Below are 72,089 nucleotides of genomic sequence, written 5' to 3' on the forward strand. Positions count from 1 at the left end.
AATAGTAAATTTCGGTTATACGCTGGAAGTTGGTACGTGTTCTCCAGGGAGCGTTCTGCCGCAAAACATTTTTCAGATTGGTTCATTACTAGCCGACATAGAAATATTTCAGGGGCGCAAACCCATAATTTCAGGAGGCTAGTGCCACTGCCAAGAGATACACGCTCTCCCCTCGCCCCGTCTAGCCTCCGCAAGCGAAATTCCTTCTCTGCGTTCTCCCATACCGGACCTCGAGGAATGCGTGACGCAAACGTCACGGGCTCCACCTTCGTTTTCTTTCTCCTCGTTTTTTTTTTTTTTTTTTTCGGCCCGGCGCACTTGCGCTGGGGGGGGGGGGGGGGGGGGGACGGCGTCGCGCGCGAGCTGTTCCGACCACTCTCGCTTCGCGAAGCGCACGATTTTGAGCGCTTTGCACAAGGGCACCAGGCTAGCGGTATAAGTCAGTGCTAAACGAATACTGAGGCAGACACAAGCGGATCACAGAGCATGATCGCGTGCTGGAACACGGTAGAAAATGACATAGTTTCGGTGTCTGTGCGCGCGACTGCACGGCTTGGGGACAAGCAGACGAAACGGAAGTACATTTCATTTCATTTCATTTTTTTATTTGGGCCCATTTACACGCAAAAAGAGGGGGGCAAGGTAAAAGCTGCTCATTGACAGCTTGATTGGTCCCTGGCCCCCTTTACATATTGGCAGACCGGTGGCAAAGAACACTTTCAGAAATGAAAAATGAATAGCAGTGGTTTACATCAATTAGAGTAATTACATTTCTTTCGCTGTGAATACACGTGGTTTCATTGAACCATGGTGATTTAAATCGTAGTTTTCGCCAGACAGAGGAGCTCCGATGGTGTCAAGGCATGGATGTCAATTCCGGCTTCTAGATAAGAATTTAGTAGCCGTGGCAAGGTATTTGCGACCGTTTGATGGCCGTAACTTGTTCTCGAAAAAGTTATGAACCATTTTTCATGCCTGCGCGTCTGATACGTGGGTGTATTCTCTTTTAAGTTTGCCATATTTGTTCTTAGGTTGGTTCCACCTTTTACCTGAAAGTAGTAGGCGCGTAGGAGAGTTTGTTTGTAGCACATCTCTCTTGCTGCGGTGCGAAGTAAAACAAAAACACGCAGACGTTCGGTTTGTGTGTTTTATTATTTCTCCAAACTTTAATTCGTTTATTAGACCCACCGGTTACACAAATGACAAACGTTGCCTTGAATAATTCTCGAAGTCACGTGTCACTAAGAGTGACGTCACAGCAAAGACACATGTATACGTAGGAGCACTAGCACGCATACGCCATCCCTCCGGCTTGACTCGCGGCGCCCGCGAGAAGAAGAGCAAATGGCGTTCGGTTTGAAATGTCAGCTCCTTCCGCGGCGTGTAGCGATGTAATAGGAGAGACGATCGTTAGCACGCATTGTATGCACTGCGCTTGTCAGCTCAAAATAGCCAGACCTGGTGAGGGGCCGTTTAAGTGGACATATTTCCTTCACGTCAAGAATCGTCAGAAATGTCAGTGTTGGTAATCTCCAATGCGGGCTCACATTGGCGTATTCGTCGAGTAGCACGCTGTGCGGTGTTCGATTCTCGTATGGCCACATCTCAACGAACTCGTCCCACAGATACGGTCTATTAGCGCGAGGTCAGTAAGCGACTCTCGTTTACTTGATCCGCGACGCCGACATACCAATCCTCGTCTCCTTCCATCTCGGCCGCACACCTCAACTCGTCCACGCAGCGATCCAAAGCGCACATTCGGGGACTGTTATCCTCTACCGTCAGTATAGGCTGCTGTGACAGAGAAAGCCAATTGTGACAAGCGAAGTTGTGGCAGATAAAGCCAGACCATATCTACCTTACTCACTATGCATTACCTGTATACAGACTTTAGAACTTGTGTCTCTTTAGATGGTCATAAACGGATGCCTCGTCGGAAACGTTGCGCGAAAGACTCGTTACCATTTGGTAGTTGCCCACCCGACGATGCCGAACTGTTTGCTGTACGCGAGACGCTTTATCATGTACGAACGGGATCTGAGGGGGTGCAAAATGTTCGCTGATCTCGTTCAGCGTATGTATATAGGTAGGCGGGGCGGTTCGGGTAAAAGAAGCCATTGATTCACGAGGGCTGAGGCACGCTTTTCCTGTTCATTGACGCCGCGTGGAGCGCACCACGAAGCTTGACACGTCTTCATCGGCGAAAAGCTCACTCGGTATAACCTTTTGGCGCTCGGACGTCGATTTGAACAGTACAGTCTATCACAGACGCTGCACACCGAACGAATCTTCATGGTTCCGCACACACTACTCGTTCAAGCACTTGCTTGCAGCTTCAAATGAAACACGCATGCTCTCTCAACGTTGCTACCTATTGCCGCTTCGCCTCACGTGTGCTCGCAGGGTGCTCGTCACGCTTCTCGTTGCACATGACCGCCAAGCCTTGTTGTTGCGTCTCGCGTTTCCAAGTCAATGGCGCAGCTATATGGACTTCTTTCGGGGAGACATTTACTTATGAGACGTACCTACGAGCGAAGATTGGCAACGGGTCGCAACGGTTTGCCGACTCCTTTACTTCTTGGCTCTGGTATAGTGATGGTGCAAAGGTAATGGAGTCCTATTTACTCTGCCATACAGTAGCACCCGCTAAGTTAGTGGAGGAACCGGAGAAAGCTTAGCTTTAAAGATATATCCAGGAACAGTAAGGCTAATAGAGGAAAGCTGGAGAAACGCGTTCGTTGTTCAAGCGGGAGCTGTGGAATGATGATGATGATGATATTTGATGTTTTATGGCGCAAGGGCCAGTATGGCCAAGGAGCGCCAGTGTGGAATGAAGACATTGAAGGCGAATTATGAACAGCGCCAAGTGGATAAATTTGGTGCCGCGCCTTAGCGATGTCGGAGAGGATAGTCGATGATTCTACGTATAATTGCGGAAGGCAAGGTTACATCGCGATTTGAATGCGCAAGAAAGAATTAATTCGCGGTAAAAACAGGCATTATAGTTGACTAATGTCATCATCATCTTAGTTGATGCCTCGCGTGCCAACATGAGGGACAAAGAGGAAGCATACCATTAGAAGGCGGATCTAGGAATGTGATCAACCAAATTCTCGCAGCTCGGGTCCAGTGGACTTTCCGGGTAAGGCGTCCACTCTTTCAGAGCACTTTCTATAATAGATGACGCTGTACCAAAGGCCCGATTGCGCGGTCGCAACGCAATAGCTTTTTCGTGAGGCCGTAATTTAGCGGACAGGCGACAACGGGCGGGAGGCAGTTGACGCTCTGCCGTCGCCACTCCCGATCACTCGCCTGACTAGGTGGTCGAGCGGTTGTGATATTCCGGGCCGGTATAGTGTAAAGATTCTTCGGTATAGTATATGGTATAAGGATGTAAGGTCGATTGTATTAAGGCGAAAGCTCTAAATAATTCGTGGCGCGATGGTGTTTAAAAAAAAAAAAGAACGCGGCGCCTAGCCAAGTGGTAAAAAAAAAAAAAAAGAACACGTGCCTCTGAGCTAGCGGCGGGTCGAGAGTGGAACGAGTGGTGCGCGCAGAGAGAAAAACGGGTGTTGCACCACTGACGTCACGGCGGCGGCGGCGGCGGCGGCGGCGGTTGTGGCGACAGTAGACTGCGAAGCGAGAGAGGCGGCGATGGAGGAATCTCGCCCGGGGCCTAGCGGATTGCTCGGTAGGCCTGGGAAGTATGCTACGGCTGAGGACGCTCGCCAAGCAAGAAACGAGGTGCAACGTGCGAAGCGGCGGGAGCAAGGCGTTATAGACCGCGAGTGCTGCTTTCCCCTGCTGAGTGGATGCAACGTAATTGTGTTCGGCTTGTGTTACACATTTGTAACACTTTCTGGCGACAAGCATGCTGCACATTTAGGTAGTGCATTAAGTGCTCGCATGTGTCGTTGAGAAGGTGGACTTGAAGCGCCACATGTGTACTTAACACTGCGGCTCGTTATGTCTTGCAAGAAGTCTGACCCCCTCCAATAGTATAACTTATGCATTACTAAGTATACAGCAGGCTTTCGCCTTCACATGCTACAGGGGTGTAACATGCTGCCAAACTTTTTTCTGGCTTGTCTGCCAATGGTATACAGCAGCGTCCGGACTGGACGTATGGCCTTTCCTTTTACTATTCACCGCTCATTCTTGGTCAGTCGTGGTGATAAGTAGTGGACAAACCATCGATGGCGATTGTCAATGTAAGGAAGCTATCTGCTTGAGTAAAGGAATGGGGGGAGGGGGGAGGGACGTGCTAGAAAGTGTAATATTTGTTACAGTGAGACCATTTAGGTAGCGTTTGTTGTTTCATAGAGTGATTCCGTAAAGAACAGAGCCGTTAACCGGCACATATGTAGCGGTGCCGTAGCCCTCTCCTGCAGCTGCCGCAGGGGGAGATGGAGACGGGAGGAAAGAATGGAGACCGGTGCGCTCCACCACAGCAACTAAACTTTCAGATGCCCCCCCCCCCCCCCCCAAAAAAAAAAAAAAAAAAGCTCTCGCGCGACAGCACGCACACCGGCAATCGCGGCCCCGTTGGCTTACAAGCCCAAATCTATTACGCTTCTAACAAACGATGTTCAGAAGGCATGCATTTGGAAGGCACAATGAAGCCGAGTTCTACCTTCGCACTGTCGCCCATTTTAAAATGAAGTTTTCTTTGCCTATCCTCCCGACTTTCCGGGCGCTGCTGCGATGGTAATGTCGCGCGTGCCGCTGGGTTTCTTGCAACACCACCAGATGGCAGTCACCTTCGCGCATCCCCGCCGGTGCCGCCGCAGGCAGGTGTGCGTAGTTTGCAGGCGCTGGAGCTCGCGTGCCGGGTTGTGATAGTGTAAACATTACAATCGTTCATAGCTTGAAGAGAGCGCTTGGAGCTGGCGTCTCAACAGCGTGCTGGCCACGTATGCAGAAGGAGGACATGAACGCGCGCCAGCAAAATGACTCCGAGACGTGAACTCAGCGTCGAGGATACCCAGGCCCGAAATAAGGATCGCGTGGTACAGGAGCGTCTTCGCTACGCAGCGAAACGTGCTGCAGACCGCGAATGTACATATACAATGTATACCTATAATTTTGTAATTAGTTGAATTACGTATACAGCCCCATAATTCAATTACCGTTTATCTGCCACGATGCGATGTGCCATGTGAGGCAATGATAATGCTAAACTCTCACGGATTGTGAACAATGACGCACAACAACGCCTCAAGCAAACACGTCTCCGTGTGTGTTCTGTAGAAAACGCGACGAACAGCAGTGACGCACACAAGGTAACGTTTAACATCAACTCTCGTACTGAACTAAACGATGAAGAAATTGCACATTCGCCGCTAACGTACATCACCGTCAATTATCGTCAATCAAAGCAAACAGCATACAAAGCTTCGCCTACATCCGTTTCCACAGTGCATGGGATCCGCCTATTTTCTTTCATTCACAACTTACATAACGTCTCTCGATGTTTCAAGAAATCTGACAAGATATTTATTTTACCTTTTCGAATGTCATCACTATAGAACTCATAAGCTTGTGAGAATTACATTCGCATCAAAGGTTTTTGAATTTGATATATTTCCTGTCCGTGCTAGGCAACGAACGCTCTCCGCAACTTGGTCGTTCGAGAGCGCACGCGCTCTTTGCATCGGCGCCTTTGAATTCGAAGCGACCCCGAAAACGGGCGAAAGAACCGAAGGGAGCTATTCGCTTTAAGAACGCTCGCGTATCGTACTTTGGAGGGCACATAAAAAGAGCCGCAGGTGATCGAAACCAATTCGAACGCGCGCAGAGAGCGCGGACCTACGAGCATGGCGGAAGGGGCCTTCGTGGAGGGCGACCAGGCGCCCAGGGACAAGGACCCCGAGGAGGACCTGCAGGAGCGAGTTCCGTCGCGGCTCGTCGAAGAACACGGCGACGATGCGCTTCGGCAGCCGCCGCACGCGGAGGTCGAGTCCGCCACGCTGTGCCTGCAGCCTTTCCACGAGGCGGCGCTCGACGAGGGCCTCATGGTCAGGGAGCTGCTGAAAAAGGGCCGCCTCAAGAACCCAACGCTGACCGAGAAGGGGGCGCCACTGCTGCTGGAAGACAGGCGCCTGTCCGTGCTCCTGGAAGCCACGCAAAACGTCGCGCTGCGCTACCAGCTGCGCGGCAAGGTCCAGCAGCAGAAGCCACTGTCCCCGGAGCTGAAGTCGCACGATGTACCCGGAACATCCGTCGCGGCCATCGCCGACTCTCACGACACGGGCCACCTCGAGGAGAAGGTGCACAGCGTTCCAGGATCTACCGCGCGGCGGGCCGCCGCCTCTTGCTCTGGCCTGCCGACCGAAGGTGCCATCACCGACGAGAATGTCCGGAAGTCCCCTCCACCAGCGGCTGCTACGAAGAGCGCGCTGACATATTCGCCCTCGCAAATGGACGCCAGACGTGTCAAGTCGCGGCTAGCCCAGTTGACCCTCGAGAAGCCGAGCCAGTTGCACGCCGGCGACGAAGTCTGTAGCAAGCTCTCGAAGATTACGCAGATCGTCACCGGCGGCTGCTGCGCCGAGCCGGCCACCACTCCGCAACTTCATGAGTGGCACGACCCGCTGTCGTCGCCGTCGCGACTCGAGCAAGAAGGCCCCGTGGACCCGTCAAGCGAGGGGCCATCCGACGACCGCATACGGGACATGCCCGTGCTCGAGGTCCTGGACAAGTGCGACCTGGTGGAGCTGTCCCCGGGCACTAAAAGGGCGCGCCGCCGAATGCGGCGCTACTGTGGGACCGACGCGAAAGTCGCGGCCGACGTCGGATCGTGCAGCAGCGACAGCGAGCGCAGCCTGGTCAAGCTGGACTTTTCTACATTGCCGACAGAGGCGAGCGAGATGGTGGCCGACCGGCGATGTGGCGCCGAGGTGTGCGACGAGCCAACACGCGCCGAGAAGTCGTCGACGTCGACGTCGTCGTGGTACTCGTTCGACGCACCGTCTGCGGCCTCTCGCCAGTCGTCCGCCGTTCGAGCTGCGGCGTCGGCCAGTGAGTCCGCTGGCAGCTGGGCTGCTCGTCGGCAAGGATCTCCAGCGTCCCCGGATGTGCCCAGAGAGCGCTTGAAAGCGTCGTCCCTGATTCGCTTCTTTGAGGGCATAAATTAAAGCCGTATTACCTTGCGGTCGTTGTACTGTGTTTGCCGATCCAATAATAATAATTATTGTTATTATTATTATTATTAAAATTGAGAAACTATGTGCAAAATAAGGGTATAGAGAATAATTTAGACTCTTATATATATATATATATATATATATATATATAAAATAGTAAATATATAGTTCCAAAAATAATATATGCGTGGGATTCGCAAAGCAAGTGCGCCCCTGAGCTTAGGTTTAGGGAGCCGAGTTAAATAACCTCCTTGTGGTCCAGGTTTCGAACGTTTAAACGACAACTGACATCAAGTCAGCTCGTGCGGATTCCAAGAAGAGGCAATAGGTCACTCAGATTGACCACTTGAGTGGCAGGGTGCAGGAAACTGAATTTGTTGGTTTTCCGCTCGCGGCTTTGAGGCGCATGCGGAGGGACGAGCAAGCAGTGGCCAGCGTCTCAATTTTAGAGTACATGTATTCACGCTTCCCATGCACTCTCACGGCGTATACCGTGAAAGCCGCCCGATTCAGCTTGCCCTCTCTCCCGCTACAACGGCAGCAAGCGCACTGGTGCTGCGCAGCGACCGCTTTCTCCCTCCTTGCCTCGGGTCGACGGGAACCTAGCCGCCGCTACTTCCCGCCCTCTTCACTCTCCGACTTACGTCTCCCTCCTCCTGTGTGCTTTTTTCGTTTTCGTTTCTTCCCTTTCTTTTTTCACTGACCTCCTTGCTCTACATACATGGGACTCCGCCTTCCTCTTGCCCTGTATAGTTGCCAAAGGCAGCTGTAAATCTGCCAAAGCGCCGAAAGTCAATCACTGTCACAACTGTCCCTCTCGGTTTGATGTATCTGAGACCACTACCAGGGCCGAACTGCCATTTCTTTTGTAAACCCTGATGAATTCTTCTTTGCCTACTATATATATATATATATATATATATATATATATATATATATATATATATATATATATACACACACGTGAAAAACTATTTGAAGTATTGAAGACTCAGCATAAGCTGTTCAAATCTTGACCTCGCTGTGTCGGTCATCAGTGTACGCATGACGATCATGAAAGAATCTCAATGGCATGCAGGTGAGGTCACAGAATTCTTGCTCCGTCGGCGAGGTAATGCGTTGACATCGCTCTCGTCGTCCATTCTTCGAGCCTGTGTCTCTGTCCTTTTGCGATGTAAATCATGAATCTGTTCCAACTCGTCAAGTTTTCCATTCTTATTCAAACCGAGTTTAGTAACTCATGCGCTGGTTCTTCAACGACTTTTGTCCAGGGTTTGAAAACGATCAAGCGCGGCGCGTATGTTGCAACCGCTTGCGATCGTGAAATGGCAGAGCCTCGTACGCGGGAGGTACTATGTTCGAATCCCGGTGCCTCAGTATAATCCACTGCTTTTTTTCTAATGAGTAGAGATGTACCACGACCTCTTGGGCTCTAATCTCGAAAGGAGGCCATGTAGAGATTTTCGACGGTCTCTGGGCGCCCCTTGTCCTCAACACAGATTTGGTGAAATAGTCCAGTATGCGCCACTGCTGTGGGAGGCAAACTATAGTGCTGCCGCCGGCTACGTACTGGCAAAACATGTACAAGCGCAGGCCCGGTCAGGTGCTCGCCAAATACGGGAGTTCCAAACGCTCAAAGGACACCCGCATATTGGAGAGTTGGCCGGTATGGAACCGCCAGACTACAAACCAAGTTCAGTAGAGCCGGTCGTGCCTGCAAATTAAAGAACCACTGCACGGCGCCTGTTTTGGAGCCGTGCAGCTGAAATTTCACACAGAAGCCCGTGCCTTCTCCCTTTCTCGAGGGAGCCCCGCTTCCTGCCAGAGAGTCAAGGTCATGATGGTCAAGGCCACACGCACAAGCTCATCGACGCGTCAGACCATGGCCAGACGCACTGCCTGCAAGGTCACCGATCATGGAACGTGACTACCGTGAGTCATCCAACGCAAAACACGCGAAACCGGCCACTGCAAGTGCGCAGCGCCGCAAGAAAGCAAGAGAATTGCGAGGCTCGTGAGGTAAAGCTGGATTACTACGACTCAAGGGATCGCTGATTCAGTCCGCAGACGAGCATGGCGTATCTCAGTGCCGTGGAATCAAGTCGCAAACAAGGACGCCGCATACGAGCTCCGGCGGCGCTGTTCGTTGCACTGCAGGCACCTCGCGCACATCTGGGGTGATGAGCTTCGAGTGCCTGCGATCCGCCCCCTCGTGATCCGCCCCGTCGTTCGAATCCACCTTAACTTCACATAGCCTGGCTTCCTTTCTTTTTCATTTTTATTTGCGAAAAACAAACACTTCAATTGCCCTCAGAAATTGTTATATGAGATTAGACCCACAATTAGTTTCACTCCATCGGCCGTCATGCATTAATAATTTATTTCTAATTCTCCCATTTTCGCTCTGTGCAATTGACAGGCTAACAGTCTTTAGTGCGCTAGCGTTCTTTGGGTACTTTGCGCACTTTTCGAGGGCTATCTATGTTTGCTTGTTTGTTTGTATTTAACCGTTTCCCCGCCTACCTGGATCACTGGGTAGTCAGTGATCGAATAGGCGGGCTGCTGCACTGGGGTAACGATTTATGCTCGAGCCGCCCATCGCCGCAAGCCGCACCGCACGCTTGCGGTCGCACGAAAAATTGCACGTATCTAGCACTTGTGCACAAATTTCGGTTTACAATGTGTAAGGTCGCCCGATGCTGTCACTTTCGAGTAAGCATATGAAAAAAAAAACGACTTGATCCAATTTGAATACTAAGGATTAGTGTTTGTTATTCAAAAAGAGAATAGAAGGGAGTGGTTAGTAAAATGCACAGTAAATAAAATGTCTTCGAAAAAAAAAATTGCAAATCGAGTCGGACATTCTCAAATACGAATAAAAAGGAAATGCATACAGAAACTCTGAGGAATAACTGAGTGAAAAATGTTCCTAAAATTCTCGCTAAGACTGTCAAGTTGATCTTAAAGAACCGTAGACATTTTAGCTATGGGGAACCAGCGCTGGATAGGCGGCGCGTCGAAAAGAGTGCGTTGCACGCCGCCCTGGCGACGAAACGCGGCATATTCCAGCCGCTCGACCAGACGACAAGTCCGCGACCGTTTCATAGTTCGCATGTTTCCGTTTTCGCGCCGCTTCAAGTGGACAGTTTTTGTAAAGAAGCTAGCGCCATCAAGTGAAGAAATGACGAAAGAAGCTTTTTAAGCTTTATATATTTTTCAGTGTGTCGCAGCGAGCACGTGCGTTTATTTAACGGTTGCGTCGTGTGCCGTTCCCATGCTTGTGTGGCAGCCTGCCTCGCAAATCTAGCAGCTATGGCGCCGGTCTTGCTGCGCTATGGTTTCGGAAGTATTAGTTGGCCTGAAGACATTCCATACTTCTCTAGCTAGACATAGAAATTCTGATGTTACTGTGCTACAGCAGTCAATGGAGAAGAAAGTTTTATCGCATCAGCTCACTCGGGCAAGCAAAGGTTTGAGTGCTCCGCTGCTTGATCCGTAACAACCCTGGCTACATTTAGCACTAATTACATAAATTTACCGGATGCATCTCAGTGCCGAGTCCTCATCCGCATGCGCATATTGAAAAACAAATAGGCGGCTTAGTCGCGCGTGCGCCGGCAGTATGCGCACACAACTCGTATTACAAGGCAGCTTCCCTAGCTGCCACATAATTCTTGGCAATGAATGGAAACTATTTACCTTTCGTATCGTTCGCTTGGTGTGGCGGCATTAGAAGGAGCTTGGCGGTGATATTGCGAAGGAAAAATGGTTGGTACTTATGCCGGATGGTGCATGCTATTGCTCATTTTGTTTCCGACGAAATGCCGACTGCAGATTCTGCTGTTTGGTACTGGCTGCCACGGCTGACCGTCTTCACTATCGAATAAACCAAGCACACACGCGAAATTCGATTTAGAAACCAGCATGACACCGCTTGACAGGGCGACAAGACGGGAACTTACTCCGCTTGCCTGACTGCTTGGATCCAACGCCGCCTCCGTTCTCGTTCCTAGGGTTTATATATATGGAAAGACGCAGAAGGATACATCCTCCCTCATTCCGACGTAGTTGTGACACTTGTATACGCAACAGTACCGTCGGCGTGCTTTTGTTTTCCTTCGACTTTCAGCGCACGCAACGCCGCTACCAGTAGCAATTTTCGCCCGCGGGAGCGGCTGCATTGTGCACGTTCTGACCGCCAGGGTGGCGCTGCAGACGTCGTGAAAACTCCAGCGCTGGCTAACATGATCTGAATCATCTACCGAGTAGTTTCATGTTTGTCTATGTGTGCAGGTGACGATCAAACAGTTAATCTAACAGCAGGGTGTAGGGGGCTCCTACCCTGCTAATATATTTTTATAATGGATGATGACAGCTTAAATTCTGCGTTTGCCTTCAGACTGCAAGGTCACAAATACAACACGATGCAAGAGAACACAACCTAGCATTTCCAGCACAAAAAAGCACTTAGTCTACAACACGAATTGGCATCATTTTAGTGACTTCAAAGGTAGGAAAGTTGCTTAAAAATGTCCTTCTAGAAAGCACTTTATTATTGAAGAACTACATGTAAGCGGCCGTGTATACGGAAACCCCCACAGAACACCCCTTTTCTGCCGCAAGGCTTCACCTATTAAATGCAGAAATAAAGACGTATTTAAAAACAAACAAATACTTTCGAATATGAGTTATTTCTATCAACTGATAGCAAGCTCAGTGGTATCAGGCCCCAACTTTGTCACAATTGAGATTCTCTCTCAACAGCTCGTAAGTCAACCTCAACTGTCCTGACATATATGTCAGGACAGTTGCGCCGAGCACGACGCCTCAGTGTTGTGTTTTACTGCTTTAAAGAGTTTATTTTGGTTAGGATGAGAGACACCTTCATCTTGGCATCAGCCAACACTTTTTTTGAGCTCAAGCTCCTTCAAGACGGCGGCAGCAGGCTTCCTTTCCCGTTCATTCCGCAATGCGTAGGTCCTTTCTGTTCTTGTCCTCATTCCGCCACTCGTTCGCCCCACGGACCGTTTGAAGCATCTTCTTGGTCAGTTGCACAGTCCATGTCCGATTTTTCGAACTTCCTAGGGGTCGCGAAAACGTCCGAAAAATCGGCCAATTGGAAAAAAATAAACGCATGTCATTTTGTGCCCTTAAGGGCTCAAACCGCCACAGGCACATTCGAAAACGCTCTGAAGGCCTGTCGGTACACGTATTAGGCATATCAGTGCTCGTACTGCCACAAGAGATACCGGGTGCACACGTGTATAATTAAGGAATACATACTCTGTCCCGTGGCGATAGCCCTTCTCACGCTTGTTATGTTTCACTGCAATACTTTTGGGTATGCTTCACCAAGTAACATTTCTGTACGAAGGCGAAGCTGACTTTCGGGAACCGGCATTATGCAACGCACCGTGCCAATCGCGAGGACCACAGAGGCGGAGTCGGTGCCATCGCTGACACCAGCGAATTCTTTCAAAGAAAAACACGGCACCCAATGGCAAGAAACTTAATAGCGAACGTCGAAGCAGCTAGGTCTAGCTACGGCTGCCAGTGGATCTGCGTGCGAGAGCGCCGGTTCGAGGCGGCGAGGTAATCAAAACAGCCGCGGTGGTGGCTTTGATTAATGCCGTTTCGGACCTGCGGTCACGGCAAAAAGTCAAGAAAATCGGACGGCGAAGGGTTCTTGCGTCCGAAATTTCAGACATTCTGATACATTGACTCTGTGGGGTACGTGATGGTTCCGTGAAGCCGTCCAAATTATCGGGCATCCGCAAAGTCGGCCGTTGACTATACACTGGCAACTCCTCCAGCCGACGACAGGACGTCAAAGACGATTCATTACGGTTCATGTCTGTTACTAGAGCCAGCACTACCGCGACTTTCGACCCATTCAATAAAATTGCAGCTAATGTTCCCTGACAGAGGCACAAATTTCCTGAGATTTCCCTGAGTTTTTCCAGACTACTCAAAATCCCTGAGAATTCCCGGTTGTTAGACACCCTGATAATAAATATCAGACCCACGGTTTCCTTTTTTCTCATTTAGAGATGGTTAGGTAAGACTTGGCCTCAGCTGTTCTTTTGTTGGATTTGCCAGTGTGCAGTCAACAGTGCCCCTTTCAAAGGTGGTGGGAAGGGGGGCAAATTGGCAACTGTGCCACTTCGTCCTCCCCACATCGGACGGTGGTGGTGGGGAGGTCAAGTGACTCCTTTGCCCCCCCCCAGTAGATACACCTATGCCCATGCATAGTACATGGGTGTTTTTACGTTTCGCCTCTATCAAAATGCGACCACCGCGGCCACTATTTGATCCCGCACCCTCGGACTTATCAGCACGCCAAAGCCCCTATGCCACCACGGCAGGTGTCCATATGTAGCACAAAGCTAGAAGCATGAAAGGCATGGCAATTATTTGTTATTTAAAGGAGTACTGACATGATAATAATTTTGGCAATTCGATTTTTGCCTTAACCAAACATCAACAAAAATAATTGACAGACACTGCTTACCTGTGGGAATGCGAAAGCATTACAGTCGCTTTGGTGAAATGTTTTTTTTTTCCCTGCGCATTCCTTGTCCATGCAAGCACTCGCCTGCATTCTAACTGTGCCTCGATAAGACCAAATCAAAATGCGCCAAGAGTCTCAACGTGCTCGGTTACCCTCGAGGAGTTCATAACTCGAACGACTGCTCAGTGGCCTTCAATTGGAAATGAATGCTTTTTATTTTATACACTCATCTTATACACTCAGTACGTGGTGCCACCTCCTCCCCATTGGCTGTGCCGTCACGTGCCCAATGATGCATGCTCTAGGCTGCACGTTTCGACGTGATGTGTACAATAGCACACGCTAGGCACACCTTTAGTTAACCAGAACCATGGAGCCGCCGTGGCGCCGAAGAAGCGTGCTCGTTCCACACCCCGGAGACCTGGATTTGATTCCCAACTATGCCGACATTTACCAAATTTCCTTCTCAAAGACATTGATTTACTTTGTTTACAGGTCCCTCCTGAGAAATTTGATGTCAATTTGAGCATTTTTTATGTGTTTTTGCTCTTTGCGGCGCTGGCCCTTTTTGGTACCATTGCTTGGTACCACTGCAGATTTTCCCATCATGGGACATATGATGCTTTCGCACTAGAACATGTAATGGGTCGCAAATAAAAACTAACATCTTAATTTTGATGTTACATTGTTATGTACATCAATTTAGGTCATGTACCATGGTTTTCCTAGCTTATCCCATCTGATAGTTTTTAAACAAATGACACATTCCTCAGCTGGCATCCTTTATTCTTTGTTACTTCTTTCGTAGTTTGCCCAGCCTCCATTGCTGGCTGCCAACTTTCTTGCCAAGTTTTCGTTCAAGCGCCCTCTTGGCCATCTTGCGCTTGGACAGCAAAAGCTGCATGTACAAAAGACTCTCATGAGCGCTGCTGGCCACTCAAGTAACCGGAGAGATGTACCATTGAAATGTGAACACACAAAAACAAACCAGAATGCACACTAACCTTTCCACATTTGCAAAGAATTTTGTACAGTTTTATTCACGTTTTATTCCAACATAATAGTAGACAAAGCAGTGGCCCTATTCTAAGCAAAGCTATTTACACAGTTGTCACAAGCAAGTGCTTCTTTGCACTGCGAAAGGGTACATGAGAGTGTACATTGTTGCATCATAACAGTAAACATGCATCCACAGAAAAAATTTCTTTCCTATTTGACACACACAATATGCACCATTCAGCATGAGTCATGTTAGATAACAGAATGCATTATGTGAAAAGGGCCAATGGCTTCCTCCTGCCCACTAAGGAAAAGCAGACTTGCTTTATAACAAGTGGTATCTGTACAGCTCTCAAATGACTATGAAAGATGGGTAAATTGACGGGGTCATGCACATCAGTGAAGTTACCTAATGGCACCAAATAATGAATGCGAGTTTCCAACTCCACAATAACAAAGTGTTCTTGAGTGGTTCTGTTAAAGCCTTTGGCAACATTTCAGGTGCTCAGACGGGGCTAATGTCAGCCAATAAAGGCACCAGAAAGGGGATAGGTGGTTGAACTAGAGTTAGGCCCTGTCTAGTAAGTGCACCTACGTCCACATTTTGGTACAACGGCTCTGGCTTCGCGTTTGGTTCATATTCAGCAGCAGCTGGCAAGTGTGCTTCCTGGCACAATATGCAACACTTTTAAGAAAGTGGGCTCTGCTTGAAATACATATGGCTACTGTTACTAATTTTCACTCCCATTTTAACCGGCAGTGTTTATTTATGAAAATTATTGCTTCAAGCTAACAGAGCTAATATAAAAGTGTAGTGTCATTAAAGTGCACTGTAGCAGGAACATTATTAAAGTACTTTAGGACCTACTTAATGTCATAAATGCCAGGTGACAAGGCACATTAAGTTTACATTCTGTAGAGTTCACTAATGAAAATGATAAAATGTGCAAGACGTGATCAAACCAGCATGCATTTGCATGCTGTTGCATGCCACCAAAATTTTCAGCTGAGGAAACGAACAAGCTTAAGTGCATCTTTTCGTTGCTCACCTTGACAAGGCCAACCTTGTTATCGAAAAAGTTGTTCCTGATAGTCTCTGGATCACTTTGGCACCGAAAGAACTTGGCTCCCTCTGCAATCAAGGGCACCGGCAATTAAGAGATGTCTGTCTACTCGCTGCGTCTCCTAATTAACATCAAGAACACAAATTTTGCTGCCGACTTCAAATTAAGTTCACATATGTAACATAAAGCACCAGCATACACTGCATTAACCCTTAGAACACCACAGCTCGGTCCTGGAAAAGTACATTAGATTTTTCAAATTCTTTTACTAAGCCAGTTTTTAGAACACTTGTTCTCATCTAGAAAGAATTATTGCAGTCAAGCTTCAATACACAAATATAGCAAGTTATTGTATATAATGAACATATACTTATAACACACGTCAGATATAATGAGGGTATTTTTGTGTCAGATGCGACTTCATCAATTGGACATAAAATGCCTCCATTATGTCTGATATTCATCATAAACACATATTCAGTATTAAAAATAATTTGTTATATTTGTGTATCATTATTGGGAGCTTCAATTGTAATTGTAAGGTTTGTCCCTTGTATTCAATGTAAACATTGAGTAAGACAACACCAAAGGGTTATCTATTTAATTACATAAATGTATGCAATATATTATATACATTCATATGAGCAACACAAATGTAAACTACAAATTGACAGGCATGAGTTCCCAATGTTAGGAGCTATTGACAGAAAGAGCTCACTTACATGGCTCATTACTGCAGAGCAAAGCATAGAAAGGTGCATAGTGATCTATAATGATTTATCTCTGGCAATACCAGTATAAACTGGTAGGAAGAGTACAATCCAGGATTGTGGTTTAGCAGGTTAATAACTTCATATGTAGTGCAATAAAGAGCTTTAGGTCAGGGGATTTGAATGCCTGCATATGGAAAAAAGGAAAAAGAAAAAGTCGCAGTGGAGGCAATGCGTATGCATGCAACTATCGAAGGATAGAACTAGCAGCATTGGGGACATTTACAAAACTAATCAACAGTCAAGTGGTACCAAGTTGCCAGAAAAGATATTCAAAAGCATTTGTTTTCATGCACTTCATAGGCGAAGAAAACATAATTTAGGCCTCACTTTGCATTCCATAATTTGTATGTTGCAAGTTAATAGACCACATGCTTTAGGTGCCACTGTCCAATTTAGTATTTCACTGTAAAGTTTAGGTAGCTTGCAATTCAATTAAGCATATTCACCTTACTTGAACAAATGAAGGTGTCGAACCATAACCAGAGCTCAACTGCTTAATTTTTCCGAACTCGAAATGAACTCAATGTGTCACCATCTTGTAGCTGAACCTAAACCAGTGCAAGAATGTGGAACCATTCCTGACAGGTTTGGCCATCATTTGAGAATGGTTCAGAACAAAATGAAGGAGCTGTCCCAAGCAGGTCTAGTAACTGGTTGTGCATAGTTCGAAGCCAACTGAACTACCATTTGGAACCAATTTTGCACGTGGTTCCAAATTGGACAGGAAATGGTATTTCTTTCTCCAGGAACTTGTGGTTTCACCTGCTGAAATTACCAGCTAAACAGAACACTCTGTTGGCTATTGCAGAAATATGAGCATACTAATTTTTTCTATGGAATGTTCAGGAACAATTTTCTGAGGCACAACCTGCAAACTTCATTTTAAAGCATGGCATGATCAGTAATCAGGCTTTGAGATCGAGTATGACAGCTGTGTGCATCAATGCCTTGCGTAAAATTTTTATTCAGCAGCTGTTGGCAAGATCAATACCTCACATGGTATTTTACGCAGTAGCAAGAAGAATTCTTTCACTGATTGCAGAAGTGAAATGACACTCGACACTGATATATGGGCAAACTGTGTTGTTAGCCAAGACTGTCGATGCTGTTTTGCTGTATTTTCCCACTTTGCTGCCAAGTAACAGTGCTCCTCTTCCTATCCGCTGTCCTCCCAGTTACTTCGTGCAGAATCCAGCAACAGTACAGCTAAAGTTGGCACAACTTTTCCAAATACAACTGAGAATTGAACATATTCGCATTGTGACATTACAATGCCAGTAGTATGCGAGCCGATCACATGAGCAACCCCTACTAAACCTGAAATTGAAAAACTCTGACCAAATGCTAGATTGTGCATAATTCTCTGCTGTGGTGACTTTGTAATGCATTGTCATGCTTTTGTCGCCTTTGCTTATGATCTAGAAGGCACCAGGATCAAATGACATTCATTGAATAATGTCTGCTTAACAGGGCTGCTCTTAAATGGTTACGAATGAAAAAGTAAATGGACAGCTTCAGTACACTGCTGTATCAGCCTACGTACTTTTAATGTGTTGCCACTTGTAAGAAATTTTGTCGTTGCCTCAACCAAATGCACCTTTAGAAACAAACTGCACACTCATAACAAGCTGCACGCAGTGGACGTCGTGCAGCAAGTCATGCTTGGTGTATTTAAAGTTTTATATTGTAAACACTCTCGCCAATTTGATAGCAAGAAAAAGCATATCTAACCAGATGACACATGCATGGTGAATACTGTTCTACAACCTCGAACCTAAGTGAGCATCAGTTACACCGCTACAGTGTACGGTGATGCATCGTGCTTGGTGCTACCATTCTCATCCTAACATTGCATTGCTTTCTGGACACAGTTTCATCCAACAAAACGTTAAAGGGACACTGAAGAGAAACACTAAATCAGCTCAGATGGATAAAGTATTATTCGAAATCTCTTATTACTGCTAATTTCATGATATTTCTTCTGCTCTTTCTCTATTTCTTTTTCTATTTCTGTTAGTATTTGGGCCGTGTTGACTCAATGAACGTTCCGGAAGCTTACCATATCCAATGTACGGCTCCATTAAAACACAGTGCAGTCCATTTTCAACAATAAAGAATTAACTAGGCCCTGGGAAACACTGCCTGAATTCATGACGTCATGGTGAGCTGATACGGCCTTTCTGTGCCCATCCTGGCTTACTGAGCCTCTCAGAGTAGTGTTCTTGGTATTGTGGAAGGGTAATTTACTAACACAGGTGAAAACATTTTTTTCTTAGAGTCCCTTTAAATTCCCTATTAGATTTTTTGGTAGCAACTGTGCTTCAGTACATTGTGACAACACTGATGGCAGTACATCAAGGCTTAGAGCTTAATATCTCATAAAGGGGAATGAGGCAACTGCTGTTTACAAAGACAATATCACACTCATCCTTAATGCATTCTATTAGCTTCACTTTATAGCACACAAACAAAAAGTGACGAATGTAGTCAACATCAAAAGATGTCTTTCTCAACTTGAACATACAACTCTATCTTGACAGACAAGTCAGAATAGACTCACCAAGGAGGCGGCGATCACCGGGAACAAAGAAAAACAGGGGCCGGTCCACAACAGTCGCAAAACGGTGGTCGTCCATCCTCCGGAACACGTCGCTCATGGGACCCCTGCACAATGTTTGCTCAACCACATGCTACTCTTCTGCCATGCAGAGATCACGTATGCAAAAACTTTAACAATGCTCTTGTCAAAGATGATCATAGATGCACACAGTTACCCAGAGTTCTATTAAACAAGTAACAAATAAATTCAGTGGGGATTTAATGGTATCTGTGAGAGAAATGTGTTCGCATTATGTTGCACCTCTTTGAGGTCATGGATCCATGATTTAAGCTGTGTTCAACAAACACATTGTAAAGCGTTGTTCAGGAGCTCACATGACACATCCTGCCTCTTCAAGGAGCAAAGTGCAACTGATAGTGGTCCGGAGCAGATCATGGTCAGTTGTTATATATATATATATATATATATGGTAGACTTTCATTACTTTGACTCTGGTTAATGTGATCCCGAAGGAAAGACCCAGGCAGTGCCCATGCATTTCTATTGGCCCCAACTTCATTATTTCGATCCTAAATTTAGCCTTCAATGGATCATTTGAACTTGATTAGTCAGCATGCACACGCCCGACTCCCATGGTGACCCCAAAACAACCCATTTAGTGGCAGCGTTTGTCTTGATGGAGTTTAGGGGATAGTGAATGTAGTGAACACATGTCATCTCCCGTCTCCCTGAAGTCTCCATGCATGCACCAACAATTTGTCATGGACATCAGATGCCTAGGCAATAAAGCTTGCAAACTGTATCACGGCATTGTGCTGCAGTGGTTACCAGCCCACTGTGGAATAGGAGGCAACGTCCAGACTGACCGTGCCGCCGAAGCTGGACATGACAATTCAAGAGAAATGGTTCAGATTCCTTTCTCGAGAAAAGACACGGCGACACTGGTATCTGCATGCGCTTGGCGCTTCCACTGATCCCTCTCGACAGACGCTAGCCATCAGTTTGGACCCTTACACAAAATTCATCCATCGTGCGACTTTTACATGCTGCGAGGCCTCAACAGACACGACCAAACATGCCTACGCTGCATCAGACTTAACGTGGCCTACACAAACTACAGTAAAACCTTGTTAATTCAGCCCTCGTTAATTCTGAAAACCAGACAATTGGTACTCATCCTTAGGTCCCAGCAGGCATATGCATTATTTAATGTAATGAAACTCTCATTAATTCGGACATATTTGGCCACATATTGGTTAATTTGGACAACTCTCAAAGCTCGGTGAGCACCGCAAACATGAGATGCAAAAGAGCAGAAACGGCGGAGTTCGCATCGTCATAGTCATCAGTGGAAATCGTGTGTGAATGACAACAATGCCAGAATGGTACGTGCCTATTTATGCTTTTAAAGCATTTACGACTGCGTGCCTTCATGACTGCGTAGTCACCATCCACAAATGTGTCAATAGCCACTGCGGTTTTGCCACAGTTGCAGCAAACGGTAGTTTCGTTTTTACTCAGTGCAAAGCTGTTGAGGATGAACAGCACTGTCTACATCGCGATGGCCAGCAACACTGACGAAAAAATAATCGGAATGTGCATGCGGTAGTGAAAAATGTGTCTCAGATGAAGACATGCGCCGCGGCTGCACTGTAAAGGAAGTCCCGAGGCGTTCACGCTGCGAGCGCTAATCAGTCATGAGATGAAGAGAAGTGCTGCTTCTGCACTACTTTTGTGCAAAACATAAACAGGATTTGCAGATTCATCCAGTAAATAAAACTGTGTAAAACTGTATTCAGTGTTTTCTTGATACCCTCGGTATTTTGAGATTCGGACATCTTTTTTTTCCAGTCCCACAAGGTTTTACCATCATTCATGTGCAAGCTGCAACAGATCGACTTGCCAATGTGCTCTGAGTGTAATGCCCCTGAAGACCTGCAACATGTTCTTTGCGACTGCTGCCGCTACTCGTCAGAGAGACAGTCTTTGAAGGCGGCACCACACCTGCACTGGGACTTGAGCTTGGAACTGTGGCACATTCTCATGCCATGGCAAACCCCCACCTGTGCATTCTTGCAGGCCACGTTGTTGCAGGCCACGAGCCTTAATGAAGCTTTATAAATATCTCTGTAGTGTATATGTGTGTGGGAGGGGGAATGTATGTGCTGTCATGTGTTTATCACTGTATATATCATAATCATCACCCAGCACCTGCAGTAGCATGTCAGGCAAACAGTCAGGCTAACATTTCCAGCACATACCGTATTTACTCGCATAATGGATGCACTTTTTCCCCCGAAAAATATGCACAGAGTTGGAGGGCGCCTTCATTATGCAGGGTGAAATTCTGAGTGTTCTTTTTTTCCTTGGACACCTCTAAAAATGTCAGTTTCGCCCGAAATGCGAACCAGCCATTGCGATAGCAAATGTGTAGACAGCTATGACAGCTACACGAAGTAAGGATAGTAGTTTTATCGGTCGTACAAACTTGCAAACATTCACTTCAATGCAAACTGAGCGGCGAGAAAACAGCACGCACAAAGGTATAAGCAACCATCGAGTCAGCCTCCGACGCAGATCGCTTTCAAGATAGGGCACACCGCAGCTGTGCAGTTGCTGCCGGAGTGAAACGCTGCCCCCCCCCCCAGCGCCATGTGCGCGTTGGGAGACGGCATGTTTCCTTTCCGCTTTCCTCCCTTGTACGTGGGAGATCGAGCATCGATCGTTGGCGCCCCTCGGGCACAGTTGTGCAATACGCAGTTGCTGCCAGAGTACAATGCCCCCATGGGGCCTTTTGCGCGACGAAATATGGCGTGAGAGATAGCGCCACGATCATCGGTTTCCTTTGTGTGCTTTCACTCACACATACACCACGCTGAGCGCAGCGATGACCACGGCAGCAAAAAGGCACTTGGAGCATAAAGTACGAGACACGGTACAATATTTATTCTTTTCAATTACAAACTGGTGAGTTATTTAAAAACCTTGAATCTAAGCTGACCCTAGACTTTGGCACATGATTATTTGAAAAAAAAAGAAAACTGTCGGCCTAGATTTGAATAAATACAGTAAGTTTGCACATGTCTCAATTTCTGGTGATCCTCTTGGCCGTGGCTGCACATGTCTGTAAGTGTGGCTGAGCGCATGCACAGCTGCGCACCATGCTTTTAAGGTAATCTGCCGTGTGTGCAAAGAGTGGGTGTACCGAGCCAGCATGGCAACATGTAAGCTGTCTTCCTAATGCGCTTAGTATTGGAGATTGCATAATCTTGAGTTTCGGCGACCCGTTGGAGCGAGAGGCAGATGAAGCATTTGCTCCCCACTACTCGTGCTTTTCATGATAGCGTCGTCCCAGTGCGGGCGACGCTGATGTGAAGGTATCGTCGATGTGGAATGAAACTGTATCATTCGTCGCCGACTCCCACATTCATCAAAATTAACTGTTTTGTCATTCAAGTCTGCTTTTTTCGATTGCCCAATAATTCGGAAAGGTCTGCGGCCCCTTTCCGTGTAAGAAAAATCTATCGGCGACTATACTTATTTGCATAAAAGGTTCTATTTGACTTCGTTATAACGAGGTTTGATCGCACTATATTCAGAGCTGCCAGCATTAAAAGCTGAAGACTATTGCAGTCCAAGCCAGAAAATGCTGAAATTTGGTGATAAATATAAAAACTTGTTCTATTACTCGCGATTGACCAAGTTCTGCTGTAGCAAAACTGTGAACAGGCTTACTGCTTGATATCGCAGATAAAATTTATTTGAGCTACACATGAACAGGAACATGAACGTTCATGTAACAGCTTATTCATGACATATTCACGTAACAACAGCCGACATTGTGGTTGGCTTGAATACATTGGCTGTACAGAGTGACTGGCAGTGTTGCAGAAAGGTCCAAATAATTGAATGGGGCTGAGAAATCAGCTAGCGACTGTTTGTGTTTTTCTGAAACCAGTTTTGCCCTAAAGCTAAATCAAATAAAAAGCTGTAAGGTTACCCGTAATGACAATTGTAAATATGCCCTAAATGTATGGCATTTTATCGCAAAATTATAAAAGTAAGGAGGTATGTATTTTCAACATCCCCTCCAGCTTCCAAAAATCAGCTGGCTTTCACAGGTTTTCATATCTGTATGCGTTTGCCTAGGAGTTGAAATCTGGAGTGAGTGATCAGAAAACCATTTTGAGCACTTACTCATCATCGCCTGTCTCGCCAGCTACTGCTGATGGGAGGACATCTTCATCCTCGCCGGTGCCAGGATCGGTGCGAAAGTGTTCCTGGAGGCCAGCCTTCTTGCCTTTCACCTCCTGAACACGGCTGCGATACTTGGCCTGCTCATCATCTGAGGCCTCACTTTCACTGCTGCTGTCAAACGGCTCTGCAACAGGGGGTTGCCAGGGGCCGCAGAAATGTGTCACATGATCAACGAATTGAAAACAAGACAAACAATGATAGCAAGGTATTAACCAGACTGTACAGCTTCTGAACAAGTGAGGGCAAGACAACTCAGACTGACGTACCTATGTTCAACCGCTCCCAAAAGTTGTGTACCTACCAATTAGCTTCTGGCTCCCTAAACACGATGCAAGCTCATGGCCGATGCAGTCAAACCTGACATGTGAACTCAAGTACAGTGAATCATGCTCTATAATATCAAACTGTCCAGAACATTTTACTAATATTCATACAATATGAATCCCTTATAATAGACTAAACTGGACCATATCAAACATACTACATCATATAAAAGTGTATACGACCAATGTCATGAAGCCATCTGCACAAGACCTTCGCCACAAGCAGTTGGTTTTTTCCTTTCTTTTTTATAATTTTGACAGGTTGAACATTTTATTATTTTTAATGTTTTATCCACTGCATTGTTTATGTATGCTCCTACTGAGTCAGGTCACTGTGCCATTTCTATGTTGCTACGTGGTTTTGTTGCACCGACATGCAATTTGTACCTACCATTGGGTTGTGCCCAACTGTGGGTAACGAGCATATGTATAACGAATGCAAGTTTGTTATAACTGAGTTCAGAAACATCGTACTCAATATATTCAACTCTTCTTACTTCCATAACCAGTTTGTTATAAGTGGGTTTGATTGTAGAACGGAAACACAGAAAAACAAATGTAGGAACATCTGTGAAGCGTGGCTTGGTGTGTCATGAATCAGAGAAGAAGGGGAACGAGGAGCTGGATTTTGTTCATCATGACCACACAAAACAATGAAGCCACGGAAAGCATCGGGGACATTAACTGTGCTTGAAATTGGAATTTAGAAAATAACAAAGAAAAGGCAAATGAAAGTAGACAAAAAAATAGGTAACTTGTCGCTGGCGGGGGCCGAACCCACAACCTCTGCATTATGCATGTGTTGCACTATCAATTGTGCTACAATGACGGCTATCAATTCGTCCACTAACTTGGGTATTTATGTTTACTTGATCTAGCCCTAGGAGTGTTAGCCAGCGCCAGGCAGGCTCTTATGATCTTATAGGTTAAGAAGCATTGTTATCTAAAATATGCGATACAACATCACATTATTATGCCACTTACTTGTGCAACACCTGCACTTCTTTTTCCTAATTTTGGAGGATGTGGCACTTATAAGTATTACCCATACAGGCCAACTCACTCAACGATTCCAGATAAAACAATTTATCGGTTATGTATTACTACCACATTTCAGTGAACATACAATTTTACGACATTACCTATTTAAACTGCATCCAGATATAACAAACATATGCTAGCGCGCTGTACTGTTACAACGAACACTTAAAATCTAGTGGCTGTAAAAGGAGGGTGCACGGTAAGCGAAAAAAATTAAGACAAATCAAACTACCATATTTTTGGGCGTATAACCTGCCACCGTGTATAACTTACACCCTCAATTACAACTGCCTGAAAAAAAAAAAAATAAATCCGCATGTATAACCTTGGAAATAACTGAATACAACAATGCTCATGTCTTTGAAAAAGCAGTCTCCATTCACGGATGCATGACTCATTCACGGATGCATGACTCATTCACGTTGTATCTTCGGTCAGCAATTCAGTACCCCATTCCCCTCTCTCTTTGGCGATGCTGATAAAGCTGGATTACACAACAGATGCGATCGCAGACGAATCCGTCACGTCAGGTGAATTGTATCACTTCGCATCTGGCATTCCCATATCAGAGGATGGCAGCGCAGAGGGAGCAGCCCTCGCATAAGCAAAGGCAACGGAGCAAGCGCGACCGAGCCGAAAATCTTGGCGGTTATTTGGCTCTCGGCCATATCGCAAGGCACTTCAAGCGGACCAAGTGAGCGCCTTGGAAACGAGTGCCATACGAGTTTGCCAGCACCGCGGGGTACCATTTGCTAACTACTAACAGCAAAATGGTGGCCCGTGCAGACATGACCCGCACCCCGACTGTACTGTTAAATTGATGAATTTTTGGTGTGGGTTATATGCGCAAAAACATTGTAGGCCTTTTAAAGCACAAAAGCGCAAGACATGCCACAGCGTGTGCCCTGCTCCAGTCGTACAACTATGAAGACAGACCTCCGATATGACTGAGCAAGCCCCGCATGTGTACCTCCGAAGCTGCGAGGAAGGGTATTTGCTTTTCGTGTCCATCTGTAGGTGCAATAGATAGCAGCACGGTGCAGAGGGTTGGCTGTTGCTTACTGCATCATTACAAGGAGATTATGGTTTATCAATGCTGTGTTGATTGCTGACAGCGGGTCATGACAATGTTCTACCTTTTAACTTCATACTTTCTGGCCAAAGCGATATGGAAAACACAACTCGAAGGCTAGTGGTGCACTCAGCCTCGCGGGGCTGATGTTTAATCATAACTGCAATACCCTTATAGAATGGTAGCATTCTGCAGTGGTTTGCACTTGCAGCCAACTAGAACTCTTTGCTCTCGCATTCAGAGTCCACCTAAGTACCGCTGGTAATAAAATATATCACAGGTTCTCAAAGAAAATATATGGTGGCAGCTGCTCTAGCAGTTTTGAAATGACAGGTGAATGCATCTGTGTCCCATTCTGAAAGAGCTACAGCAAAAAATTCCGTTCTATAGACACGCTATGTGCAAATAAGGCATTGTATTGTTATTGTATTTTACTTCAAAATTTGCAGGTAGGTGCAGAAAGGTGCCAGGAACAAAAAATGATGACACTAAAGATTCAATTGCCGAAATTTTTTAACGAAGGTGGTGTTGGATCGTAACTTTCAATGCCAGCTTTAGTTTAATTAACCTTTCCACATCTTGCAGGGTGAGTCCACGTCCACATATAGTGAACTACTGATATAGCAACCATTTTCTGCAGAGCTATTGCATTTGTTATAAATGGGTTAGACTGTATGACTAGCCACTAAAACAGTGGATGATGTATGTGATGTACCATAAGAACCTACGTATAATACAAACCTGCATATACAGTAAGCTCTCAGATGTACGAACGTCGGTTTATCGAATATTTCAGAATAACGAACTTCTTAAAAATCCCCGGCAGTTTTCTTATAGATGCTATGCAAAAATGTTTCACTTAAACGAATTTCGGAACAGTCAATATTTCAGTCTAGCGAACTCGCTCAGAGGACCAAGGCTTGCACTGCACTGCACTGCAGGCGCAACCGATGCCCGCCCTCATCAAACCGCCGCTCCAGCGGCAATGTAACGTCGTTGGCGCTACAGTGCCACTGGGGCAAAGTGGCGGCACTGAAAACGAATGGCAACGAGGCATGGCCTCCGAGATTGCCCACACAAAACGAGCAAGCATGTAATCTCGGAGGCCATGAACAAACTAACATTGCTGGCGCTTACAACGCTGCCAGAGCAAAGTGGCAATCTGTCACACCACAAACCACGTGGTGTGTGTTTTTTTCCGACTGGCTAGTCGTGGCATGGTTGTAGTCTCTTTCTTTCCAGTCTCGGTTCCATGTGTCCACACAAACGACCCACGTGGTGTGTTTTTCATTGATATGTACAAATTCCATTTCACACATTTCTAACATTATGGATGCCATGTCTCTTGCTCCATGAATTGCACTTCAAACTTTTGTCTCTGTATGCCATGTCTTATGCTGGTCTAGTGAATATTCAGTTTAGTGAACTTTCAGTTAAGTGAACTATTTCCTTCGGTCCCTTGAAGTTCACCCAAGTGAGAGTTCACTGTAATATGAGGTGAAATTTTTGGAACAAGAAATGGAAAAAGAAAGTTTTATCCGCGTATAATACGAGTGAGGAAAACATGGGGAAAACACTCCACACTTCTATCGCTGTCTTCCTCAGCTGTGCTCTCTTCGGATAGTTCCTTGTCAGACATATTTTCGCAGAGGTACTCATCCTATGTGCCATCGAGCGCATTCGAGATGCCACACTTCTTGGAAGCGCGATGCACAAGGTCCTCTGGTATGCTCGCCCATACGTTGACAATCCACTTGCATAGCGTGGCTGGTGATGCCTGCTTCAGCCACCCAGTTAGCGTCGCTGCAGGCTCGCCTGAACGCATCCACTCTGCGTAGCACCGCTTCATTACATCCTTGAATGGCTTGTTCACGCAAACATCTAGAGGCTGCAGCTGAGACATCATCCCACCTGGGATAACGACGATTTCAGTGCAGGATTCACACACAGCCTCTTCACTGAGTTGTCCAAATGGCAATGAAATGCATCCAGCCCGAGGATGAACGGGAACGAAAACAGTGCGCCGGGTCGCCTGCACCACACGGACTTTATCCAGTCGAGCACAAGATCCTCAAACATCCAGCCTTTCTCATGGTATCTTACAATGACATTTTTTGACAGCTCTTCACCTTTGGCACTGTCTTGTGCTTGAAGACGACATGGGGCGGGAGCTTGCGCCCATTTGCCGTGCACAAACAATGGTCGCTCGCCGCCATCACTGTGGGGACTCGATGGATTGCAACGCGTTCGCTTGAGCCCAACCTCCCCGGAAAGACTTGTCTCGCCGGTGTAGGATACCGAGCAGTATGCATATGGTTCTCTGTGGACCAAGCGTCTCACTTTTTTTTTAACATCTCTATTCTATGATGTTGTATTCCCCTCACCCCCTTTCCCCAGCACAGGGTAGCCAGCCTGCCTGAGAACTGACTAACCTCCCTGTCTGAGAACTGACTAACCTCCTCCTCGATATTCCTTCGGTAGCCATATTAGGTGCCCAAAGTAGGCATTCGATTGTGGCCAACATGCTCCCTTTTGCATTTCTTTATTTTGGTGCACCCACCCCACCAAAGAAAAAAATAATAGACACTGTTGTAGCGCAGCGAACTGTCGCGTGGTGAAAGTTCGCTTTTGTTACTTCTTCTTTTGCGTAAAGTAATGGCAGGGAAGCTTCGCGTAAAGCATGCATGGCTGACGGACATAGGCTTTTCTCATGCGAGCAAGTGAGAAGTACGTGGTGAGATGCTTGTGGCGATCTCTTCTCAGCGTTTCTTCTGGATTTCTCAAGCTGACAGGCTGCCGCGGCAGCCTTCTCGCAACTCTTAAAAGGCCCCTTTTGGGGCCACCAAAGTGATGCCTCGGTGGTGCTCGCATATCGCTTGCCACCCGTGACACCTCTTTGCAGTTGTTATAGCAGTGCCATTCTTTAACGCCGACAGCCGCGGCTTGTTACACGCTATCGGAGCACCCAGGAAGCAGTTAAACGAGTGAACACAATCAGCAGCCAGGCGGAGGAAGGTGGTTCCCACCATTACAGTTTTCTCACATCAGCTCTGCCATTCCCCTATTTTGAATTTTTCATGCAACCCGGTTATAACAATTATCGGTTATAACAATAGAATTTTCGCAGCACTTGAATATTGTTATAGGCGGCTTCAACTGTATTGCGATAGCAATTATATGGACACTACAGGCACATTCCTGCTGTCGCCGTCATGTTCTGTACAAAGTTCAAGGGCGATAACATAGTTTTCTTTTGTAACATCTCTTTTCTATTATCTTTTATTCCCCTTACCCCCTTTCCCCAGCACAGGGTAGCCAGCCTGTCTGAGAACTGACTAACCTCCCTGTCTTTCCGTCTATTTCTCCTCCTCCTCCTCGATATTCCTTTAGTAGCCACATTAGGTGCCCAAAGTAGGCATTCGATTGTGGCCAACATGCTCTGCTTTGCGTTTTTTAATTTCGGTGCGCCCGCCCCACAAAAAGAAAAACATTGTTGCGGCGCAGCGAATTGTCGCATGGTTAAAGTTCGCTTTTGTTACTTCTTCTTTTGCGGAAAGTAATGGGCCACGGGACGCTTCAGTAGCCAGATACCCATCTACGAAGTTGCCTCATCTATGGAGCTGGTTACGGCGAGGGTCGACGGCACCGTGAAACGCAGGAACGTGCACCAAAGAGCTGCACTCTAAAGAAAGGTTCGTTATACCCATTACGAGGAAATTTTAGCTTCGTTAAAATGGGGTTTTCAATACATAAGCATCTATTGGAATTTCAAGGGGAATCACAATTGCTTCATTATATCTATTAGTTAATTATATCCTGTTTCGTTCTAACAACGTTTTACTGTATATTGATAACGTCAAGTTGGTTTGATCTTCAAAGTATGCTGAAACAGCACCACTAAACAAGGACAATGAATCAAGCATGCAGCGCAGGGCATGCACCAACAGCTGAACTTTCTTTTTAACAAATGGCAGCCTTTCAATACATTCCAGTAGTGCAGTTTGTCTGCATTTTCCTTGTTCCCTTGCACTGTTGCAGCTTACCTGGAGCCTTGCCTCAGAGGCCATGGTTTTAGCATGCTGCAGTATGTAAGGCCCTGTACGTAGTGTATGAACGTTTTGTCAGGCTGCGCACAATTTTTTTTAGACTTGGAAAGGTCGGTTGTGTCATATCATTCGGTTTGCCCACATCTAAACATGGCACAGAGGAGACGCAGGAGTTTCCTACCTTCTTGTAAGTCGTCATCTTGTAGCTGCCCAGCAAACATCTGGGAAAGACTGAACCCCGACGTTCGGTTCTTCAGAGCATCCTGCAAGTCGGTGGTCACCTCGTAGAACTGTTCACCCGACACGTGTGGCACTGCCGGGGCACTTTCCTCCTCTGCCTGTGCCTTCTTCCTCTTCTTTGACGCCCTGCGCCATTCGCAGCAAATGAGTTTTGAGCGATGCTAGCAGACTGACAATGCTCGATAGGAATAGCAGATCGCTTTACACTGCGAGCCACACATACTAGCTGTCTATCATCTGCTTTGCGCTTGGAAGGCAGCAAATTCAAATTCTGTCTCTGCAGGCCAAGTTTTCAGCTGTTAAACGTGAGCCTGGGGCCAGGGGACGTCTACACTAAGAAAACCAGCTTGCTTCTGGTAGTTGCAGAGTTTAAACACAGTACCATAAAACTATTGCAAGTGTACACATTCAATATACACTGGGAGATTGAGTTGGAAATATACTTTTCAAAAATAGAGATAGGTTTAACCTCCTGGAGGATGCTTTCTTCACTGTCCTTTTGTGCAACAGACAATAGATAGATATTAAGCCAATGCAATTGTCTAGCAATTACCTAAGTAAAATTGGTTAACCTTTAGTTCGTGATATTAGGGCCCAGGTTGCAATAGTAGTATTGCAGGGGGTGCCATGAAAGGTTAAAACAATTTACGATATTTAAAATTGTTGATCGTTGTTGATATTGACAAAGATTCACATTTTACTGCATTCAAGACAAGGCGCTTGAAGAGTGCCAGAAGCACTGCCCATGTCATGCTTACCATGTCATTCGGTTCCTTCAAACCAACATGCCTGTGCACATGCCTTACCTTGTGAAGCTCATCTGAGGGTAACCGAGTATAATTTGCAGTACAAGCAAGCAACACTGAATTGGATGCCTCAGCAGGTCACCAGAACGAGTTGCCTTGAATCATAACAGCATCGAAGTTATCAACAGCAGTAGAGCAAGGACTGTCGCTAAAGTCATCAAGGCTTCAGCAACATTCCCTTGTTCGACTACTGTTAATCACTTCAGACCTCCCCCTTCCTGTGAACCTCTCTCTTGTTTCGGATGAAAGCGTCGAATTTTATGTGGGTAGCACGCACAGTGCTCTTTGTGCATGTTAGTGAAAATCACAGCAGAGCAAGGTAAACTTTTATTAAGGAATATTTAAACAACAGATGATGCTTTTAAAACTCGATCACTTGCTATAGCTTCCTGCGGCAGCCTGTTCAAATACTGCCATTGCCACATGGGCCTTGAGATAACTAATGAAAAAAGTTTGTTAACAAATTTCAGTTAATGAACTGACTGCAACAGCTACTAGCCGTTCTCGTGTGAATTGGACTGACCAGATGTGTAGTGAAGAAGACATGCTCACAGCACTATATTCTTTTCTTTTACCTATGTCTGCTTCCACTAAAAAAATGTCACCCAGCACAGAATTATCATCATAGTGTTTGCAGTCAATCAAGACCTTACCTGACCCAACAGGATAGCTTCATTTACCAAATGTCCAACCATAACTATAATGTATAACAATACATTCAGCAAATTACATGAATAAAAAACATCTGCAGATTACTAACTTGAGCAAATTAGCCAATATGCACACACTCTTAAAAAACTTTGCAGCCTTTGGGGCTTATCTTGACCCACAGCAATAATCGTCATCTATCTTGCCCACATTTCCTTTCTTTAACGCTGTGAGACTGGCACTTCCAGGTCACGTATGGTATGCGCATTATCATCGTGACATAATATTCTTGACAAGAAAGTAGTTGGCGCAGATTTTTCAAGAAATGAAATGCAAGCAAGACAGATGACGATTATTGTTGAGGGACAAGATAAGCCCCAAGGGGTGCAAATCATTTTAAGAGTGCAGTAAAACAGGAAGATGTGTGAAAAATTCGCACATCACCACCAAAAAAGCTATCTAAATAAACTGTGAAGCTTAACGGTAATAACTGAATGTCTCCTACAACAGGGCTGCCATATGTTAAAGCTTAGCTACATACAGCTCAGTGAAAATGTTGTTGAAGAACTGTTAAGTGCAACCAGAGTCCACCACCTCGCCTTGCATGCTTTTTCAGTGACTACCTCTCACGGTGCATACACCCATTCTTTCTGTTTGTGAATGCCCTGCATTCTGACTGCATGCACAAACAAGTGAAGAGAAATCAGAATGTTGGGCATTCTAATTCCTTCTTGCTACCCCTCTTTCACATGCCCCAAGTGAAAACTTGGACATGTTGATAGTTGTGCTATTGTAACTTGTCTTTACCTGTTTAGGCACTTACGCAAGGCCTGTAAATTTTGAGCAATGTGACCTGCTGTGACATATGCATGCTGCCATCCATGGCATGAGGAAGAGGCTCTTCGCGGATGTGCCACCACTCTGGATGCTTGTCGTGTTAGGGTGTCCATGTCTCATTCAATAGCAAGGCTGTCTCGGTGTGTTCAGGATCATTTGCATGATTTTGATATCTGCAGAACTCTGCACTGGAAACATTTTGACATGGCTCTCTCGGCACAATCGACCTGGGCACAGCCTCTGGGAATCACCACCACAAAATGCCCTTGTGCAGAATTACTTACTTCGACTCGGGCTTGATCTCAAACTTGGCAGCACTCTCCTTGGCCGGGTCAAAGCGCAGCTGCGTTGCATCCCTGCAAAAAAAGAATGCATTCGTCATTACTGAAACGACGCACCATTTGCACAGTGATTAAGAGCAAGCACTGCTGCACCAAGAAAAGTCTGCAAGCGAAAGTACCTTATAAATCGCGTTTGTCGACAGCCTCCGCATGGCAACAGCACAAATGTATGGTGCCTTTTGTTACCTATCACGACAGCATTACCAACTGGTTCTGGCAAAAAGACATTTCTGTATTAGTTATTGTAGTCATCTCATAAATGGGGCAGGGGCCACTTGTTGACGATGGCATGGTAATTATGGCGTGGCTATGACAGCAAGACCAATGACGGCTCGCACAACGGGCTCATCTTGCACTACACAGCATTGGTAGAGATCGGATATACCTGCAATGCTGATTCACATATACCGTGGCACACTCTTGCTTTGCTCTACTGGCTTCTACATTGTGCTGCACGTGCCGAGAGAGTCACAGGTCTGTGACATGAATGTCCAAAATGAGGGCAATAGGAGTAGAGGTTAACATGGTAAAGGCCAGCTCGCAAGATCTTGCTAACTGGATAAGTCTTGCAAGTCCTGCCTGCACATGGGTAGCACTGTAACAACCTGGGTCTGTCACGGCATGCTTCTTCAGATTGCCGAGGAGTGTTTCAGGTTCGTCTAAGAGTTTGTAGAAGTCCTTCAGGCGACACAGGTGTTTTTTTCAAAGTGTTCCGGATGCAACAGGCAAGTCCCTTAAATTCCTGTGGGAGGGCCTAAACTTATTGATGAGTTAGGATATAATAAATATGGTTCCGATACACGAGTTGACTGCGCCAACGTCGGAAGGGTGGAAGGGACACGGGGGTGCATAGTACAAAGGCTGGTGTGGTGCAGCTGTGTGGTGACTGGTGTGTTTTCTCTAAGGATTCCACATTCTTTTTCATTTTGGTGCACACACACCCAATGGCCAGATGTACTAATTGTTATAACTAATAATGCAGCATGGGAACATTGTAGTAAGCAGTTTTTCTCACTAGAGAACACCTACAAAAGTTGACAGTGCATTAACTGCTTACAGTTATACATCCAATATATGTATTGTTAAAATTTGGTAACATTATAAGTGCGTTTACTGTATTTGCAGCAATTCAGTTAAGGTAATAAAAAAGTAATTGAAGCTTGGGAATCTTATTTTTTTTTTACTTTTTTTTTTCATGCTCACCTTTGTATGGCTGGCAGACACGAAGGAATGCAAAATTTAAAAGGGCCACAAATATAACTGTAGTACTACAGTCGAGCATATATTTATGACGGCCCTACTTAAGACGAACACTCACTAATGGCAAATAAAACTGGCACGACGATCATAATACTACACATTGTTGCTTGTCACATTGTGTCTACAAATAATCTCCTTGAGAATGGTTACAGTGAATGCACAGCTGTGGTATGACACCAGTCCACCCGCTGCGGCACTCATGAGTGGAGGCATCATTCAACATAATAGGTGGCCTAGCGATACACGTAGGCCGTTTTTCCAAGCCTCCTTTCAGACAGGCTGGCACTTTCCTGTGCCTCGTGCGGGCAGGCTACCCTTTCTCCACAACGGCAGCTGCTGCCCACAAGTGGTGGCGGCACTTGTGTGGAGTTTGCTGGTGTGGGTAAAGCCCTTGTCTGGCGAAACATCACGAGAGATACTGCAAAATGCAAAAAGGCCCTCGCTAGACATCGCACTGATCTTCACTCACATGACTCTCATGGGGAGCCTTCGTACACACACACAACACGGGCATGTGAGTATGAAGGATTCCTTGTGTTGACGGTTTATTCAAGATGGTAGACAGAAAGTCAATCTTGCCTGCACCAACTGTAAAAAGAACTCAATGCTTATCGACAAGACCAGTCCGGCCGCAACTTATGGCAGCAAGTAACAGACTCTGACATGGGGATCCATGATGGTGACCGGGATGGTTTTCATTTGTGGGAACGATGGCATCGTCCAAGTGAAGTGTGGAGTGTGAGTGGCACCAAACCATCAAATGGAACCATGTGGTGCAAGTTCTCGGACAATTGATGAGTGGCGGCAGGATGCAAGCATCGCTTTGCTGTGCCTGCCAGGCAGGTTGTGCCCAGAAATAACTGTTATGTGCGCTTCTGACAATGTTCACCGCCACCCTCACCTATGGGTGGCTGTGTGCGCACTTTGCAGCTTTCGGCGAAGGTAGTTGTTACGAAGTGAGGGAAATGTGGTGTCAACTGAAGCGAACATTTTTCTCGTGCAGGTGCTCTTGCATTTGCGGTGGGGCAGGTATTCGGCGCACGGCACATTTTCACTCGCAAAAAACGGGCCCTGTGGTTCCAGCTTACTGACTTCTATACATCAAGGACTACGGTGAAGAGCATTATTTTGCACTAAATAAACTCAACAGTGCCATCATCAGGCCTGCTATCATTGATTTTCTTCCTAATAAACATCACATTTACAGCTGGTGACTTTGGCACATTTTTTTCCTTTCTCAGCAGTACATTTATATTACAAACATTGGGATATAATGAATGAGTGCTGCATGATGCTGAGGTTTGCTATAAGTGAGCTCTACTGTGTCACTGTAGCTGCAGCATAATACAGAACATGCAAGACTCACTTGAAGATGGCCTTGGGCCGGCTCTTGGTTGCTTCTGGCCCTAAGACGTCCTGGAGAATGTCGAGGTTGCGCACACGCTCTTTATCAGGGTCCAGCGAATCATCGTCCACAGCGGCTCGGTCACCTATAGAACATGGAAATACAAAGAACCTGCTAACTCCTTTCCTGAACAAGGATCATAAAAGTTCAACAACAGAACAAAAGCAAGTATGTCAACCTACACAGGCACCTACCTACTGCTCTCAATCGCACGTGCCTTATGCCTTTTCTTGTTTACACAACATCTACTAGACAAAAAACGTATCATACGATAACAGCTCGGCAATACAGCTCAGCCCACTTATAACATAACCATTTATAGCACAGAACTGGCTGCAACGCGGCCTTATATGACTCCCATTTACCCTCCCATAGAACTCTGTGTATCTACGTACCAATTACAGTGCAGCTGCATGAGATGAAATACCGGTTATAATACGGCTTCAGTGGAAAAATCCCGCTGACAAGCGTGGTAGTGAGCACACTTTTCAACTATATGCGTCGGACAATGGGAGGGGAGAGCAACGAGGGTGATGCAGAGGAGGAGCATGAGACGAAGAGCATGCAAACAAATGAACGAAAAATAAAAAAGAAAGCAGCAGCAGCACAATGTGGGTGAACGGTGGTTACCTAGGCGATGGAGAAGCCTTTTGCTCAGCTGTTTATCAGGGGTGCGCTCTGCACTGAACGCAGCTTCAGTTTCTGTGCATCCATTGCAATATGCGTCGTCATGGTGTGCAGATACCGAGTGTGCAACCTTGACTGCTGTCAGTTTAGGCAGTGTTCCACAAATTTAGTTTGGAGCTATTAGGCTTTATGTGCACTCGTAAACTTTCCCCGTTCCTACTAAGTGTGCACAGATACAAACTTGGTAGGCATTCACAGTAGAGTCGGCGACCAATAAATTGGACACCGATAATCCGGAAATGCTTGGTAATTCGGACAGCTTCACCAATGGCCCCATAGATTTAATGAGTAAAGACGGTCAACATTTAAGACAGCCGCCAGCTCTACATTCGATTATCTGGACTCCGTCCGTGGCTGTAGTGTGCACCGGCTCTGCCGACATTATCTCCTCTGGCGACTTTGACAAGACAGCAAGTATGACCTCAGAGATTACATGTTAGATGGTTATCTCCTCTGGCAACTTCGACAAGACAGCAAGTATGGCCTCAGAGATTACATGTTAGATGGTAATCTCTGAGGCCTTGCCTTGGTTACAGCACTATGCCTTAGAGATTTAACTGCAAATTCCAATCTTGGAGGCTTTGCCTTAATTATAGGTCGCATCAACATCGCAATCATCATATCCTATTCTGGCAACCCCACACATGGCCTGCTCTCGCCGTTCTGTTTGTTGAGTTTGCCTTTCGGACACCGTTCCGCTACTCTGTGCTTGTTCGTTTAGTTTGCATTCTAGACAGCACTCTACTGGCTCCAAGAAGTCTTTTTCGTGAACTTAACAGTCTGTGTCAAATGGCACCAACGGTGCCCTTGCAGTCCGACTCGGAATGAGTCTCAAGTCGCAGTCTGAATGACTCCAAAATTGTAGAGCCTGAACTCGCCGCCTACCATAACGTGCTCAAATGTGGACGTTATTGATGACCTGCTAGGCTGCCGTGTGCCGATTTCTGCCACCGTTACATTTGAAGCCTTTGCAAACGTCGACAGTGCGGCGTTGTCATGTGCAGAACTGAACGATGACGAAATAATTGAGCATCTTCTCCCACCATCAAACAGCGACTCTAACTCGGATAATGATCACGTGCCGTCTGCTCCGGAGCGTTCACACGTGGACTCGAGCCTATGCAGTCCTTGCACTGGCGTACAGTGACAGCACAAAACTGGCAGAAATACAGAAGTACTTGGTTACACGTAAGTCGAAGTGCATGCAGCAGTGAATCGACCACTGATTCCTTGCACAGGGGTCTTAAAACATAAATAAAATGATCTTTTTTGCATTCGATAGTTCAGGCTTATTTTTGTTCCCCGTAGAGTCCGAATTATGGTTGTTGACTGTAGTTACTGCGGCTGATCGTCCGAGAAACCAAACTAGGCTTCGCACGCACTGCTGTCAGTTCAGACCGTGCGCGTGATTGCACGTATAATCTCGATGTAACCGTCTACAGTTATGAACATATCAAGGGCGAGCTTCCCGTGACGACATACCACTTGACAACCCCGCCAGCCAGGCCTAATCAGTGCGCCTCCTTGGCGACCAAAGTTGTAGTTTGATGCCGAGTCAACGAAACACATCGCAGTGGCTGTACGGCACATGGAAACCGGAGAAACCATGTTGATAACAAAAGTGAGGGCATGGGCTACACTTGAACGGTGGCAACTTGGTTCGTGGTCGCCACATTTCCGACACCGTGCGTATGCTGATCAGTCCGAGAAATCAGACAAAACACTGTACACTGCATCTGAAATTTTGGTTGCCATTGTTTTTAAAAAATGATTGTTACTTTCTGTACTTGGACATTATACCTCTCAGTGTTCGTAAATTTAAACAGATGAAACACTCCCGGTCGCATGCTTTGATTCTCGGATACGCGCAGCTTCTTGGGCTACATGTTTTGCACATGTGCAGCCTTTGAATACTGTTGTTTTGGTTATATAGTGCAGTACCACTTACAGTGCGGATATTCACGATTCCAGCGCATTACACATAAAGTGGTCTACGTAATGCTGTACATTTGTGCCGAAAGATAATGTTTTTGGGAACATATTAACTGGTAAGAGTCTGTGTTTCTGTCACCTCTTTTCTGAAGAGTAGGCAGGCGTTGTGCCCCTTCCGGTGGCAATTGCCAGCCTGCTCCTCGTTTTCCCTTTCTTGTTTGATGTACATGTTTTCAAAACAAATCTCAATAAGAATAACTGGTAAAAGAGAAGCATATTGAGTCATTTTTCGTTTTCGATTGCGAACGTTGGTATCGGGAAATCTTGCGAAATGGGATTGTATCAACCAGGTTCTATTACATATATGTACTGTATTCTTGTGCTCCCTCTAACAATATCCAATACAGACAGCAACCGACTTTTTAGATGTCCAAATTTTCGGACCTTCACAATTACCATATTTACTCGCATAATGATCGCACCCCTGAATTTTGTCAAAATTTGATTTTTTTTTTATTTCCCGTGTAATGATCGCACCCCGAACTGGCCACAGCGATATGTCGTGTGCCAAGTCTAGCTAATAATGATCGCGCTGACCATCTGTCGAATGCTACGCGAACGACTCTTCAAGACAAACCAAGCGGTCTGCATGCACCAAATATTCTTAAGTAGATGCCCCATTTCATACTTTCATCACTTTCCGCACTTCCATGACAAAAAGAGGTACTAGTAAACTTGCCTTTATTATGTGTAGGCTTTATAAAGTTTGTGGTCAGCAACAACAAAAAAGGCGCCTTTCGAGTCTTCTCATCTGCACTCATGGGCACGCAACAAATCGTGAGCGGCAATGATAGTAGCCACGTTTACACTGATACGTTAGAAGTGTACCCTATTCATACGCTGACGCTTGTAACACAGCTAAGATATTCACCCATCCTTAGCGGAAACGTGCCGTATTAGGATAGTGGTGAAGACAGATGCCGCAGTTTCCGCAGCATGCCGGCCGTGTGTCTCTATGTCACTGGCAGCTAAGCACGCCCATGTGTTTTTGTCCCCTCAAAGTGGACATGGCAATGTTATTGCTGCAAACTTGCCGATATTAACAATATTATTCATTACTGATTTGAAAGAAACTGTTTCAATGCACATAATGTACCCACGAGAAGAAAAAAAAATCACGTTCGGCTTGCTCCGCTGGCCGCCATTTTTGTTTTGGTGTCCCGCAGTACATACAGTGACAGCTGCCTATTTGTTGACTTGTCATCCCGCAGCAAACGCGGGATGAAAAAAAAATTTTTTTTCGCTGGAAATTTAACCAGCATAATGATCGCACCCCTGAATTTGCATCAATTTTTTTGACAAAAAATTGCGATCATTATGCGAGTAAATGCTGCCGACTCCCCGGCAGAATGGCCACTCGAAATTTCTAACGTCACACAATGTTTCGGACATGAACCAGATGGCCATGGTGGCCATAAACAAAGCTGCCACTATGTTGACTAAGCACGAACCTCAAATTTGATTGCCGTTTCCCAACGAAGTGGCCTAAGCAGTGCAGCTGTAATGAAAATTAGTCCAGGGCCAGTAAAGTGGCTAGCGACAAGCTATCATAGGAAACTCACCATTATATATATAAGAAACTGCTTGCATACTTATTCCAAGGCCTTACCTTTGGCACTGTCAGACTCTTCGTCATCACTCTCCAGGAAACGCTCACTCATGCGGAACCGCTCGTCAGTGCCAAACCTGGACTGCAGTTCCAGTACCTGTCCCACGGCAGGGAAAATATGTAGAAAGAAGTTTAGGATGTGTATGCCATTGATGACTACTGCACATAAACATGGCAAGACAACCTCCACATTGCTGACTGTTGGGGTCGACATCTTCCAGCAGGTGCCAAATGTGCTCAACAAAAGCTATGAGAAATGTTAGGAAGCATGCAGCAAACACTGTGAGTGGATGACCTAAAGCTGCAATGTGGAGTTGCAGTCTTTGAGTGCCGGGAAAGGGTTGTAGAACAGATGGTCAAAGTTTCTCATCTTTGAATGGCTTGAGACACCATTGAAACTGTGCTGAAAAGTTCTCGGCATGTTCCGAAGATTCGGTGTAGTGCTTTTCCATGTACACACATTCATCTTTGAATTCAAGAAGGCTATGTGATAGAAATTACTGAAAGTAAAACATAATTGCAATTACAGTTTTTAAGTAAATGATATGCACAGAAAGTGTGGCCCTTTTCACTATTAGAATGGATGAAAAGTGGCTGCAGTGCTGCATTTGAAAAGCAATATAGGGCTAGCATCATGGCAACGAATCGGTAAGCCACACGTTAGTCATTTTATTACGAGCTCCTCAACATGTGTTGAAGAAAAGCGGTATCGAATGAAGTCATCAGTGACAATGACATTAGAGCCAAACAACCTAAATTGACGCTTACTCCCCGTGTCTGCAGTGGGAGTAAATGAAGGTTAGAAAGTAAGGCGAGCACACCAAGCAAAAGCACTGGTTAACATGTAGAACCCCTGCAGTCATTCAATTCAAACATACTTGAAAAGTGCGTGTTTGATTGAATTGTGGACCCCACATTATATAATTGGGTTGGTGGCTCAATGATTATGTTCAGTGGTTGCAAGTTATTTTATCTGTTCACAAAGAAAGACTTCAGATTCCAACATGTTTTTCTTTTGTTCTAATGTGCATGTCACTGACAGTGTTTGTGGCCTGTACCAATCATGTTTGGTGATCATGTAAGAGCTGTATTAAGTAACCATTCTTTTCATTAGATTCTAATTAATTTCATCCATCCCACTGAGTGGCTGATCTCGTCAATAGCAGGGCCATGGCTTTGTGTGAACCAATAATGAGGGGGCAAGCAGAATGGAAAATGCAAAAAAAGATGCAATGCTGCCTACGTTCGTTACAACGGACCCACGTACAACAGACTTTTGGATATAATGGACCATATTTCGGCCTTAGTTTGTTTGAACTATTTTAAACAAAGTTCGCTTTTAACGGACCATGCTACAACGGACTATCAGCTATAGCGGACGAAATTAGCAGCAATTAAAAAAAAATCAGGCATATAAAACGAACTTTTGCTGTGTCAACACAGGCAGATAATTGAGTTGCAAGGGTCAGCCAACTATCGCGGCTCAATATCGCATGCGCAAGGGAGGAAAGCGGGGCAGAAACGCACCGTCTTCTATCGCGTGTGAGGCATGGCAGGAGGCGGGGAGAGGTGAGAAAGAAGGGTTCTACCATGGTGGCTGCTGCTTACAGTGCAGCCGTCGTATCCTGAAAGGTGTCTACGATGTAGACAAAGTGCTCGCCCGCGCGGGTGCCGTATTTTGAAAGCGATCTGCGATGTGGACAAAGTGCACCCAGTGCCGGTAGCTACGTATGCGCTGTGCTTTCAACATTTAGGTCATGTTGAAGTGAGAGACAGCACGAAGGTCAATTCACTCGCTGCTGCTGCCGCGTTTATTTTGCTTAATTTGCTTAATCGATGCTTTGCCTTTCGGGTGAAACTGCGACTTCTTTTGTTTTTTACTTTGGACGTTTGTCACTCACTCTTTGCAATAAAGTGACGAAAGTTTCGGAAGTCAGGCCTCTCAGATATTACGGACTTCGGATAAAGCGAAGATTTTTGTCGGGTTATCAGGGTCCGTTGTAACAAGACTCAACTGTATGGGCCCAGATTGTTGTTTTTGTCACCTGCCGAGGTGGTGTAGTGGCTTTGGCATTGCGCTGCTAAACCCGAGGGCGCGGAATCAAATCCCGGCTGTGGCAGCTGCATTTCGATGGGGGCGAAATGGAATCATGTTCCTGAGCCGTGCATTGGGTGCAGGTAAAAAAAAAAAAAAAAAAAAGAACCAAGGCGGTCAAAATTAATCCGAAGTCTCCCACTATGGTGTGCCTCATAACTATATATAGTGGTTTTGGCATGTGAAACCCCAGAATTAAATCTTTTTGTTTTTGTTTTTCTTAAGACATGGCCGCATTCGCGCAGCACAGGAGTCTGAGCTTGGTCACAAACCACTAAAAGTTAATGGCCCACAGGTTGTATGTTGTGCAGCCCTGGTCTAAACATTCTGATCTCTGATGTGGTCTAGTTTTGTGTTAACTTGTGGACCATTGCTGTACATTAGGTGTAGCCGAATGAGTGTGCTATGCATGTTTTATTATCGTGTTCGCCATCTTCATTGTTTAAATTTGAAATGCTTTTAGTTCCCGTTGTCGGCGACCTTCACAGGACCTGGAGCCAAAAGCCAGAACTGTTATCCAGTCACTCAAACAAGAACATCCCAGTAACCAGTCAAGACCACATTACATATGCTGGTTACGTGCCAAACAAGTTACAAAAAATATTGCTTCCGAGTTCTTCCAAATGTTCGTTCACAATATCATTCAAGCTGTAACTCCTAGTATGCTGAAGTTTTATATTTCATTTCCAATAGCAAAGTTCAAAAGTTACAGTAAAACCTCGTTATAACGAAACAGGATTAACGAAGCAATCGTGATTCCACTTGAAATTCCAATAGATGTCCATGTATTAAAAACCTTGTTTCAACGAAGTTAAAATTTCCTCGCAATGGGTATAACGAACCTTTTTTAGAGTGTAGCTCTTTGGTGCCCGTTCCTGCATTTTGTGGCGCCGTCGTGCCTCACCATAACCAGCTCTGTAGCCGGGGCCGGCGCACTGCTCTAGCTGCGTGCGCTCCTGGGGCCATCTCTCGCGCATGGCGCGAGCCTTTCTCTCTTTGCTCCTCCTCCAATGCCACACATGTGCAGCGGCAATCAGAGCGCCAGCTCGGTGGCGGCTGATCACGACGACGTATTGCTGCCCAAGTCAAAACGCATAGGCGCCACCGTTCGCCATTGCGCGTAACCCTTCCCCCCCCCCCCCTCCCTCCTCCATGGCGGCAACCACACGAGAGCGGTTGCTGAAGCGCCGGCTTGGTATCAGCAGATCACGGTGCGTGCTTCCCAAGCCGAAATGCAGAGCCACCTTCAATGGACTCACTAGCAGCATCAGCGACGTCAGTCCGTAGCTGCCATCTCTTCGCCGCGCAATGTTCCTATGTTCCTATGCGCCTACGTGCTGCCTCCCGCGACCTCCCGATAAGCGAGGCAGTTGCACCAAGCTATGCGCCGTTTGTGGCGGCTGGTGCGAAATGTTCCACACCAGACGGATTGTATGAAGCTCACCGACTGTTTATATTATAATATAATCCGTCTGCCTATATAAATGGTTTATTCTGAGCCAGTTCTTTCTGAGCCATGAGCGAGGCAACTGGTGGAAGTCCTTCGTCTGCCACTGCTGCTAAACGAGCTGCCCAAGTAGAGGCCTCGCGCCATTGCTGCCAGAATCCAGAGGTGCGCTACGTCGAACCAGTCATTTGTGGAGCGAGCCTAGCATATATCCATCCATTTCTCCGACCCCAAAGCTACCTTCATGACAATCAAGAACTGGGATTGGAGTGTCTCTTGAAGAAGTGAAGAATAAAAAGTTATAACTGTACATACCTGTCTTGCTCAAATTATTTGCCTCAATATATAGAAAAGCCGAAACAGCTGAAGAGCTGCGCTCAAATTTCGAATGTCTTATAGCGCGTGACGTTTGCGTCTCCCGTGCGTGTTTCCCGGCCTACCCTTACCCATGGAACTGGTGGACCCGCCCACTCTTTCGCTGTGTACGTGGAACAATGATATCAGTGTTTCTATTGGTTCGTTCATGCGAGCTCCCACCGCCAAAAAGAAGATCGACGATGGCAAAGGGAAGCGTAAAACGATATCAATCGAGCAGAGGGTGGCTACGCCGACAGCTGTAGAGTCCGGCATGAAGAAGAAAAAAGTGGCCAAAGATTTCAGCATAGCGTTGAGCAGGCTGTCGACGATTTTGAGCAGCATAGAAGCTGTCACCGGTGTTGTCACACATGGTGTAAAAGGCGACCGAAAGAAGCTGCGAGCCCCCGCTTTTGGAGCTGTAGAGAAGGTGGCCTTCAAGTGGTTTTTGGACGCAAGAGCAAGTGGCACTCCTCTGAGTGGGGCACTGTTGCAGCGCAAAGTGAGGGACTTCGCGTGCATCATGGGGCACAACGATTTTGTGGCGGGTGTCGGCTGGCTGCAGCGTTTAAGAGTGCCACGACATTGTCAACAGGGCTGTCGGCAGGGAAGCGCAGTCTGTCGACCGCGAAGCTGCAGTGGCATGGGTGGAGACAAACGTTGGACAGCTGCTAGAAAAATACAGTGCCAAGGATTTGTTCGGTGCAGATGAGACAGCTCTGTTCTACCACATGCTGCCACAAGAAACCCTGTCCCTCAAAGGTGAACGCTGCCAGGGCAGTAAGCAGAGCAAGGTCCACGTGACCGTGTTGCTTCGTGCCAACATGGATGGGTCGAAAAAGGTGCCGGCCCTCGTGGTCGGCAAAAGTGCGTCACCACGATGCTGTAAAGGCGAACGAAAGCTCCAAGTGAGTTATGTGTAGGCTTGGATGATGACAGAAATTTTCGCACCATGGCTGCGGGAGTGGGACGAGCGGATGGGCAAGCAGAACCGGAATATATGCCTCGTACTGGACAACTGCGTGGCCTACCACACTACCGCTGTGGTCAAAAACATCAAGCTATGCTTCTTGCCGCCAAACTGCACTGCAGCTGTGCAACCCCTCGACCAAGGAGTTATCATGAACTTAAGTCAGGCTACCGCAAGCATGTGATCGACTGGATTCTGCTCAATATGAGCATGAAGCGCAAGCCCACGATCGACTCGTACATGGCGATCAAGAAGCTACAGGCTGCTTGGATGGCTGTACTGGCAAGCACGATCGCCAATTGCTTCCGGCATGCCTCATTTGGCATCAGCAGCGGCAGTTACAGCGAAGATCTCGGTGCTGCCAGCAATGAGGGTGCCGTGGGCGACCAAGCCCTAGCGTCGTGGGACGCTCTCCTTGACACCAGCGTTGTGCCCGACTACAACACCTTCTGCACGTACGTTAGTGCCGATGCTGACGCGGTGACGACGGAAGAGCTAACGGAGGCAGAAGTTGTTTGCGTGGTGACGAGGGTGCCTAATGACGACAGTGATGAATGTGTCGACGACAGCCCGGAGCCTAATATTGGTGAATCCGACGTACCGACGCCGACACAAGCGCTGGATGCGGCAGATCTGCTGCGCCGCTTCTTTGGCGCTCACGATGACAGCGAGGATGGACTCAATATAGCAGCTGCAGCTGAAAAAGCCATCATTCGCCTGAAGAAGACGCAGCAAAAATATATCGAAGACTATTTTCTGCGTAGTGGGCCGCCAGCTGGTGTGCTGTTGATCGATCAGTGATGAGCCGTTTGGCGTGAATAAAGCAGCAATTCCTTGCCGTCTATTTTTTGCTTGTTTTTTTTCCCCATGCGACGGCCGTTTTCTTTCTCGCGTGGCACGCTGCTGTGAGATTTGGTGCTGAGTACATCCTCTCTTGCTTGTTAACTGTGGATAGAAATGCATAGTGGCTATAACGAACTAATGGTTATAACAAAATAATTACGACCCCACCCCTTCAACTTTGTTATAACGAAGTTTTACTTTACAGGGCACTATACACTTGATTGTCATCTTTTGGCACTGAGACAGAGCTGCCTGTGCTCTTTTCAACGCCAGCTGCCCGTGAGGGTTGCGGTGTGTCCGGCGTGCCGGCAGCGCTGGTAGCATCCGAGCTGGTAGTGTCCGGCGCAGCGCGAATGACCGTTTGACTGAGACAATACTTGCAATCATGGAGGCTTGCAATGAGGTTGTCTGTGACAGGAAACTTTTGCGCCCATGTGGATCAGTGCACAGTATGGCGTGGTGTGGTGTGATGTGGTGGCTAGTGTCAAGAATGTGGCCAATTCCAACTAATCTGCTTTGCTGATAGCCCCATTTCATGCTTACATCTACTCTCGATTACGGGAGAGCCAGCAATCTTTTAGTTTTCGATTCTCTCGCTCTCCTTCATTCACTATACCCCCCCCCCCCCCTTTGATCTCTCTCTTGTTCTTCCCTCAATGCCCTTTTTCCATGTACCACTCTCCTTCTAAAGCCGGCAGGAGTTCTGCTCCAAGTGATAGTTGCCAGCTAGTTCTCTTTCTGTCTCCTCTCTGTGATGGCTTTCATGTATAGAAACCTCAATAATAATAAAAATAATAATGAATAAATGCAAAAGGCTCACTTGGAAAAGGTTAGGTGGACACCATTTTCTCAAGTTCGACTGTGGCCTACACTAGGCCACAACTGGCAAAGTCAGGTAACGTCACACTAAGTCAATTTGGCCAGGATGAATGCAGGTAAAGGGTCAGAAATGATAAGGCTGCCACCTGTGCAAGTAAAGGTTACGCAGGGGCTAAGAAATTATGATGTTTTGTGTAGTCTACTGTTGGCAGCCACCTGCATTCTACAGGAACCTACATAGTTGACAGTCAAAAGGCTGTTTAGAAACTTGTAGGTGCAAGCCATCATTGCAAATGTGAGTGGCTTAAACTGGGGTGTGTGTGGTGAAGGGGAGGGTGGGGGTGGTAACTGCTTGGTTTGTTCACAGCTGCTCCAACTCCTAAATGTTCAATGTTAGCTCAATGCATATGTGAGCAAACAGACTCTCTTCAGGGGCCTTAATAATGCCTGCAGCATGGCGACACAGCATCGACACTGCATGCTACAAACATGCTACAAAAATACTCATCTCATTCGATGCACCAAAAGCAAGATCAACACAGAAGATGAACAAAGTGAGTGCACTGACCTTGTGGCCTTTGTGGCCCTCAAACTGTGGCCGAAGCCTGAAGTCAATGTCATGACTTCCCTCCTCCTCTCCCTCTTGCTCATCGTCATCATCGAAGAGAGTCAGCTTGCGCTCTTCCGCAGGGGTCTTAACAGAGGGCGCTGGTGCTGTGAAGCCCTCTTCGTCTTCATCGCTGTCCTCAAAGACGATGCGCCGTTTGCGGTCCGAGCTGTCCTGAAAAGAGAAACAAGTACGAGAGCTAGGCACAGCACTGCTAGGTAAGGGTGCATAACGCACAGCATGCAAGTGCTACTAATCTAGCGCAGTTCTTGTAGGAAGGAATGAACCACCGTTGGCAATATCAGTAAGCTTGTATTTCAAGGAGTTCAGTGTCTTCAGTGCGTTCAGTGTCTCGAGTTGGCTTGGTGGAGTGGTTAGGAACATCCGCCCAGCATCGCCACTTGTGATTCTTCAAAATTCAATTGTTTCATAATTAAATCTGTCTGTCATGTAGGACAATTAATGGCTCATACCCCCATAAATGCAGCCTCTCCATTACGACGACAGAAGGGAAGCGAAATTCTACGCTGGAATGACGAGCTACAACGGAGCCAGCATTGGAAGAAGACGATACTCGAGTCATTCCTGATGATGATAGATTTCTTTTATATGCAGACACGATAGTGGGGAAACTAGCCCTTAACAGCTTTGCTGTAAAAATCTTTATCATATGTTCCTTGAATGCTCAGCATACCTTAGTCATATTTCTTCATTAAAGCCACACAGCCTGGTCATTCACACACACTTTCCACAAACAATGCATAGCTGGAGAGGTCCATCAAGATGTACAGTATAACCATAGTTATGCATCCCCCAATTATGCAACGTTCTAGGTTTTGTGACAGATAAGCGCATTCCCGGCGAACTTCCCATAAAGTCCCCCCCCCCCAGTGCACGAAAAAACTTGCTTACATGACCCGAGATTATGCATGTCCCATCTCATATGACAACTAGTGGAAAGCTGGGAACCCAATGGCAGACGCATGAGAAGTGCTGCCAGACTCCAGCAACTTTACCACACCATCTTATCTGCGCCCAAGCCTATGCACATTGCAGTCCACGCTGGCGTGCTGTGGATTTCATCGTTGCAGCAATACGAAAACACAGAAACGGAGTGGGCTTCACTCTGGCATTGGCTGTGCTCCCTCATTTATTTATTCATCCTTCTCTCTATCTATCAGCTCGTGCATGCTAGGCCTGGCTCGGCGCTCACTGTGCTATCCATGCCCGCTATCCCTTTGGCTCGTGCAAGAGCATTGAGATGGGAGTTGTCACTGAGCACTTTGTGCTTTCTCCTCCTGACTTAGAACACTGTTATTGCCGCATCAATGTGGTTAAGGCGCATGAATCGCAGCCTCGAGCAACACGATCAGGGATGTTGTGCAGGCACGTCAAGCAAGCAAGCAGTTTTCAGTCACATATTGGATCACTGTGAAATTTGTGAAAAGCTTTGCTGCATTCGGTTGTGTCGCGAGAATTTCTGAAATGCTCCCTGTCCAACAGCCTTGGTGGTTATAATGGAGGGTGACACTATTCTCACCGAGTGACGTCCTCACACATCATCAGCACTTGTCCATTTAATTTTACTTTGTGATGGTTGTTAACGATAAGGCCCTGCGGGCATCCGCATTTACGCGTCGTTTCCCGTTTCACTGCAGCTTCGCTTCACATTATAATGACAATATATATTATATTTTTTTCTGAGAGACTGAAATTTCCCTCTTGCATTATATTTGTGATCGCATTATTTACGTGAAAATGCACGAACGTTTAGTTTAAGCTTAAGCTCGTTGCAACTCTGCCACACGAAACCATATATTATAGACAAAATTTTTGTTGCTTGAATTATATGACGCTCAGATTATACAATGTTTTTGAGAAAGTTGTAAATCGGTGTTCAACTGTATTCATCCATGCCATCGAGAGTGTCTCATATTCAGTACTTCTTAAAGACGTGCACATAAAGTGCGTTAATGCGGCCCATAAAGCAGTGCTAAGTGATGTTAAATGTGTATCACAATGCTGTGATGCTCTAACTAAATGAGCTCAGAAAAAGTGTACTAAAGACGTGCAAGTAATGCACGCATTTCTGGAAAAATGCTAAAAGAGGCTCACTTCTGGTGAATGAAAGAGAGGAACAAGTAGGTGCCAGCACAGGTTGACACGGGCGACGTTGTGTTTTCGTGCCTATAGCACAGTTATAGTACACATGATGCTGTGCGAAGCATGGCCAAGCCAGAAGTGGCTTGCCTATGCAACGATGTTCGTATGCATCATTATGCTCATTACTGCCAATTTTGCTGCTAGCCCTGGCTGCCCCGTCTGCTCTGTTTGTACAATCCAAACTGTTGCACTGTGGTGCTTGCTGGTATTCTCATAAGTCACAATCGCCTCTATGATGCTGCCATCAAGCATCTCGGTAATAGGAAACGGGACGATGAGCAGTGTATTCACTGGCATGGCATGCAATATGCAATCATCGATAGAAGGTGTTCTGTATTAGTCATGCAGTTATCTGTGGTTAAGTTTCAACAACTGTGCCTACCTTTTTAGGTGGTAAATGTGCGGTGTGAACGGGTATCCTGTGATATCGCTGTAGGGGGCGGGGCTACTGTCAAGCTGCCTACAAGGGGCTTTTTTTACACTATCCTCTCCCATCTCCAACTCTCTTTAGGCAGGAAAATGTCAAGCACACGCAGCCACTTACCACAGATGTTAGTGCTGACTGGAGCAGACGTCGCTGTGTGTGGCTCTCAGCGAAGCGCTGCTTGAGTGATGCCAGCCGCTTGGCATTAGCTGCCTGTCGCTTCGCTTCTCGCTCTTGCTCGGGATCTCTGCTGGGAACCACCTCAAAATCATCGTTGTCGTCACCACCGCCGTATGCTTTGTCTAAGCCGGTACCCAGGCGGTAACCCCAGGCATGACGTAAGAGGGCCACGTCTGCTTGACAATGGGGCGTGGGCTTGCCGCTGCTTGGCTGCTGCTCGTCATCGTCAAAGAGGAATGCTTTCTCGTTGGCAAACTCGCCTGTGGGTGTCTGCAAATTAACACGGAATTGCAATTACTGTATTTACCTCCATTTGGTGAGTTCAGGTAAGGAGCAAACAGTTGCATATAATTAAAAATTCAAAAACAGCGAGGCAAGATATTATTTCTTGCTCAAAAAAATATAAGACACAGTTGCGCATCTGTCCTGACATGCGGAAATCTGTTTGCGTATCTGTTAGCGCTGACAGTTGGTGCAGTCAGTCTTGCTGGCCTGTTTTTGTTCACTTCTTTTTAATATCTTTGTTAGGTGTTGATTATGTGTTAATGTTCCCATTATTCATCAATCACATGAAGCTATATAACCTGTTGAGAGTAGTCCATGTATCAAGTCACATTTTCTCTGTGCTTCCTTCTTTTGGAGGGGTCCTGAACCACATTTTATGAAAGTTGAGATATGCATTTGACTAAAATGCAATATTTCAGAAATGCTTTGAAGCAAGAAGTACTTCAATATGTTGAGCAATAGTGAGTTATTGGCAATAAAAGATCGACTTTGATCCCCTTTGCCGTGCTTCCAGTCCTTCTTCAATGCCTTGCACTGCAAAGGCTATGGCGGAGCGCGCTAGTGACCACAATGCTCAGCCTACTGAACGTCACTGTGGCCCGTAATTCAAATTTGATTTTGGATGCTCACAGAGACGCCGCTACTTGCAATTTTGGTGCCCATGATGCACCAAACTCGGGGGGCTATCCCTAAACTTATGGTTGAGCTCATGGTGTCTCATCCCTTTGCTGTGCAAGGTATACTAGACAGCTACGTGCAACTATTTTTTGCACCGAGTGACATGAGTAGCACATTTCATTTTGCACTTATCTCTATGGCAATCACACAATTTCACAGGGTCAAATGCACTTCTTCTTTGTGTTCACTCGTGCAGCATGCACATTGGCTAAACAATGGATGGTGCACTGCGGACTTGTGTTGCAAGAATTCCTAACGTAACGAGCTTTGACCGTTATGCCGATACACCTCGAGGGTGTGCAACTCAGGAAGCAAACGACCCGTTCATGTGATCTTGGCACTCTGGCCTTCATTTACGTTGCCCACAGATAAAAATCAGGGCTCGTGGTTGTCCTCAGCGAGCAAGGTCGTCACAACACCCCGCAATGGCCGCGATATCTACGCTATGCTGCCAGCACAGCTACATGCAACTTGGTGGCTAACTATGTACACCAGCTTGACCGATGAATGGTAAAGGTTGTAACAGCGCACCCAAGACAAGAACAACAGAAGGAAAAAAAGGACGACACGGCGCTGGTCGTCGTTTCATTCCTTCTGTTGTCCTTGTCTTGGGTGCGCTGTTACAAACCTTACCATGAATCCCAAACGACTGGCCCAACTTGCCGTTCTGATGACCGATGAATAGTAGCCACATCCAAATTGCACATGTTATGCAATAGCTCAATACAAAGTGAAGTCTTCCAAGGCGTCTAGCCAGGAGCAGCCAGGAGAGTGCATGCTGGCAAGCATACGTGTGGTCTGACCTTAAGTTTTGCATGGTTGGGGGCCAGTTGAGTGTTCAGAACTAATTGAAGTCAACGAAACCCGACGGCTACAACACTAATAAGCAGTGTGGCCAAAGTTTCATTCCTATGGTGGGCACGTGCAACTGAGCATTAGCAGACGATGGTATAATAGTCATAGTTCAGGAAGTATGAGCGAAACAAGGACAAGGTGTAAGCGGGAGCCAACATTTCGACAAGTGGACTTGTCTTTTTTAAGGCCTACTTTTGGGAAGTATGTAATTCTTGTTGAAATTCGAAATGCATATTTTTTGCTCACTTCATCCTGCTTATTAAACTGCATCAATAAATATACACAGTAACAGAAGGAAGAAGTACGCTGATCCAAACACCCTTATTCATTGATGTCAGGTATTGACCAATAGCAGATACGTTTGCAAATTTGCCACATGACGAAATGTGGCAGCTCCGAAAAGAGTGAGGAGAAGGCTTCTGTTGAAAAAAGTGTATCTCAGGAAAATGGGAATTCATGCTCCACTTGCGAGCTCCACGTGCGATGCACGACTGCTGAATTTGGCTGTTCACAGCAACGCTATCTGTGAGCTGTGTTTTTTTTTCAGCAAATCCGAAGGCTGGTTGAGGATCCCCTTTAAAACTAAAAGAATGTCAGCTGCCATTAGCATGTACCATGTAAACTTACAATAAGTGCTTGCTTTTTACTGCAACAGCTGTTATGGGTCTTTCCTGCTTTTGGAGTTGTGCTCTCTTTGTAGGGGCAATGGTAGTTTGGTAATTTTGGTAATTTGGAGAGATCACATTCCGAATGAAACATTTTTTTTCATGTAACCAATAGCTACTGCAGTTCTTTTTTTTTTTTTCGCAGTGCATAACAGTTTCCAAGTTCTCACTTTAGTGACTGGCCTTAGTTATGCCGAAACAACTCACATTATGAATTAAGAAGCACAAGGTATGAACCGCAAGTTTTCTTTTAAAATCAGTATTGGCTTTGATGCGTGGGAATCACTTTCTGTACTAAATAAACATATACACATTCGGGAAAGGCACAACTCTTCAGCTGTAGTAATGATGTGGAACGCTCAAAAGACATGAACCGATGGTCATTACAAAATGATGTAGTGCAGAATTGATGGCATTGATCTGTAACATGGTAGCACCGAAGCGCTGTGAACTGAGGTTGAATAAGAAAAGATGGGGATGACTCTACAGGACAAATGCAGGACATGCAGGAAGCTCCTGTTTGCATCTAGATTGTTTGCCAGTTCTAGCCCTGCGACTACTGCCACGTGGTAGTTATCAGTGCAGAAGGTTAGCGGGCAGACAGCAATAAGGTCAAGAAAAAGCCAGCACCTTTCTTTGGATAAACTAATCCCCGCTGCATAACAAATGTACTAGAGAGTGCCGTCAACGTGATGAGCAGAGTAGGCGATCATCAAGTCGAATTACAGTGCTGGTAAACTGTACCTTCTGTAAAGAAGATACAGTGAAAAAAAACCATAACTTGCAAAGAACAAGTGGCACTTTTTACACATATTAAGCAATTCTTATGAGCTGCTGCAGAAGGTACATGTTCTATCAGAGACAGCAGAGGCAGGCATAGGAGATGCACTGTGCGTTTCACTAAAACACACCTTTTGTTCCATTGAGGGTCCACGAGAAGCCCTGTTGACTTGCCACGATTCTCCATCAGACCGGTTTTGCCTTTCCTTTCTAATGTGTGCTGACGTGTTGTCTGACCAGTCGGACTTCTCTGCCTTGAAACCTGCGGATTTCTCCGTCCAACTGGGCTTCTCGACCTTGATCTGTATGGGCCTCCCGGGAGGAGCTGGCTCCGCCTACAGCACACGTGTGTAGTCAAGTAGCCTCGAGAAACTGAGCTGCAATTATACTTTTTGTCACTTCTCATGGCTATCATCACTGTTTTTTCCACCACATTTTGCCATGAACAGACAGTTTTGAGCTACAATACAGGCCGATCATGTTTGTTTATTTAGGCACAGCATGTCAAAAAGACAAAATTTAAAGAAAGCAACAAATGGCATGACAACAATGAGAATGGCTTGATAGACGACAATGACGAAAACAGCAACATGACAAAAACATTGCCATGACAGTTGACAAATGACAGCATGACAGCCAAGATGATGGTAAGATGAAAACCATGATGGTGACAGTAGCGTAATGACAACAATACTTTGTTGACTGGCATTAAGGCAATGATCACACAGGATTCTGAAGATCACCTAAGTCTCAAAACGTACAGAGAAGTTGGAGGCTCATAACTGCTGTTTGTAGCCTCTGAGTTAGGAGGATTACAGGGGTCTGGGAATTCTCAATTTACTAGAGAATGATGGCATAAAAGCATACTTGGGTAGTACAAGAAGCCTTTCACACACACTGACACACATTTCAACTACAAGCCAGCACTTGCTAACGTAACCACCTAAAAACTGCATTCAACATTCAGATGAAGACCAACTTGAGAATACCCCAAAAGAAGCAAAGTAGAAATCAACAAGCAATCCTCTAAAGGCCTTCTCAAACGAATCACATGCATAACATAGTCATTTAGACAAATGTAGCTCTTCTATCACTTTCAGCGTTATAATATGAAGGAAACAATATTGAGCGTACACAATGGCACAGTGCACAAAATCATGTTTTTTTTTTTATTACGATACCGGAGCTCCCAAAACTTCACTGGATGGAGTAAGAAAGTCTAACATTAAATTCTGGGGTTTTATGTGCCAAAGCCACAACCTGATTATGAGGCATGCCGTAGTGTGGAAGTCTAGGTTAATTTCAACCACCTGGGGTTTTACAAAATGCATGATAGATGCGTCTCCATCGAAATGAAGCAGCCCCAGCTGGGATTTGACTCCATGACCCTTTGCTTAGCAGTGAAACGCCAAAGCCAGTAAGCAACCACACCGGGTAAGAAAACTGTCTTGTTCTCTCCAGATTAATCACATGTACTTCAAGTTCAGCCATGAAATTAGGATTCCGATAAAGTTTGTTTCACTTTTAGCAGACCAATGTTTAACTTCCTTTCATAACAGAGGAATTCTAAAAGTTGATGAGCCATTTAAGCAGCTGAAGTGGCGCATGTGCCATCTATTAAGCTAGTGCCACCTGTTACCACAAGTGCTACACACGCAACTGAGAAGCCAGAAGGAATCAGGAAGAAGCAATGGCTAATGATGTGTTATCTGCACACAAATGAGGAAACAAATAAGCTAGTGATAATGTGACTTATGTAAAGGTAAAAGCAAAGAACACATGCGATAAATATTAAGCACTTATGAATATTTCCTGTGATGAGAATTCCTGCGAAATCACACCACAGTGGCATTCAAGGCAAGGATACGGCATCAGGTGGGCCACTACTTGCATCCTGAGCAGCACGAGCCTTCGCTTCACGCTGTATCCTGCGAATAAAATGTTTCCACTATTTGACAGTGAGCTGGGCTCATTTCAGATCTATTCTTGGACTTCTTCAGGAAGCATACGCATGCCAACAACAAAGTGTTCCGAGCGAAGTTTGACGCAGCTAGAAGTGATGTTTCTAGAAACACATTGCACACAACTGATTCTACACTGAGCCTGAGAAAGAAAAAAAAAAAGTTTACATGAACCAAAATGCACGCAATTTCTCATTTGTTCCTCCACCTGTATGACCGACTTTTCTATTACGCTTAAAGAAACGCAGCCACGACCCTAATGGGCTTTAAGGAACCGATGTGATCTAGCGGAGAAGCATGGTGCATTAGTATTGTTACCAATCCCTGTAGTGCTCTCTCTTTTTTTTGTGCACAAATGATGTGTCAGAAGACGAGCATTATCACAAGCCACCGCCGCTGCCGGGAATCGAACACTGGACCTCGCCCGCTCAGCAGCAGAACGCCACGTCCGCTGGGCCACCGTGGCCGGTGATCACACTCGGGACAGTACACCTCAATTTGACGAGAGATACCTGCTATAAGTAACATCTATCTTTTCTTTGGCAGATGTACCGGCTACTTCTATTGTAGACAGCAGCCAGAACGATGCAGTCGCTGGCAGTTAGTTTCGCAAGAATTACACGTTCCCACTGCGCACTGGCACTTCATCGCACCGCATTTCAGGGATGCGCAATTAAGCGACAAGCAGAAACTGCGCACACTCTGGTCGAGGGTGAGGGCATAGAAAGCTATCTAGGAGGCTGCGGTGAGTGGCAAGGGCTTACTTGAACACCACCACCCACGTCGTTCGGTCCCGCCTTCTCTAGGGTGCCCCGAAAGTAACGCGTCTCTGCTATCGAGGCCTCGATTTAAGGAAAACTGTCTAACATTTTGAGCGCCTACCTTTGGATGTAGCTTTCCTTCGCTACTTGCACAACGATGGCACTGCCTTTCCATTTGGCATTGTTGTAAGTTTTAATACCTGCGGGAGAAATAACGAGACGATAGAACACGAGAGAAATCAGAAAATGAGACACGGACTAGAATCGGAGTATCACATGCGGACTGCTCACAGTTTACGAGCTTTTCTTGATCGATGTTCAAGTCGAGGTAAGCGAAAGTCTTGAAAGGCTTTCCCGACTCGTCCTTTTTCGTATGCAGCTCGACGTTTTCGACATCGCCGAACCTCGCGAATTTCTCCTTCAGGTCACTGTCAGTCACGGAGGAACCGAGGTTTCCCACGAAGAGACGTTTCTTCATCGCGGCTTCTGGACTGAGGGCGTTGTCTAGGTGTTGCACGTAGCTGTCCAACCAAAACACTTGCACTTTTCACGTCTGAAGGCACAATCAAGAAAGCCGGGTAAGCCAGGGATAGCAGACAGCATCACAGCGCAGGACTACACGTGGAAAACGTTGCGAGGCGCCATGTTTACACTGATGACGTCTTCAGCGTTGCTAGGCGACAACACTTCACTGACAGGGGTTGACGTTTTTAGATGCACTTCAACATTTTGTTTATAAAACATTGGCATATACTAAAAGCGAATAATATATAATACTGCGCATTATAACCAGTGCAACCGAAAAAAAAAAGGATGTTCCACATTCGCCCTCTATGGTTCTGAGAGGCGCTGGCTAACACTCCTAGGGCTACACTCTATACTCTACACTCTAAAAACAGTTTGCACCCTTTGGGGTGTATATTTGTCCCACAACAATAATCGTCATCTGCCTTGCTTGAGTTTCCTTTCTTGAAAACTCGGCGCTGGCTACTTTCCTGTCGAGAATGCTGCGTCACACTGATAACGCGCATGCCGTTCGTGACTGGGAAGTACCGGGCTCGCAGCGTTAAAGAAAGGAAACGCGGGCAAGGCAGATGACGATTATTGTTGTGGGACAAATATACACCCCAAAGGGTGCAACCGTTTTTAGAGTGTAAGAAAAGTTTACACCCTTTGGAGTGCCCCTTCTGCCACACAACGATAATCGTCATCTGCTTTGATGCATTTCCTTTCTTTAACGCTGCGAGCCCGGTACTTTCCAGTAACGAACGGCATGCGCGTTATCAGCATGATAGCATTCCCGACAGGAAAGTAGCGGGCGCGGCGTTTTCAAGAAAGGAAACGCATCAAGGCAGATGACGATTATTGTTGTGTGGCAGAAGGGGCACTCCAAAGGGTGTAAACTTTTCTTAGAGTGTAGGCAAAGTTACACCCTTTGGCTTGCCCCTTCTGCCACACAACAATAATCGTTATCTGCCTCGATGCGTTTCCTTTCTTTAACGCTGCGAGCCCGGTACTTTCCAGAACGGCACGCCCGTTATCAGCATAGAACAGTTTACACCCTTTGGATTGCCCCTTCTGATAACGCGCGTGCCGTTCGTTACTGGAAAGTTCCGGGCTCGCAGCGTTAAAGAAAGGAAACGCATCAAGGCAGATAACGATTATTGTTGTGTGGCAGAAGGGGCAAGCCAAAGGGTGTAACTTTGCCTACACTCTAAAAACAGTTTGCACCCTTTGGGGTGTATATTTGTCCCACAAACATAATCGTCATCTGCCTTGCTTGCGTTTCCTTTCTTGAAAACTCGGCGCTCGCTACTTTCCTGTCGAGAATGCTGCGTCACACTGATAACGCGCGTGCCGTTCGTGACTGGGAAGTACCGGGCTCGCAGCGTTAAAGAAAGGAAACGCGGGCAAGACAGATGACGATTATCGTTGTGGGACAAATATACGCCCCAAAGGGGGCAACTGTTTTTAGAGTGTAAGAGTGTTCTGCCACACAACGATAATCGTCATCTGCCTTGATGCGTTTCCTTTCTTTAACGCTGCGAGCCCGGTACTTTCCTGTAACGAACAGCATGCGCGTTATCAGCATGATAGCATTCTGACAGGAAAGTAGCGGGCGCGGCGTTTTCAAGAAAGGAAATGCATCAAGGCAGATGACGATTATCGTTGTGTGGCAGAAGGGGCACGCCAAAAGGTGTAAACTGTTCTTAGAGTGTAAGAACAGTTTACACCCTTTGGCGTGCCCCTTCTGCCACACACTCTTAGGCAAAGTTACACCTTTTGGCTTGCCCCTTCTGCCACACAACAATAATCGTTATCTGCCTTGATGCGTTTCCTTTCTTTAACGCTGTGAGTCCGGAACTTTCCAGTAACGAACGGCCCGCGCGTTATCAGCATAGAACAGTTTACACCCTTTGGAGTGCCCCTTCTGATAACGCGCGTGCCGTTCGTTACTGGAAAGTTCCGGGCTCGCAGCGTTAAAGAAAGGAAACGCATCAAGGCAGATGACGATTATCGTTGTGTGGCAGAAGGGGCACTCCAAAGGGTGTAAATTGTTCTTAGAGTGTAAGAACAGTTTACACCCTTTGGAGTGCCCCTTCTGCCACACAACGATAATCGTCATCTGCATTGATGCGAGATTACGATTATTTTTGTGTGGCAGAAGGGGCACTCCAAAGGGTGCAAACTGTTCTTAGAGTGTCGCACCCTTTGAGTGAGCACCGTTTGGGGTGTATATTTGTCCCACAACAATAATCGTCATCTGCCCTGCTTGCGTTTCCTTTCTTGAAAACTCGGCGCTCGCTACACTCCTGTCCAGAATGCTGCGTCTCACTGATAACGCGCATGCCGTTCGTTACTGGAAATTACTGGGCTCGCCGCGTTAAAGAAAGGAAATGCGGACAAGACAGATGATTATCGTTGTGTGGCAAATATACACTCCAAAGGGTGCAACTGTTTTAGAGTGTACACTCTTAGAACAATTTACACCCTTTAGGGCTTATCTTGTCCCACAACGATGATCGTCATCTGTCTTGCCCGCGTTTCCTTTCTTTAACGCTGCGAACCAGGTACTTCTTCCCAGTCAGGAACGGCATGCGCGTTATCAGTGTGACGCAGCATTCTCGACAGGAAAGTAGCGAGCGCCGAGTTTTCAGGAAAGAAAACGGAAGCAAGGCAGATGACGATTATTGATGTTCTCGACAAATAATTTCGCCACTTCGGCTGCGCTACATTTCGGTAGTGCTTTCGTTTCAGCGAAGCGGGTGAGGTAGTCCGTCGCCACGACGATCCACTTATTTCCGGTTGTTGACGTCGGAAAGGGTCCCAACAAGTCCATACCGATCTGCTGAAATGGTCGACAAGGAGGCTCGATTGGCTGTAGTAATCCCGCTGGCCATGTCGGTGGTGTCTTGCATCGCTGACAGTCTCGGCATATTCTTCCATAACGGGCGACGTCGGCGGTCAGGCGCGGCCAATAATACCTTTACTGTATCCTCGATAGTGTCCGGGAGAATCCGAAGTGTCCAGCGGTCGGATCGTCATGTAGGGCGTGCAATACTTCTGGACGCAGCCCTGAGGGAACAAGAAGGTAGTTGGCGCGGACTGGTGAGAAGTTCTTTACGAGTAGGTTGTTTTGAAGCGAGAACGAAGACAATCCTCGCCTAAATGCCCTAGGGACAACGTTGGTGTGCCCTTTCAAATATTCGACGAGGTCTTTCAGCTCCGGGTCTGCTCGTTGCTGCTCAGCGAAGTCTTCCGCGCTTAATATGCCAAGGAAGGCGTCGTCATCCCCATCTTGTGGCGGCGAGTCAATGGGGGCGCGTGATAGGCAATCGGCATCAGAGTGTTTTCGTCCGGACTTGTAGGTTACAGTGATATCATATTCTTGCAGTCTGAGGCTCCACCGCGCCAGTCGTCCTGAAGGAACCTTTATTTTCGCTAGCCAACACAACGCGTGATGGTCACTGACGACTTTGAATGGCCTGCCATATAGGTAAGGACGAAATGTCGCTGTAGCCCAAACGATGGCGAGGCGTTCCTTTTCGGTTTCGGTACAAACCGGCTAGCGTAAGCTATCACGCGTTTAAGTCCTTCTTTTCTGTGGACTAGGACAGCACCGAGGCCTAGGCTACTGGCGTCAGTGTGGATTTCGGTATCGGCGTCTTCGTCGAAGTGCGCAAGTGCTGGAGGCGACTGCATGCGTCGTTTGAGTTCTTCAAATGCGTCGGCCTGCGGCGTTTCTCCCTTGAACTCGACATCACATTTTGTTGGATGTGTCAGTGGCTCAGCAATGCGTGAAAAGTCCTTGACAAAGCGCCTGTAGTAGGCACACATGCCAAGGAATCGACGCACTGCCTTCTTGTCGATGGGCTGTGGGAACTTTGCGATGGCAGCAGTCTTTTGCGTGTCGGGGCGGACTTCAGACTTGCTGATGACGTGGCCACTAGATGGCGCAACGTGTCCAGAAAGAAGCCTGAGAGAGAAGCCTGGTTGCCGCATGACGCGTTTCTCAGCATTCGCACGCACCAGCTTGCCATGCATTTCGGAGGCCACGCGCTGGCTTCACGGCGACGGCACCAGATGGCGCTGAGCGCTCTTAAGGAAGCGCAAAAGAGGAATCCCGTTGCGGTACGTGCCTCATATACATAACTCGTTTCGACGGTGGTAATACATTTTGTCGCTATATGGATTCAATGTTAAATGCTACCAGCTGCAGTCATCGTGAGATGAGTTCCACCGACTTTTTTGATAGCCGTGAGACCGCGGGGTGTTGCGAGAAGAGCTGCAGTGGACATATCACTGGAGGTTGGTGACTGGCTGCGTCTGCCTGGATCTGCCCTGATGAAGATGAAGAAGGTATATAAGCTATTCGCACCGTGTGCGGATACGTCGATACTTCAGGTTCACTTTTTCGGCGAAAGGAGATCCGTTTAATACCTGGCGAAGGTCTTTCACCGCGAAGACCGGATCTGTGTTTATAGCTAGCTTTGATGTTTCTTGTGGTAATTTTGATCGCAAGGTGGTCAATGCGTCAGCCTGGAGCTCGGCGAATAAAGACAACGGCGCAAGTGGAAAATGATAGTGGCATGGTTGAGACAGGAATAAGGCAGGACAGGTTGGGGCAGTAGCAACGGTATACCTGACATCGGCAAAAGTGACACTGGCATCGGCAAATTAGCCTGGACTTCTCCGATGTCTTCCCTCGCAGATGCCAGCTGTGGAGTCGGTCGCGGGTTGGGACTGCGGATGCGACCAAAAAGCTTGCAGCCTGTTAGTTGCTTGCGCAACCATGATGGTAGGCTGATAAGGTCCTGCGATGGAGGATTGGCGTATTTTCCTATGTAACGTTGTAGGGCTGTTTCTCTTATATTAGTTGTCATATTTTGCAAAGTTACACCAAACTACATCACTTGCCTAGTATCACTCCAAGTATACCTGTACCAAGTATAGGAAACTTAAGCCACCCTGAAAATTCATTGGGGTTTTAAATGAATATATTTGTTTCTTAGTCACGTGCGTATTTGGTCAGTATAGTTTCAACGGAGGTCTTTCCGTTCCTGATTCTTTCGTCGTCATTGTCACACCGTCATCGTCACACGAACCCTTGCCGTCGCTCGTGACGCCCAACACAACCGCAATGACCGCCATGAGTTTCAACGCTATAGATTTCTCTCACGAGTATAGTTGGGTTACAACTGCACAAAGCGCCCGCCTTTTTTATCGCGTAAAAGGCAGCGTTGGTTGCGCAAAAATTAACAACATAATGAGTATCAAAACTGAGTTGAGGTTATTTGAAGTAATTTGAGTATTAGCATGTGAATTGTTTGCCGACTACAGGAGGATTCGAACCTTTGTCCAGCGTTTTGCCTATGGCGTGCTCATCACAGGGCACAGGGCTTTCTGAACAATTTGTCAAACCGGTTCGGAACGGTTCCTTTAATTAGTTCCAGTTCGGGTTCAACTCCAAGATGACAGAAAAATAATGGTTCAGCTCCGGTTTTAGTTTCACTTACACTCCGTTTCGACACCCTGCGCAGTAGTGTGAGCCTGACCACTTGCGGAGAACTGGAGACAATGCAGTTGTATGCATAGATAGTTACTTTGCTGCGTCTCTCTAATTTCGTGCCATGAAGTTGTGCTTCAACAAGACTGGAGTTTATTTCCGGAAGTTGGATACTTTCTGCTGAAGGTGGTAACAAACTTCGCACCGAGCATGGGCGTATACTGAACTAACAGCCATGCAAGTTACATGTATAAACATGTCACAAGCATATTTCAGCAACAGTCTCGAACTGTGTCGTTACTCTTAATGACTGAGGGCGTTCAAAGTACGTCGCGTTGTCCAGCTGCGTTCGTTTTCTGTCGGTAGATGATTGCAAGACCATCCGTGAACAGCGCAAATGTACTTGCGGAGCTTCCAGAGGGAAAAACATTCTTCGGCCATTCCAGTACAGCGTCGCTCGCAAGAAGCAGTAAAGATTTGGGACGCGATTTACCGGGCACTAGCTTCTTACACGAGCAGTTAGCCAACAAAGCCCAAGCACTTTTTACCGCGAAGCTATATATGGCTAGATTCTGGAAGAAATTGCGTGTGTCCATTGAGCCGCGTAAATCGAGAATTTCTCCCTATACGTGTGCCGCTTCTGAGGATAGTTCTATACAGGGCCGACCCGCGGCGGAGTTGAAGCAGGCTTTAAGCACTCCGCCAGCTTGCAAAAATAAGTTTAATATCTTAGGTCCAAATACAACCCGTATCAGATATTAAGCTGATAAGAACAGATACTACACTTTGGCCCGCGTCGGCCATGTCTACGTTCGCCCCGGCCTCTCTTTGTCGGCGTTCCAAGCGCTTGCTTATCTCCTTTCCTTTCCTCCCGCTCTCCAGTGGTGGCGGTCCAGTAATAAGTGCGCTGCCCGCGAGGACCGCGAGGCGGAAAGAAATGCGAACCGTCTATGTGGCCCCGATCCCGCAAACTTGGAGGGGTTTCCGAGGGAGTTTGTGGCCTCTGTTGGTGTGTGACCGCTTCTGGTTTTCGAGCGACCTCCCAACCACTACTGCATTACGGGACGTCGACCAGCGCACGATCGCCTTGGCTACGGTGAAGCAGTGTGTGAGCTCGGAGTGCGGTGACGTGAGTGTCCTACGTGCCGGGATTCGTTAGTAAAAGGTGTCGTGCCGCGATTTTAAACAATACATGGGTATGTATACCCCATGGTGCCCATCATCATCATCATCATCTGATGATGATGAAGCCTCAATTAATTGCACGAACCCACTATGGGGGATAGGCCATCAATCGGGTGGTAATATGATTCAATAAATAAAAGAAATTGGTTAATAAATAAATAACACAAAAAGGAAAATAAATATATAATCCAAGATGAAAAATAAACTGTGAATACATGAGATAAAGTATTGATCAATACTATAGTAAGCCTTGCGTTGATAGGAATACTAAAGAAAGCGAATAAATAAATAAATAAGAAAAAGAATATAATTAGACTTGAGTAAGTTAAATTCTGAATAACCATCTTCCGAGGCTCAACATCGTGGAAGAGCGACTAGTCGCGCCTCGTCTTCCACTTATGTGCATACGGCTTTTGACGCACGGCAGTGGACAGTGCGCCATTCAGGGGCCCACATACGCAGCTTTGCTGGTCATCCGCCTTTACAGAGCGAAATGGCACTGATTTTTTGTTTCGGTTTGCGAGGCGATATGTTACGACATACAGGCTTATTCAATACACAGGGTGTTTCACATAACTTGAACCAAGGATCGAAAGAAAAGTGGTTAGCCGCAGCTGAATGAAACCAACGGAATATGGTTTGCCGTCATGTGGCGCTCCTTTCTTTATATTACATTTATTTAGTTAAACTAATATTAGTTATGCAAAACTATTAATTTTGGGGCTGTAGTGTTGGTCAGCAGAAGAACGAGACAGATGTCAACCCATATCACACCAGACGCAAGACTCTTTATTCATGCGAGCACCCATATATATACCCTGGCAACAGTGGTGCCATCTCTCTATGGCTTTGATAGTTATGCAACTAAGGGCACCTAGTGTCGCCCTACGACACTACATCTACCCCTTCCTTAATACAGACATATTCACAAGCCAGTCAATGTTTATATCCAAGCACATAGTCCTGCAACCTTGCCGGTGGTCTTCTGTCTCTTGTGGACCGACGTAACGCTGGCGGCTCGCCAGCAGTTTCGATGACAACGGAAGCACTGTCACCATCTTCTGAAGCAAGGCTTGCATGTACTGGACCCTGTGGCTGTGAAAGATCTGAAGAAATTGACGGGGATAGCTCCAACTGCCCAGAGGTTCTGCCAGGTGACCGTGGGCTTGGCAGCCAAGAGGCTTGTGCTCCGTGTAGCGGCGCAGCTTTGTAGTCGTCATCCCACCGTACCGCATGTTGTGGCGATGCTCCCGTTGGGACTGCCGTCAGCTGTGAGGCATTCCAAGTTCGACCGTCTTCCAGGCAGAAGGACCAACGCCCGATGCGCTTAAGGATCTTCATTGGAGGTCCAAAGCTGGGAGTACCTTTCGGACCAGGAGTTGGTTTCTTAACGCGCACATACTTCCCAACTTGGAACTGCGGTACTCGGGCTGCTCTTCGTCGGTCAGCGTACACTTTGTTTTTGCGCTGGTGCTCTTTCACCCTCTTCCGAAGTGAGGACATCTCCGGAGCGGGGTCCGTGAAGAAGCTAGAGGTGGGATGTCCGATGACGTCCAAGGATGTCCTGATGTGCCGGCCATGCAGAAGCACTGCAGGAGAAAGGCCAGTGGTACTGTGAGGAGTAACTCTGAAGATCCCCAAGTACTCTGTAACAGTGTTCTTCACTGGTCGCTGCTCTAGCAAGGCCAACTGAATATAAGATTTGAGCACACGGTTGAACCTTTCCACCTGTCCATTTGCCTGTGGGTGATACACGGCCGAGAAACTGTGCTTGATGCCCCTATCTTGAAGAAAGGACTCGAATTCTCGGGATGTAAATTGTGGTCCGTGATCCGAGACCAGTTCGTCGGGGTAGCCTTCTCGTGCAAATATTGACAGGAGGAAGTCCATCACTTTAGTGGAAGACACATCCCTGCAGAAAGCAACTTCTGGCCATTTGGAAAAATAATCGACAACCGATATAACGAAACGGCAGTCGGCTGGTGCACGCTCAAATGGGCCCACAATATCAATAGCTATCTTGCTCCAAGGTTTATCTGGAAGGGCCACTGGCTGTAGTGGAGTGGGATAGCTTTTAGCACTTTTGTCTGCCGACTGACAGACCGTGCAGTTTCGGATGGCAGTCTCTACTTGTTTGTCCAGACCTGGCCACCAGTACTTTCCACGAAGACGTTGCTTGGTCTTCACAATTCCCGGGTGCGATTCATGGGCAAGCTGAATAAACGTAGCAGTGAGCTTGGCTGGAACCACAATACGCTCCGAGCGCATAAGCAGACCATCTGCTACTGACAATTCCTCCCGGACCTCATAGTAAGGAGTCAGTTCAACAGTCAAAGATTTCTTCGCTGGCCATGATGTCTGAACAAAATGAACAACCTCCTGGAGTTTGCAATCCTCGGCTGTAGCAAGTCGAAGGTCATTGACATGAACTGAAGATGTGACCAGAGACACAACTTCCTCTTCAATCTGAAGGCCATCTTCTGTGTCTGGAACAGGCAGCCGGGACAAAGCCTCTGCTACCTTGTTGTATTCTACACGTCTGTACTGAACTGTGAAATTGTAACGAAGCAAACGAGCGGTCCACCTTGTGATGCGAAGTGGTCGCTGTCCTGTGCTTTGTGTCGAAAGTAGAGATACTAGGGCTTGATGGTCCGTTACCAACGTGAATGGTCGTCCCCAGAGATAAATGTGCCATTTCTCGCATGCCCACAGACACGCCAGGGCCTCCCGCTCTCCCGCTGAGTACTTCCGCTCCGTTTCTGTCAGAGTTCGGGATGCGAATGCAACAGTCCGAGTGTGTGGGCAGTGAGCCTGTTGTAGTACTGCTCCCAGGCCATAAGCAGACTCATCTGTGGCCACAATAACAGGGAGCGTCGGATCGAACATTTGCAGTATCTTGTGCGATGATAGGAGCTTCTTTACCCTTGCAAAGCTCTTTTCGGCAGCGTCATCCCATTCAAAATGTACATCCTTACGAAGCAACCTACGCATAGGTTCTACCTCTTCAGCCAGGTGGGGAATAAACTTAGCATAGTACTCAACCAAGCCCAAAAATGAACGCAGCATGCTTGTGTCTGTGGGGGTGGCAGCGTGAACAATGGCATCAACCTTGGCTTGAAGGGGAGCTATTCCTTCCGAGCTGACGCGATGCCCAAGAAATGGTATCTCCGATGCATTAAACACGCATTTATCATTGAGCTTAAGTCCAGCTTCAGAGATTCGTTGAAGAACTTGCTCCAGATTTCTCAAATGCTCTTTTTCAGTCCTGCCAAAGATAATGATGTCGTCTAGGTAGCACAGTACCCCTTTGCAGCCTCGCAGGACCGTTGTCATGAGGTGTTGAAATGCAGCTGGGGCTGATGCCAGTCCGAAGCACACCCTTTTGAAACGAAAAAGGCCATCGTGCGTAATGAAAGCAGTGAGGTCTCTGCTATCTGGGCAGTGGCGTAGCAACAGGGGGGGCCGGGGGGCCGTGGGCCCCGGGTACAAGGGGCCAATTGGGGGGGGGGGTGTCATATACGCCTGAAGACACCCCTCTTTCCGCCAGCTTGACTGGGCGCAAATTGCAAAGAATGCTCCGGTATCAGTAGCCCGAGCTCATGCACCCGATGCGTTGCGCCGCAGAATTGTCGACTGCAGCTCTATCAACACCCCACGAAATAATTGCACGAATGTGCGGGCTAAAAAATTTAAATCGCGAAATGGTCACTAAACTACTCGCCTTAGCGGAACGTTTCATGTGGAGTGCGCTCGTGCTGTGCGTTCATGTTGGGAGCAGGAGTCGCTAAACATACAGTGAGGCGTTGTAAGGCGTTTGGGCTCTTGGGTCCCTCTTCCGTTCAGAACGCGCAGCGAAGACGAACAAAGACAGCAGCGAGCAGGCGTTCAACCAGCGGGCCCGGCGCTCGCGTTTACGGCGAAGCGTTCGTTGAGAGCGACGTTGCATAAGTGGGGCCGTCAAAAGTCGCGAATAGGATTCTCTGGATCGCCTTCAGACTCTGTTCGGCCGAAGAGTTTGGCGGCGTATGACTCGACAGGCTGTAGTCGCGGGCCCGCCGCGATGTCCGGCTCGCTTTTACTTCCCCTCTCCCGCTCGCTCCGAGAAGCCGCTGCGAAATCTGCCGTTATGTTTCACGCTTTCCTTCTTACCCTCGAAAGTTCCAGAAAACTTGTTATTGTGTGACTTCATGTCACAAGAACAGTGTCTGTATCAGCTGCACAGAATTTTATAAAAGAAAAGGTGAATTTTGTAAGGATATTTCCTGATCGAGATTCTATGAAGTTATGTCTTTTTGTGATTACTAGGAACTCGGTAGCGTGAAAAAAATGGCAGATAAGTAATAACCATATCCTTAATGATCCCGTAATTAGTACTTATAGAGGAAGCACTTCAATCCGGGAATTGAGGACTGAAAGTCATATTATTAACTCAACAAAAACTTCTTAAACAAAATCGTTTTGGTTGCTACAACCTACAGTACTTTGGCACTGCGGGCGGCACCCAGTATATGGCAGCAGCGAAAGAAATAAGAAATAGTGGACCAGTGAGGTTGATCCCTTAATCCTCTTCATTGCGAGTGCAGACCAACAGTAGTGCAAGCTTTCGCTGGTACGGGCCTCATCGCGGCCTTTTCTTTCTTTTTTTATGGTGACGCCAAGAATCGACGCGAAGCGTGCTCTATTCTGTTCCCAATCTTGCGGTGGTACCGCAGCTCGGATAATCACGTTTGTATGTATAGCAGCAAATGAAAACAAGGCTTTATTGATCAGAATGAAGAGAACTCTTAATTGTCGTAGCATTGGCGCTCGCGCAGCGGGGAGGCAGGTAGCATTTCATAATAGGGTGGGGAGATCAGCGTCACTGACAAACAATTTAATTTTCGTTTTCGTTCAGGGCTGCCCACAGACAGAATACTGCGTGCCATAGTACCTACGACGATTTTTGTGAAGTTGTTGGGCAAGATATGAATGTCGGGCTTCAATTTTGCAAATGCAATATTGCCGCTAAAATTGGTAATTAAAGCTTTATTATAAAGATATTTTTGTTACTTGTGACGTGAGTCATGTTTTCCACGATTCCGCATTTGTATTGGCTGCCAAGCCTTACAGTCTGGCAGAAGATGTGCACATGGGCTTATCACACGTTATCAGTGCAGCACCCTGTGTTATTTGGCGCAGGAAAAACAGCGTGTATATTTGCTGCATTCGCGATCTCTGGAAAAGAACCCGAAGGAGAGGGGGACCCGGGGAACGTGCGCGGTATCCAAGGCGGCTGTACTGGGGCTGAAACCCGGAAATTGTCGATATCCTCGCCTTCCTTGACTACATAAGGGGGGGGGTGGGGTGACAGAAGACCTATGGGCCCCGGGTACCAGACGACCAAGCTACGCCACTGTATCTGGGTGAAGCAGCAGCTGGTAATAGGCAGAAGCTAAATCGAGCTTTGAAAAGTGGCGTGCTCCATTCAGAGAGTGTAGAAGCTCTTCCGTATGGGGCAAGGGAAAGCTGTCGACTACAATCGCTTTGTTAGGCTCTCTTAAGTCAACGCAGAGGCGGATACTGTCGTGCTTCTTGCGGACTACAACGATAGGAGAAACCCACTCGGAAGCGTTAACCCTTTCAATGACATCATCAGAAAGAAGACGCTCAAGCTGGTCGCTAACCGGCTTGCGCAGAGAAAGTGGCAAACGTCTGAGCTTTTGCACGACTGGAGAGGCTGACGACTTTATCTTGACCTTGTGCTGAATGCCCTTGGCAAGTCCAAGGCCTGGTGAGAACAAATGGCAAAATTTTGCCCATAGCAAAGCTGGCATACCGAACTTTGGTAGACTTAGCGGGCTGTGCTGTTCCTGTGCCGTTTTGGCTGCTCCTTCCAGCATGGCACCTGAACCTTCTTCGGCAGCCGTGTGCAGGCAACGTAGCTGTGCACCCACAATATGTAGCTCTAGAGCTTGCACAGCGTCCAGACCAAGAAGAGAAGTCCCTCCGGGTGCGACATGAATTGCTACAACGGCCGTTTTTTCCTTGTACGAGATTCCGGCTTTAAATTGTCCCAGCACAGGAATCTTCCGGCGTTGGAAGTCCAACAAAGTAAGTTTAGAGCTGGTCAATTGTATGCTGTCTTTGAACACGCCTCGGAATTCTTGTTCCCGTATAATTGACACAGCGGATCCAGTGTCGACCAAGAACTTCACAACGCGCGGCTGCGATTTGGAGTTGATTGGCGTGACTGCCACTTCAATGTAGACACCTGTGGGCTTATCTTCGCAAACAGTGAGAATGCTGATGGCGTCTGACGTGTCCTGTTCAGAAACTACTTCGCGGACGCGAGCCGAGCGTCGTCCTCGTGCGCTGCGGCCGCTACGGCAGACTTGCATGAAGTGACCACGGCGGCCGCATGCGAAGCAGGTCTTACCGCGAGCGGGGCACACAGACGGCTCGCAACCTGCTGTGCCGCAATTACCGCAGACACCTGAAATTCCTCTGTACGGAACAACGGCGGTGGCCGTGTCTGAAGTTGGCGGGAGAGCATGACGAACGCGGGCTTGACTTGGGACGCGCGTGTCATTGTCGCTGAAACGCCGGTTATCTTGTCTGGCCATTCCAAAAGCGTCACGTTGGCGTGGCTGTTGTATGATGCGCTGAATGGGGTTAGCAAAGGCTTCAGACTCGAGCTGAGCTCACTCACGAAGTAGCGCAATTTCGACGGCACGGTCGAAAGTCAGTGCGTCTCCTTCCAATAACAATCGTGAACGTAACTGCGGAGATGCAACGCCAGTGATGAACTGCTCGCACATGTTTTCGTTTGCTTGCTCGCCGAAATTGCAAGAGGCAGCCAGTTCTCGAAGCGCGAGGGCGAAGTCAGAGATGGACTCACCGTGTAGCTGACGGCGTTCGCGGAAGTGGTTGCGTTCCAGCCGAACGTTGCGCGTGTCGGCGAAATGTCGAGCCAGCGTCTCGCGGGCCACGTCGTATGCGTCTGGGGAACTAGTCGCTGTGGCGTCTTGCTCGGAGAGCGCGGCTGAAGCAGCTTCGTGCGGCGCAGTTGGCGATGGGAGTGCATCGAAAATGCGTTGTCCTTCCGGCCCCAAGCAGTGTAGCAAAAGAGCTCGGCGGCGGGACGCAGGCAGGTCGGCAGCTCCAGACGCGAGAAGGAAATTCTCGAAGAGGCGTATCCAGCGGGGCCATGGAATGGCTGGAGTGCCCGGGGTAGCGAGGAATAGCGGCGGCGGCGAAAGTGCTGATGATGATGTATGGGGTTTCATGGCGCAAGGGCCAGGAATGGCCAAAGAGCGCCAGCGGCGAAAGTGCAGCGGATCCCATCCTCGTCGCCAAATTGTAGTGTTGGTCAGCAGAAGAACGAGACAGATGTCAACCCATATCACACCAGACGCAAGACTCTTTATTCATGCGAGCACCCATATATATACCCTGGCAACAGTGGTGCCATCTCTCTATGGCTTAGATAGTTATGCAACTAAGGGCACCTAGTGTCGCCCTACGACACTACAGGGGCCAAGTGCATTTCTTTGCATTGTAGAGGTGTTTAAAAAACGACAGATGCAATTTTTTGTGACAACGTACATGCTGCGTGGCGAATTTTTTCGGCGTTTAAAGAAAGCCCGCGAAATATGAAGTAAAACCACGTGACTGCGCTCGTGCGTTATTCTATTGCACGGCCCTCAACCATGCGTCGAGCCTATCGCTTATCAAGTGATGTATCGCCAACTTCATCGTCATCTTCATCGTGCCTTCATCGGCACTGCCATGATCATGAGGACACGTGAGCAGCGGAACACACGTACGCAGGCTGCAATAAAGCTGTGGTGCTTGCGGCGTTACGTCTGACTGATGTCAGTGTTTTTAAGCCTAGTGCGACATATCATCAAGACGACGGCGCTTCCTTTCCGTGCGCCACCGCCAATTATGCTGACGCACTGTGAAGCCGATGCCTAGAGCCGCGGTCGGTCATTTCGACGTGGTCCGCGCGCACGGTTCTTTCGCGCAAAGTACGGCTGAGAGCGCTGCAATACGAAAGCGCACAAGCGCAGTCACGTGGTTTCCTTTCATATCTTGCTGGCTTTCTTTAAACGCCGAAAGAAAACTCCACGCAGCATGTACGTTGCCACAAAAAGTTGGATCGGTAGTTTCTGAATCCCCTCTAAAATTATACGAAACACGAATTGGCCCTAGAGTGAATATTGCAAAATGCGCATAATTCATCTTTGTTAATTAACTAATTAAGCTGAATATAAAACAATAGTATAAGGAGTGCCCCATGATGGCAAAGCATATTCTGTTGGTTTCATTCAGCTGCTGCTAACCACTTTTTTTTTTAAATCCTTGGTTCAAGTTACGTGAATTCAGATCTTTCGAATAGAGCATTTCAGTGCAATGTAACTGCAGTATGAGCTTTTTAGTTCTACTACTGCAATATAGCTATACAAACTCTTTAATAGCCTTATCAGTCTGAGTCCTGAATGCCGAGAAAATTGCAGTGGGCTACAAGAGCCACAACAAGAGCGACAGAGCAAGAGAGAATCTTTATTTTGCTAATGCAAAGGCCATGGAAGCTTCTTGTGCTAAGCGCATGCGTTCCAAAAATTTGTTTCGCGAATTTTATGCTGTCGTGCCAGTCACCACTTTCTTTTTGGGTAAAGCATGGGCAAAGTTCTTGAGAAGCCAGGTGAGGTGGCCATGACGTTGTCCCGTGATGCACTGCCTCACCTTCTGCACCGCACGGGCGAACTCTTTCGGGCATAGTAGTTCTCCGCGAGTCCCGTTCACGAGGTCCTGCTCCGCTTCGACGGCGGCTCACCGCGCTCGTTGATGAGCGTCACCAAGAGTTGTTCCAGTAGCTCGATGTGACTCTTGCAGATGGTCGCCCATCCCGGCGTCTCGACCACGTCGTCGATGTGCGAGCACACGAAGTTGAGGGCCCGACTGCGCAACGCGAGGGCCTCGTGCTGGTGGGCCAGTATGAGCGCGTCTGCTGCCGTCTCGACGCTCAGACCGGAGATCAGAGTCAGCTCGCACGACGCCTTGAGGCGATCCAGTTTGTACCTGTCGGCGGCCTTCAGAAGAGAGACCGGCTTCGGGACCGGTTCCGGCACTTGACCCGTGTAGACGAACCTCAGGAGAGCGGCGAACGCCTCAGGTTCGACGTCCGTGACGGCCACCTCGGGGAGCGCATCCTCCGCCGACGAGCTCTCGAACATGGCCCGAAACACCGGCGACCGGGCAGCCAGGATGCCCTTGTGAGCCGGGAAAGTCTCGCTTCCAACCCTCAGCGTGACGTCAGCGTTGCTGTTGCTCTCGAGGAGCCATGCCAAGTCCTCGGAGAGGCGGCACTCGGGAAGCGCGGCGGACGCCATACCGCTGCTCGTCCCAGGCG

The 72,089-nt window shown here is 47.1% G+C and overlaps 2 protein-coding genes and 2 pseudogenes across 2 annotated transcripts; 1 reads left to right on the forward strand and 3 right to left on the reverse strand.

Annotated features, from left to right (window-relative positions):
• Nucleotides 1-2,897: 2,897 nt before the first annotated feature.
• LOC126522169 (uncharacterized) lies at nucleotides 2,898-7,152 on the forward strand. The gene is made up of 2 exons (XM_050170911.3): nucleotides 2,898-3,142; nucleotides 5,798-7,152. Exon 2 carries the CDS (start codon nucleotides 5,817-5,819, stop codon nucleotides 7,134-7,136), a length of 1,320 nt encoding a protein of 439 aa, XP_050026868.1. The 5' UTR covers nucleotides 2,898-3,142; nucleotides 5,798-5,816; the 3' UTR covers nucleotides 7,137-7,152.
• Nucleotides 7,153-14,425: 7,273 nt separating this feature from the next.
• Nucleotides 14,426-56,159, reverse strand: LOC126522347 (probable RNA-binding protein CG14230). Its single transcript, XM_050171077.3, has 14 exons — nucleotides 55,795-56,159; nucleotides 55,625-55,703; nucleotides 54,649-54,709; nucleotides 52,913-53,116; nucleotides 49,459-49,788; nucleotides 46,713-46,925; nucleotides 39,617-39,713; nucleotides 35,290-35,413; nucleotides 32,607-32,678; nucleotides 29,973-30,157; nucleotides 23,250-23,433; nucleotides 19,053-19,156; nucleotides 15,705-15,787; nucleotides 14,426-14,554 (listed from the first exon to the last, which is right to left on the reverse strand). The coding sequence occupies exons 1-14, from the start codon at nucleotides 55,979-55,981 to the stop codon at nucleotides 14,450-14,452; spliced, it is 2,028 nt and encodes a 675-aa protein (XP_050027034.1). The 5' UTR covers nucleotides 55,982-56,159; the 3' UTR covers nucleotides 14,426-14,449.
• Nucleotides 56,160-62,134: 5,975 nt separating this feature from the next.
• LOC126523114 (U2 spliceosomal RNA) lies at nucleotides 62,135-62,314 on the reverse strand (annotated as a pseudogene).
• Nucleotides 62,315-71,219: 8,905 nt separating this feature from the next.
• The window catches only part of LOC126522350 (speckle-type POZ protein pseudogene), a 1,562-nt pseudogene continuing 692 nt past the window's right edge, over nucleotides 71,220-72,089 (reverse strand).

Source organism: Dermacentor andersoni, chromosome 6, assembly GCF_023375885.2.
Source record: "Dermacentor andersoni chromosome 6, qqDerAnde1_hic_scaffold, whole genome shotgun sequence".
Classification (NCBI taxonomy): domain Eukaryota; kingdom Metazoa; phylum Arthropoda; class Arachnida; order Ixodida; family Ixodidae; genus Dermacentor; species Dermacentor andersoni.

Bases quoted from the DNA above. Each gene is read 5' to 3' on its own strand.
- LOC126522347 (XM_050171077.3), bottom strand. From the start codon at position 55,981: ATGAAGAAACGTCTCTTCGTGGGAAACCTCGGTTCCTCCGTGACTGAC. The intron at 54,710-55,624 runs GTAGGCGCTCAA...TTTTATTCGCAG, and splicing joins AAGGAAAGCTACATCCAAAG to GATACAGCGTGAAGCGAAGG. The intron at 30,158-32,606 runs GTAAGTAATTCT...CGAATGGCGCAG, and splicing joins GAGATCAAGCCCGAGTCGAA to GGCGTCAAAGAAGAGGAAGA.
- LOC126522169 (XM_050170911.3), top strand. From the start codon at position 5,817: ATGGCGGAAGGGGCCTTCGTGGAGGGCGACCAGGCGCCCAGGGACAAG.